At 48.0% G+C, this 64,070-nt stretch overlaps 1 protein-coding gene and 1 long non-coding RNA gene across 3 annotated transcripts; one reads left to right on the top strand and one right to left on the bottom strand.

Moving 5' to 3' along the window:
* Positions 1 to 2,421: 2,421 nt before the first annotated feature.
* On the top strand, positions 2,422 to 45,362 carry LPAR2 (lysophosphatidic acid receptor 2). Of its 2 annotated transcripts, none has more exons than XM_077923716.1 (3): positions 2,422 to 2,623; positions 32,728 to 33,479; positions 42,528 to 45,362. In XM_077923716.1, the coding sequence occupies exons 2-3, from the start codon at positions 32,747 to 32,749 to the stop codon at positions 42,827 to 42,829; spliced, it is 1,035 nt and encodes a 344-aa protein (XP_077779842.1). In that variant the 5' UTR covers positions 2,422 to 2,623; positions 32,728 to 32,746; the 3' UTR covers positions 42,830 to 45,362. The 2 variants fall into 2 exon arrangements, with proteins under 2 accessions (XP_077779842.1, XP_077779843.1); XM_077923717.1 differs by lacking the exon at positions 2,422 to 2,623 and adding an exon at positions 2,810 to 3,074.
* LOC114592872 (uncharacterized) lies at positions 29,233 to 30,359 on the bottom strand. The gene is made up of 2 exons (XR_003705542.2): positions 30,230 to 30,359; positions 29,233 to 29,538 (listed from the first exon to the last, which is right to left on the bottom strand). It is a non-coding gene; the product is annotated as an uncharacterized LOC114592872 (long non-coding RNA).
* Positions 45,363 to 64,070: the final 18,708 nt, after the last annotated feature.

Here is a 64,070-nt window from a genome sequence, read left to right on the forward strand (position 1 = left end):
AGTGGGTGTAGGTAGCAGCCGCCACCCAGAGGGTGTAAGGGAAGGCCTGGTTTCACTCCACAATTATCCTTTAAACTGTCCTCAGGCCTGGGCCAAAATATCGTGCTGCCTGGGAGGAATGACGAGATCTCTCATTTTCAGGCACAGAAGTGGATAGGAATGGCAGCCCAGTCTTACTTCAACCCCGGCACTGGGGTCGTGCCCTGCCCTGCACCTGAGGGTATGAGTCTGGCTTAAGGGATGCAGGACCAGCCATATGGCACACACAGCTCTGCCCCCCAACATTGGGAATGGGCGGGGAGGACTCAGGAGGAATAGCCAGAGAGTGCCACTGCCTGATGCAGATGCCTCATTCTGCTGGCCCCGTTTTGCCCGTAAAGCCTTTCCTACAGATATAGACAGAAGTGATTACAACCACCCTCAAAGTTTCCAGAATGTTGCCCCTCTATTATGATCTCTCTCGTAAGCATTCATCCTCGGGGCAAACGTTTTATGCAATGGAGGGAATGTCAGCTTTGTTACCTCCTAACTTTTCTAGCTGCCATGACTGTAATACACATATCTGCAAACATTTTATACACAAGTACAGGTGTGTCTTTGCAGTGAATCTATCACCCCTATTCCCCCCAAAACCAACCTACAATCAGAGTGAGATCTAACATGTGTACACGTCCAAACACATTAACATTTCCTCCCCCCCCCCCCATCTCCTGCGAATGAAAGACTGAATCCAAGAGTCTGAGTTCCCTTTCCCTAACTACTCTGCTTAGGCCAAAACAATCAATGCTAAACTGTAGGATCAGAGGATGCATGGACAGTGGTGTTTTTTTAAATTGCATGTTTGTGTGTGTGACCGCCCAGATAGACTGGATCAGGGGTCGGCAACCCAAGGCCCATGGGCCACGGGGGTTTAACCATCCCATGAGCTGCCCCCAAACCGAGCCACGCGCTCGGCGAGTCCCCACGCGCTGCACTAAATTGGCGTGGTGTGGTGTGGGGACTTGCTTCCGTGTCACTAGAAATCACATCTGCACAGACGCAGATGCTGGAAATGGCAGGCGCATGCGCCCATGTGCGATCCAGCCCATGGAGGGATCTCTGCTGGAGTGAACCAGCCCAGGCGAGGTAAACCTTGCTGACCCCTGGACTGGATTGTCCTGGTTGGCAAGACACCCACTGCTCTAAAGCCCCTCTAATCCGGAGGTAAGTCAAAGATCCTAAGGCTGCCCACTGACTTCTCGGGTTTCACTGACTTTCGAGTCAATTTGCTTATGCACACAAACTGTGATGTGAGCTCCATTGAGCACAGTGGAAAGTCCTTTTAGGTAAACAGACCCAGGACTGGGTTGCACATTCTTTTAAAACCAACTGGAAGTAAACATGAGCTGCAGGCCTTAGGGCAGGGATGGGGAACCCAACACCCTCCAGATGTTGTTGCTGCCCTTCCAGCATCCCAGACCACTGGGCTAGGGCTGGCGGGGTGGACTGGTGGGATGGAGTCCTTCGACAGCTGGAGGGCTACAGGCTCCTCTATTCTGCCTTATGGCCTTTCATGGCGTTCAGTGGGGCTTCCGCCATAGGACTGCAACCATACTCCTGCATAATCAATAGCTTCATCAGGCCAGGCAAGAACCACAATATCCCAACATGACTGACTGACTCTCCTAACAGTAAACCCAACTTGTCTCCAAGCTTTGCACTCTGTTCACAACAGCCAACAGGTGAGAGGAGCCACAGGTGAGAGCGGAGTGCAGGGTGGGGACCAAAGGTGGACAAACAACCCCGGAAGGAACATGACACGTCCCCCACCAGAGGTACACCCCATACACCCCACACATCCTGCTATGTATATACCATGAATTAAATCATATGACTTTTCCCCAAATCCTGGGCATGACAGTTTGTGAAATGTGTTGGGACTTGTCGCTCCATGAGGAGCAAATGAGATCTAGGATTTTGGGGCGTAGCCATGTGCTTTAAATGCATGGTCTTCAGTTGCGCCCAACATCTGCTGCCTGAGGCGGTGGCTGTGGACCCCGTCCGGCTGCAGGACCCTGTGCCCTCACTGCAACTGGCCTGATAGCGGGGGTGCTATTGGAGTATCACATTCAGGTGCGCCCTTGGGAACCTGTGCCCCTCTAGACTGGGGCAGGGGGGAAATCTCTGGGTCACTCTTCTGCCCTCTCCCCTTCTCCCGCGACCCCCCCCCCATTCCTCCCCCCCGGGATGCCGAAACCTGCCGTGGCCGCAAGTGGCCGGCCAGGGGCCCGAGTGGCGTCTTCCTCCTGGGGGCCGCAGAGATGCCGCCCCCTGCAATCCTCTCTGAGGCGCCCGCTTGCCGGGCTGGGTGGCTCCGAGGGCCTCGGGCGAGGCGAGGAAGGCGGGCCCAAGGAGGCCGCCCGAGGCGGAGAGAGGCGCGCCCGCCGGCCGGGGCGCAGTCGGCGCTTGGCGGGCCGAGGCGGCACTTCCCTCTTGCTCCGGCTTTGTTCCGCGCGCGAGAGCGGCCAGGCCGGCGCTGCTCCGCGATGCCTCCCGGGCGCCGCTCCAGGAAGCAGCCGCGGCGGGAGCGCGGCGCCCACCACTAGAGCGCGGCGGCGGAGAGCGGCGGGCTCGGGGCGCGCAGGTAAGCGCTGCCTTTCGTCTTCGGGGCCGCGCGGGAAGCGGGAGGCAAGGCGGCGGCGGGGAAGGACTGCGGAGCGGAGCCTGGGCGGACCGGCTCTTGCCCTCGGTCGGGGAGAAGGGGTTGCGGAAGCAACAAAGGCGGGCGGCTCCCGGGAGCCTCGACCAGGCAGGGCCACTTCGGGGGAGGGGACCCACTGGCCGCCCCCGGCTCCCTGCGAGCCTGCCTGCGCGGTCGCCATCCCTCGAGGCATCCAAGCAAACCTTCTCTCCTCAGTCCTATTAACGTGGAGTTGGTGGGAAGACAGGCTTCCGTGCCCCACCTTGAGCTCTTTGCAGGGAAGGCGGGAATAGAAATGCAACAGAAGTTATTCACGGGTTGTTTCTTCCATGAGAATCTAAGAACAACCCTATTATCGCTTCACGAGCTAAAGCTGTGTTAGATAGAACTAAGTGTGAGTATTTGCCATAGTTTTGTTCACAATAATATCCTTTTGGGAAAGTGTCCGTGGGCTGCCAGAGTTTGCATTTTGCCAATAAGTCGCCTCATATGGTTGTATTTTTTCTTCAGAGCAGTCACTGGTGAAAATTACCTGTCTTGCAAAAATAATGTGCTACCAAATGGCAGCGGCACAGATGTTGTTCGATATCAGGATCGGCATATTCAGTGGTAACTGAGTAATCTTGATAACATGAAGCAAAACTTCAGAAATCCTCCTTTCCAACAAATGGTCTTTCACTGTCCAAAGAACTGTTGTTCTTTTTGCACAAACAAAAACAGCTTAGAGTGACATCGCTCAAACTTCTCTGTTTCTTCAGCAGAAAAGTAATTGACAAATTTGGGCGAAGCAAACTTCAAATCACCCTTGACTTAACTATTAATTAACCGCTGTTAATTAACCACAGTGACAGATCTGGCAAAAGTCCAGGGAATTGTTTTCCTTGACTATTATCGCTTGCCTCGGATGTGCAGGCTGCTTAAAACAGCTCCATGTAGGGAGCTGCACCTTGTGGTGAACCCTGCAGCCAGAGAGCGGTTTGCAAGTGTTCTAGAAAGCCTAGAGCAGGCATGTCCAAAGTCCGTTTTGGGGACCTAATCCGGCCCACTGGTCGGTTTAATCTGGCCCCTGTGGCAGTTTAACAACTTCACACATCTCAGTGTGTGAAACAAAATACCTCCTGAGATGTGTGCAAACCTGGTGGCCACCTACAAGGAACGGTCGACCTCTGTAATTGCCAACAAGGGTTTTGCCACCATGTACTAAGTCATCTTTTGCAAAGGGATCAAATACTTATTTCACTCATTATAATGCACATCAATCTCTGACTTTTGTCTTCTGGGTTTCTGGGGGTTTTCCTGTTGTTATTCTGTCTCTCACAGCTACAATAAACCTACAATTAAAATTATGGACCGGTCATTTCTTCGTCAGAGGGCAAACGGGCAAATTTAGCAGGGGATCAAATACTTTCCCCCCTCACTGTACATCAGGAACAAAGGGACAGGGAGGAGGTAAAGATCTACATTGGGATCTACTGCCCCGTGAATCCTCTTGCCTGAGGCAGTCTCCTCACCTTGCCCCATGGGTGGGCTTCTCCTGCCTGACTTGGTGGAAAGGTGCTCCTGAATTACACCAAATGACTCCGTTTGAGGAGGGACGGTGGTTGTCAGTGTGTCCATGTGCACCATTTTCTCTTTACTTGGAGTTGCATCTTTCTAATGGGGGGCAGGGAGTTGCAGGAAGGGCATGGAAATTTGAGATTACTGTATTTGAAAAATGCTGCATTTGGAGAAGGAGTCTGAACTTGTTTAAGAGCAGGAGGCAGTGTTTAAAGAATGGGCTGGGTTTGTCCAGCCCATAAAGGAGGGAGGCATTGTGATCACACATAACCAGAGCTGGCTTCTTCCCAGTTGGCTGGAATTCTAACAATTTCAGCATTTCTTTGGGGCAAGGAGAAGGTTTCTAGCCTTCCGGATTGGGAGGCAGCGTTTGAATCAAACTGCTTCTTGGCTAGGAGTCCTGGGTTCCTACCTGTGCTCCTAACTCTTCCAGTGATGAAGCCCTGGAGATGGATCCCAGAAATCCTTTTTCTCAACTTCTCAATGGTCTTCTCAGGGGAACAAGGAACAATTTGTTTCTTGTGAATCATGAGGAGGAATGGGGAGGGCTGAAGGATCTTGATGGAACTTGCGACTGGACTGATAGGTGTCTGCTGTGTATTGTTTTAAAAAGTTGTGCTTCAATACCAGAGAGAAATTGTGGGGTACATGATTGTCTTTATATAGTAAGTGTAAAATGGAGTTGGGGTGTAACCTCAGCATTCTTGGAAGAGCGTGTGCCTCTTTCTCCTATTGCCATATCTGAGCACAAACCCCACAAGTGCACTTTAGCACAGCTGCTTGGCCCAGTATGGGGAAGTGCTTGGTTTGGTTAATAGCGTGGGGTACTTGAGCAACCAATGCCTCCAGGTCAGCAGCAGCAGCAGCAGCAGCAGCAGCAGCAGCAGCAGCAGCAGCAGCAGCAGCAAACAATTCCAAGTTGTTGTGGGAAAGCTGCCTGCATACTCCAGTGGGGTGGGCCAGGGCTGGCCATGCTGGCCCTTAGGGGTTTCCAAAAGCAATGGGGGGTGTCTGTTTTTTCTCTCCATTCAGTGTGGCAGGGTGAGTGACAGACAGAGCTGACACTATGGGGGTGCAGCCAGCCAGCAACTTCTCCTGAACAAACCCTGGCAATGTGAGTGTGAGCCCTGCAAAAGCTCAGTAGTCCTGGTCTCGTGGATTTTTTTTTCTAAACTAGTTTTTATTGGGAGGGTTTTGTGTTACAAAGCAAACAGATAAACAGGGAATGTCTCCACTTTCAATTCATAGTTTTTCACAGTTCATTTACATTTGGTGAGAGACATTTTTGTCATAGCCATCTTGCAGTTGAGGGAAAGGAGAGGTGGAGAGAAAGATTGTTCTTTCCTTCTATTGCCCATTCTTAGTGTGTTTGGGAGGGGTTGTGTCAGCATCACATGGGTAGGTCCTTTGTGTTTTTATTTTTTCTTTATTGATATTGCAAGAGGTTAGGGGTTTCTGAGCTTGGTTAGTCATGTTTAGTAGATTGTGGAGTAGCTCTGTGTGAGGGAGGCCGGCTGGGTTGTTGGGTCACATTAGCCATATGGATTCATATGCTGTTGGAGGGGGTAGATCATTGCTGGTCTCATGTATTTCGGCAAGGCTTTGTGAGAGAGATATTCCAAGTGGACTGTCCCATCCTAATTAGGGATGGTGGAGTGACCTTTTGGATCTTACAACTCGGGGACCAGAATATCTTGAGCTGGCCTCAGATTTGATGCACTGATAGAGCTGATGTTGTTGGCACACTTTACTTCGGCCCCAGATTTCACCACCCTGAACAGCAGGCTTATCCTGAGAGCCAGGGAGCAGCTGTGCAGCCTTATTGTTGAGTCTCCTAGTCTTGTTTGTGAGCACCTCCACCCTTGAGGCTAAGCTGCAAGGTCAGATGTTGCCCAACTGAAAGCAAGGCCAGACAAAAGCCAGGGAAGCATTATTTACCTGTCAGCACTGAGGCTGCCCCACCCCCACCCCGCTCTTTCACTTCCCTGCATTTCAAAGGGATGCGGTAACTATCCCTCCTGCAATTGTTCCTCTCCTCAGCTGAGCTGCTGGCTTATGCAGCCCCTGGGATCCTTTTCAATCCTCTCGGCACAAAACAAAGACACCACATAGGATGCATGCTTTCATACAGAGGGAACCAGGGCCCATATGAGCAGTCAAAGTATCTGGAAGTGAAGTCTGTCTTGCCATCGATGGATAAAGTGAGACCCTAGATGTTTTTATCCGTGGATGAAGATAGACCATAGTTTGTTATTGAAAGAAAGTTGAAAGTGGTTTGAGAAAGGGTTGGTTCCCTGTTCTTTCTTCTGAGTAACCATGGTTAGGATTGCATTATAAGGCGCCGGTGATTAAGGCTGCAGTCCCTTACAACTTCACCTGGGAGTAAGCCCAGGTGGATTTCTTCCTTCTGTGAAGGATGGCACTGTAAAACCCGAAAGATAAGTTTTGCAAGCTCTCAGGTCCTAACGAACAAAATAAGCTTTGCACAATGTCAGGTGGTATTAAAATGGACAAAATAGAGGAAATGGACCTGCCTCTGTCCTTTGAACACCTTAAAATATAATAGAATCATAGGATTACAGAGTTGGAAGGGACCCCAAGAGTCATTTAGTCCAGCCCCCTGCAATGCAAGAATCTCTGCTAAAGCATCCATGACAGATGGCCCTCCAACCTCTGCTTAAAAACCTCCAAGCAAAGAGAGTTCACAACCTCCTGAGGGAGACTGTTCCACTGTTGAACAACTCCTACTGTCAGAAGGTTTTTCCTGATGTTTAGTCGGAATCTTTTTTCTTGTAACTTGAAGCTATTGGTTCGAGTCCTGCCCGCCAGAGCAGGAGCAAACAAATTTGCTCCATCTTGATAGCCCTTGAGGTATTTGAAGACGGCTGTCATATCTCCTCCCAGTCTCCTCTTTTCCAGGCTAAACATACCCAACTCCTTCTACCGTTCCTCAAAAGTCTTGCTTTCTAGACCAATGATCATCTTGGTTGCCCTCTGTCAATATCCTTATATTGTGGTGCCCAGAAGAGGACGCAGTATTCCAGGTGTGGTCTGACCACGGCAGAAGAGGGGGATCTTAACACTAGACTTCTGTTGATGCAGCCTAGAATAGCATTAGCTATTTTTTGCTGCTGCATAACACTGTTCACTCAGGTTAAGCTTTGTGGTCCACTAAGACCCCTAGATCTCTTTCACATATACTGCTAGTAAGCCAGGTGTTCCTCATCTTATACAGTGGTATCTCGGGTTACAGATGCTTCAGGTTACAGACGCTTCAGGTTACAGACTCTGCTAACCCAAAAATAGTACCTTGGGTTAAGAACTTTGCTTCAGGATGAGAACAGAAATTGCGCAGTGGCGGTAGCGGGAGGCCCCATTAGCTAAAGTGGTACCTCAGGTTAAGAACAGTTTCAGGTTAAGAACAGACCTCCGGAACGGATAAGTTTTTAAGTTTTTATGCATCTGGTTCTTCCTGCCTAAGTGCAGAACCTTACATTTGTCCCTACTGAAATACATTTTGTTAGCCTGAGCCCAGTTCTCTAATCTGTTAAAGTCATTTTGAATTCTGATTCTGTCTTCTGCAGCATTAGCCACCACTTCCAGATTGGTGTCATCTGCAAAGTTGATCAATTCCTTCATCCAAGTCATTTATAAAGATGTTGAACAACAACAGGCCCAGGACAGTACCCTGTGGCACCCCACTTGTCACTTTTTTTCCAGGATGACAAGGAACCATTAATGAGTCCTCTTTGGGTTTGATCAGCTACAAATTCACCTAACCGTTACCTCTTTCAACCCACATTTTACCAGCATCCTCACAAGAATATCATGGTGGACTTTGTCAAAATCCTTACTGAAATCAAGGTACACTATGTCCACAGCATTCCTGTGATCCACCAAGCTGGTAACTCCATAAAAAAAAATAATGAGATTCGTTTGACATGACTTGTTTTTTTAGAAACCCATGCTGGTCTTAGTAATCACAGCATCCTTTCTGAGTGCTCACAGACCGAATGTTGAATTATCTGTTCTAGGACCTTTCCTGGTATCAGTGTCAAGCTCACTGGTCAGTAGTTACTTGGGTCTTCCCTTTCCCCCTTTTTGAAGATGGGGACAACATTTGCCCACCTCCAGTCAGCAGGGACCTCACCTGTTCTCCAAGAATTCTCAAAGATCATAGACAAAGGCTCTGAAATTACATCTGCAAACTCCTTTAAAACCCTTGGATACAGCTCATCAGGTCCTGGAGATTTTAATTCATTTAAAGTAGCTAGGTGTTCCCTTTCTACCTCTTTTCCTGTTTTGGTCTGCAGCTCCCTCTTTCCATCATTTATTCTGTTATCACCCGGTCAGGCATTGCTTTCCTTTTGGGTGAAGACAGAAGCAAAGCAGGTGTTGAGTAGTTCAGCCTTCTCTCTGTCACCCAAAAACATTTCTCCACTTTCTCCAAGCAGAGGACCTTGTTCTTCCTCTTAGCTAAAGAAACCATTGTTGTTGTTCTTAGCCTCTTTTGCAAGCCTGATCTCATTCTGAGCTTTCTTGTGCTTGAATGACTCTGGATATCAGCTGATCTAGTTGCAACGATTTTCCTTAAGCACAGAGGTCTCAGCCACATCACACATTATTATTTTTTTAATAGTATTTATTAAGGTTTTAAGTTTACAAAAAGGCAAAAGAAAAAACACCAAATTAAACAATAGCAAAACAACACATCACAATAAAAAAACAGAAAAATAGAAACAATTAAAAACAAAACAAAACAAAAAACAAATCGAACCTTCCCATAACTTATCTTTCATTTGCTTGTTTCCCTGACCTCCTCACACCTCCCTTTTTTGTATTCTAAGTCAATTATCCATTTCAGCAAATCCTTTCCCTCTCTTCAAAATTTTTATCCTGAAAATTTATCTTGATCTTAATATAAGTTTACTTTCCCTCTTTTCACCAATTAACAGTCTATGTTTCTTAAATCTTTGTTACATTTTTGCTAAAATCACATAGATTCATTCCAACATCATTCTAACATTCATTAATTTTACAATGTTTCTGTAAATAGTCTTTAAATTTCTTCCAATCTTCCTCCACCGACTCTTCTCCCTGGTCTCGGATTCTGCCAGTCATTTCCGCCAGTTCCATAGAGTCTATCACCTTCATCTGCCATTCTTCCAGAGTGGGTAGATCTTGTGTCTTCCAATACTTTGCAATAAGTACAGTGGTGCCTCGCAAGACGAAAAGAATCCGTTCCGCGATTCTCTTCGTCTTGTGGTTTTTTCGTCTTGCGAAGCAAGCCCATTAGCGGATTAGCGCTATTAGCGGCTTAGCGGGCTTAGCGGATCAGCTGATAAGCGGCTTAGCGGCTTAGCGGATCAGCTGATAAGCGGCTTAGCGGCTTAGTGGATCAGCTGTTAAGCGGCTTAGCGGATCAGCTGATAAGCGGCTTAGCGGCTTAGCGGATCAGCTGATAAGCGGCTTAGCGGCTTGGGGAAGGGGGGGGGAGGAAAAAAACCCTGCAGGAACTCGCAAGACATTTTCGTCTTGCAAAGCAAGCCCATAGGAAATTCGTTTTGTGAAGCACCTCCAAAACGAAAAACCCTTTCGTCTAGCGGGTTTTCCGTCTTGCGAGGCATTCGTCTTGCGGGGCACCACTGTATTCTTGCTGCTGTTGTGGCATACATAAAGAAAGTTCTGTCCTTCTTTGACACCAATTGGCCGACCATGCCCAGGAGAATGGCCTCTGGTTTCTTCAGAAAGGTATATTTAAATACCTTTTTCATTTCGTTATAGATCATCTCCCAGAAAGCCTTAATCCTTGGGCATGTCCACCAAAGGTGAAAGAATGTACCTTCCGTCTCTTTGCATTTCCAGCATTTATTATCGAGCAAGTGATAAATTTTCGCAAGCTTGACTGGTGTCCTGTACCACCTGTATATCATTTTCATTACATTCTCTCTTAAGGCATTACATGCCGTGAACTTCATACCTGTGGTCCATAACTGTTCCGAGTCAGCCATCATAATGTTATGTCCAACATCTTGTGCCCATTTAATCATAACCGATTTCACCGTTTCATCCTGAGTATTCCATTTCAACAGCAAATTATACATTCTTGACAAATTCTTAGTTTTGGAATCTAACAGTTCTGTTTCCAATTTTGATTTTTCCACCTGGAAGCCAATTTTTTTATCCAAATTATATGCCTCCATTATCTGATAATAATGAAGCCAATCTCACACTCTATTTTTTAATTTTTCAAAACTCTGCAGTTTTAATCTGTCTCCCTCTTGTTCCAAAATTTCCCAATATTTCAGCCATTTAGCCTCCATATTGAGCTTTTTCTGAGCCTTCGCTTCCATTGGTGACAGCCACCTTGGGGTTTTATTCTCAAGCAAATCCTTATATCTTGTCCAAACATTAAACAGTGCTTTTCTGACAATATGGTTTTTAAACACTTTATGTGCTTTGACCTTATCATACCACAGATATGCATGCCACCCAAAGACATTATTAAAGCCTTCTAAGTTCAACACATCAGTGTTCTCAAGAAGCATCCATTCTCTCAACCAGCAAAAAGTGGCTGATTCATAATAAAGTTTTAAGTCTGGCAGGGCAAATCCACCTCTTTCCTTAGCGTCAGTTAATATCTTAAATTTTATTCGAGGTTTCTTGCCCTGCCAGACAAATCTAGATATATCTCTCTGCCACTTCTTGAAGCACTCCATTTTATCTAATATTTGCAATGTTTGAAACAAAAACAACATCCTTGGCAATACATTCATCTTTATCGCAGCAATTCGGCCTAGCAATGATAACTTCAGATTTGACCATATTTCTAGATCCTTTTTCACTTCTATCCAACATTTTTCATAGTTATCCTTAAACAGATTCACATTCTTAGCAGTCATATTAACCCCTAGGTATTTCACTTTCTTAACCAATGTTAATCCTGTCTCCTTCTGAAACCTTTCTGTCTCCGTCACTGTTAAATTTTTCTCTAAAACTTTAGTTTTCATCTTATTCAACTTAAATCCCGCTACTTGTCCAAATTCTTGGATCACTTCCAGTACTCTTTTGGTACTAGATTCTGGCTCCTGTAATGTCAATACCAGATCATCAGCAAATGCTTTCAGTTTGTACTGTTTAGCTCCAACTTGTATACCTTTAACTGTTTGGTCCCTTCTAATCATGTTTAAAAGAACTTCCAGGACTGATATAAAAAGCAATGGAGAGATTGGGCAACCTTGTCGTGTTCCTTTCTCTATCTTAAATTCTTCCGTCACTACATTGTTTACAATTACACATCACACATTTAAAGCACTCTTATACCACTTGAGCAGTCCTGGAGAATCCTGGGAGCTGTAGTTTGTTAAGGGTGCTGGGAACTGCAGCTCTATGAGGCCAGCACCCTTTAGAAGGTGCAGTTCCCAGGATTCTCCATGACCCTTAACAGTGATATAACAGTACTTTAAATATGCTTTGAGAATGTGAGCAGAGCTACCGTGGGGGGGGGGGGCAGAAAAGGAAACGGGGACTTCTGAGAAAAACTGGCAGGTGGGTATTTGTTTCTTGTGGTGTACATCCACTCCATAGTCATTGCGGGGGACTCAAGAATCTTTTTAGTGCTGTTTTTACTTGGCAGCTGTGGGGGATTCAGGCAGCATTTCTGCTGGTACCAATTTTTATTTTGTGGGAAATCTCATCATCTTCTCAGTGATCAAGCCACATATGTCACCACACTAGGAAACAGCAACTTCATTCACAGCTGACATTTTCCGTTGCCAGTCTGAGTGTTGCATGAGCAGTGGCTGCAGGGCCGTCATGGGTGCCTTTCTTTTGGAGCATCTGTGAGTCAGAACAAGAGCTCCCCACCTGGAGAAAGCACTGTTCTAGGAGGTCCGAGGCCTCTACAAATTCTGAATCTCTCTTTGACGGAATCCCTTTTGATGGCATCGTACGCTGGATGTTCAAGGCGTCTGCTGAACACTTTTTTTTCTGGCAACTGAAGCATAATAAGTATTTTCTGTTCTTGTGCCCTGGTGGTAGCAGAGAGAAGGGTGCAATCCATTCTCTGCAGTATAGGTGAGCTTTGCTTCCTGTGTTCAGTCAGTGGTACCATCAGGGCAGGGTAGGATTATGGGGGCAGAAGGCCAGGAATCCCTTCACCAGGCTGAGCAGAAGGGATCCGACGAACCACACTTTGAAATAAGTGAAGCAAGACCTTCAAGGGAGAGGACTGTAAGCCCATGAAGCGCAATGCCAGCATCAATAGCCACTCAGACACCTCCCACACCTGTCTGCATATGCAAATAATAGTGATGCTTACTATTTACATAATGCATTTCAAAGAGTCAGAGTCACATATGCTGTCTCTGTAATCTTCACAATAGCCCCACAAAGGGCAGCAGCACTTGCTGTAGGGCTGTCTAATGAGTTCATGGCTGAAGTGACATTTGAACTAGGAACTTCAAGCTTACGTTCTGAGCCATCTTCCACATTTTGTATTGGAAATTGTTGCTTTTCCTAAAGCATTGCATAAAATGATTGCCCACATTTCAGAACATTGTTTTACACTTGCAAAAATTGTAACAAACAAATATTTTGAGGTGTTGTGAAGAATTGCCAATGGGCTAGAAAATTAATCTCTTTAAGCCATGGATGAAAGTTGGGCATGTCGTTGTTGTTGTTGTTGTTGTTGTTGTTGTTGCTGCTGCTACTACTAATACTAGGTAAAAGGTACCACTACTACTACTACTATTACCAACATTACAACATTCCAGCTGTTTTCTACTCAGTCTTCACCAATACTTTATCAAGCCCTGACCAAGCCTTCACCTATGTCTTGAAGGTGCAAGACCCCTCAGTTAGCAGAAGCATATGCTGCAAAGTTTTGCATCTCAGATTACAAGTAAGGAATAGCATGTTTGAATACTCCCCCATATAAAAAGACTTCTGCATATAGAACACTTTCAGTATACCTAAAGTCCTTTGCTTATTAGGGGTTACCCCACATTTTCTTCAGAAAATTGCTTTGCACAGGTAACTACCATAGAGTTAACAAAAAATTTCAAAAGTGGGGGGTCCGTGACTTGGCACTTGAAAAATAGGGGTCCTTGGTAATTAGGTAAAACAACAGCACGAGTTGCAAATGAAGCTTTTCAAGGCTTAAGATGATGCTGAGAGATCAAGCTGATATGCAAAGGGGATTGGTTGAAACAATGGCAACCCTGATCTGTGTCTACTCCAAGCCAAATAACTCCACATTCCACCTGACTCCACATTTCACCTCCCCCACCCCCCAAATAAATCCTCCCTCCTTTCTTTTGCAGCTACAGTAGTATCTCAGTTTAAGAACAGTCCGGTTTAAGAACAATTTGGTTTACAAACTCTTGCAAAACTGGAAATAGTGTCTTGGTTTGTGAACTTTACCTCGGTCTAAGAACGGAATCTGAATGGTGGAAGGGCACCGGCGGTGGGAGGCCTCATGAGGGAAAGTGTGCCTTGGTTTAAGAACGGTTTTGGTTTAAGAACGGACTTCTGGAACGGATTAAGTTTGTAAACAGGGTACCACTGTAGTTTGAAGAGAAGCAGGAAGAACTTAGAGCTGTGCTCCTTTAAGGAAGACTGTTTTTCTGCATTGTATTTTTCAAGCGCGTGGACTGGTTTGCAGAGTGCAGGAAACAGCTAGCAGAGCTCCTTATCACATTGCTGCTGGTGTTCTCAGCGCTGTGTGGGGAACAGGTCTGGTGGCCAAGTGCAAAAGGGACCAGCCCTGTCCCTTCTCCAGTTGTGTAGCAGAGGAGATTTCAGCAGGGGAAGCTTGTTGAAGCCCAAGTGGGGAACTGCTGTGGTGCTCAGGTCCTACTTCTGGGGATCCCATGGGCACCTGGATGGCCATTGTGAGAACACGATGCTGGGACGAGAGAGGCCTTTGGTCTGACCCGGCAGGAGTGCCCTAAAAGTGCTAAAGGTGCAGGAGCCCCTGTCCTCCTTTGGGCTTCCCTAGGAACAGGAGGCATCATGCAAGCGATTTTTAAAACCTGACATTGCAGAGATGTTTTTTAATCTAAAGCATAGCTGGTGAGAAGCCAATCTGAATCTTGCTCTTCCCCCGCCTTTTCATTTTTATCATCTATGCCAAGCTGCTGTGTTTGCATTATTCTTGGAATTACAAGGCATCTTGGCTGCAGATATGCAGGCATCGCAGGAGTTGCCAGCCATGTTCAGAAGACGAAGAAAAAGGCGGCTTCATTCTGTAAAAGCTCAGGGACTGCTCCTTGCACATGTTGCATGTGCTGTGCTAGCTTGGTTGGCTTAGCACAAATGTGTGGGAGAGAAGATGATGACTGCTTCATTTCTTCCAATTGCACACACAATGCTGGTGCTTCTCAGCCACAGGGACTACCATGGTCAAAACGAAAGCATCCTTTATGTTGGGTCTTGGGGGATCAGGGGCACTTGAGCATCGCTCTCTGCCCTCAAACCAAGTGCTGCATGAATACAAATGTAGGGTGTTCTATTTTTCTAGAATGCCTCCCTTGTTCTCTTAGAATGGCAAGGGCACCCACCTGAGAGGTGCTGGAACTGAGTTCCTGCGAGTTCCTGCTGAAAAAAGCCCTGGGCATGATTCAAGAAAGTTCTTGGGTGTGTAGAACAAGGGCCAATCATGTAATGAGGCTCCCCACTTTGGTACAGGCCCTGCACTCCCTAGATCTACGCTAGAGGGGGATCCCCAGGAGAGTTTAAGGGGGCACTCAGGAGGCATGAGGGAGAGAGTAGGAAACTCACTGTGTGAGTGAAACTCACTTTCCATGCACATACCCCACTCAGCACTACATTGAATTTTGGCTGTTATGACTTGATTGCATAGTCAATTGTTACACAGTTGTATCAATGCTCAGAGTAGACCAATTGAAGCTAATGGACCTGGCTGCGTTAAGTTCATTAATTTCAGTGTGTCTACTCTAAGTAAGACCAACACTGGATACGGTCCTATGTGTCTGCACCGATCATTGCCCAAGCATTCCTCAGACAGACCTTCAATGAGCCTCTTAGACATCACTAAGCCCAGAGCAATGTGAGACCCTTATTAAAACCCTAGTTAGGTTTCCTCCTTGATACACAGAAATGAGGAGGAAGAATCCTAAGGGTGAGACCTTGACATAGGAGAAGCTGAGAGGATAAGCTGATAACAAGCAGCAGAGAAAGAAAACATAGAGCCGTGATCAGTAACCAAGGGCCTGTGGACCAAATGCAGCCTGGTGGGGGTCACCACCTGAGTTTCTGGCTCCTAAGCAAGGGAGGGGGAGAAATGTAAGAAGCAGAAGCCGTGGGACTTTCTGTGGTGATGGTGTAGCCTTCCCTCTCTAGTCCCTCCCCAGAGAGAAGCAAGGAAGGCTCTGTAGAAAAATGGGGGTTTACTCAGGGTGTCACGCCAGAGTAGGTGCTGATGCTCTTGGGGGTGGGAGGTGGGGTTATGGGACTCACAAAGGCACCTGTGCAGTAACTGCTGTTCTCGGGTATACTTTGGGGGTGGGGCATCAGCAGGTAGCAACAGAAATCAGCTCAAACACTTCCTCTTTTAAAACTTGAGTAGCAACTTTGAATTACTAAAACCTATTGTCATCACCTTTGGCAAATATACAATGACTATTTAAAACACACACCTCATATCTCCCTATGACAGTTTCTGGTACTGATTATAAGGAGTGAGATTATAGGACTGCTGCGTTCACTCCCCAGTGCTTAGTGATGGGTAGGTCCTAGAGTGGAACTATTATTTCCCTGAAACGATTAAAATGAACTCCATCCACCCCATGGCGATAGTTGGCATCTGGAATGTTTGATCATCTTTCCTGGGGGAGACTGTCAAGTAAAACACCCAGACCTGCTCAGGGACTCTGCCGTTGTAATGTCAGGATCTGAAGGCAACACAAGGAACCGCAATGTGTGGATGTGCCTTCAGGAGTCCCTGGCCCAGCCTGGCCACATGACAGCCAAAGAAGCCTCTTTTGCACTGGAGGTCCATGTGATCCGATGCCGATCAGCTGTGGGCTACATATCCCAAGCCAAAGCCTTAAGTGGCAGACTTGCCTGATGAATTTCTACTAGCAGAGAGGTGGGGAAACTTTTATCAGTCCAAGGGCCACATTCCCTTCAGAGAGACCTTTTGGGGGGCCACATGTCAGTAGTGGGTGGAACAATTTCTGCACAAACACAAGCATCTCACTATCCTCCACCCAGAAAAGCAAAGAGGTCCTGTCAGAGTTCATGGATGTGTTTCTGCCAGGCAAAACCATGCAATTTGAGGGTCAAGCCAGGGAGAGGCATGGCCTGGGGAGAGAGGGTGGGCCTGAGAGGGAGTTCAGAGGACCAGACAGGGAAGGGCCACAGTTGAAGGGGCCCCAGGCCTGAGGTCCCCCCCCTTCTACACCAGCATCTGGAAAGTGGGGCTGACCTACATAGCTGCATATGTTTATAGCAATGGCTGGGCCAGGGTCCACAGACTTGGGCTTTTGAAGTTCTATCTACACACATGCACGTTTGCTGTGGGGTCAGCAAACACTCAGCAAACACATTTGTTGTTCAAACTGTAGAAATGCCCACATTCTCTCTCACACAAAGGCAGAAATTCAGCATGGTGCTATGGCAATTGTTCCATCAGTGCAAGAATGATTACTCCTCTCCCCCTGCCATGTGCAGGTTCTCCTGAACTCCTCCCCTGAGCTCATTTGGAGGATGGGGGAGGAAGCCCCTTTTTGCTAGTGGAAGTCCTTCAGCTTCCCTCCTCCCCCAGTCGTCCTCCTGCTGCTGCTGTGGTCCCCCCAAGCTAAGCCATGGTTTGGCTCAGTGCTACTTCCAAGCCCAAGCTCATAGTTTGTCTCCCCCAGACAAACCATAAGTAGCAAGCCAACAGCAAACCTTGGCTGCAGCTTGTGGCTTGTATAGAGTGAGACAAACCCTAAGCTCAGGTTTAGATGTAATACAAAGCCAAGCCATGGCTAATTCTAGATAGTGTGGCAGCAGGACAAGGGGAGGAATGGAGCAGACATGATTTTTATTGTGCACACCCTCACACTTGCACATTCACATTTGGCCATGGATTGGCTCAGTCTTGCATGCAAACCTGGTTGTAGCTTGCACAGCTGGAACAGGAAAAGTATGGTTGGGTCAAATCAGTCATGGCCATGAAACAGGGCATAGTCAGAAAAAGGATCTTATTCTTGCCTTGAAGGTCTGCTATTTCTCCATCCCTCTTCAGATGGAAATACACTAGGGAGCAGAAATTTGACTCACCCAGCTGTCCTTCCTTCCATTCAGGGTTGTAACATACAGTAGCTCTCCAATAAGCGTAATTGGGATTAAGAAGAAGGCCAGATGGTGCGTGGTTTATGGAAACCAATCCCCGGTTCTTGGATGGTCAGAGCAGAGTGCAAAGTTTGTTTTAAAACCAAACGCTGCCACCTCACCCATCCAACTGCTCTTTCCACATTCCAGCACAGACCCTGCTGTGCTGGCTGTTGCTGCTGCCATTGTTATGATGTCACGGGGAAGTGAACCAATCGCAGCCTCTTTTCTCTGTTGCTAAGGGAAGGAGCTGTTGGCTCAGGGCCCTGCACCCTACCCTGTGGGCTCCCAGCACAGCCCCATGCAAGGGAGAGTTTCATGGTTGAATCCAGTCCTTTCTACTTATTTTTTACTTTCCTGGCACTCCAAGGTTGTCTGCACCACACAACTCAAGCGCATGGCTTCCCCCAAAGAACCCTGGCTGGGAGCAGCAGTTTACCTCTCGCAGGGCTGCAATCCCCAACACCTTCCATAAACTACACTTCCCAGGATTTCTGGGTGGCAGCGGAAAGCAATGTGCTTTAAATGGGTGGTGTGAGCTGAGTGCATCAAGTTTGGTGTAAGGTGTGAAGGATTTGAGCGGTGACCCGAAAGGCGAGGTTTGGTGGGCTTTCTCCATGCTTCAGTGGTGCCAGGGATGAAGAGGCCTAGCTGTGTTCTTTTTTCAAGGAAGAACAGTGGCACTTGCCAGAGCCTCCCTTCTCTGGGCCCAGGTGATGGACGCGGCTTCTGCTTTCTTTCTCCTGTGCCCTTAGGTGGCCTTGTTCATGTTATGGAACAAGGATGGGGAATCTGTGGCCCCCACGGTTGTCAGACTCTAGTTCCCATCAGCTACAGCCAGAATGTGAGTTGTCGTAGTGGTGGCTGGTGCCCTTTAGAAGTGGAAGAGTGAAAGGCAGGGAGACCAACAGAGAATCACAGAATTGTAGAGTTGGAAGGGACCCTAGGGATCATCTAGGCCAGCGGTCTGCAACCTTTAAGACAAAAAGAGCAACTTGGACCGAAGAAAAAAAAACTGGGAGCCGCAAAACCATTGCGACATTTAAAACAGTCAGGGCACACAATGCGCCTCCTCCCCTCGCTAGTATCCGCCCCGGAGCCGCGGCAAAGGTGTAAAAGAGCCACATGCGGCTCCAGAGCCGTGGGTTGCTGACCCCTGATCTAGGCCAACCTTCTGCAATGCAGGAATCTCAAAGCATTCATGACACGTGGCCATCCAACTTCTGCTTAAAAACCTCCAATGGAGAATCTCCCTCCTTTCAAGGGAACCTGTTCCCAGGGGCGAAGGAAGGGGTGTGTGGTGGGGGCGGGATGCCCCGGGTGTCACCACTCAGGGGGGTGACAAAATGCCAGGCGGCACACACCATGGGGCCTGCAGCACACCTGAACCACACATCTATCCTGGGAGAGATGTGGTGGCTTGAGTGCCCGCAGGCTCTGCCACTGCCCAGAAAGCCCACCCACTGCTGTAGAGCAGCTGAGTGGGTGGAGACAGGGAGACTCCTCAGTGGCCCCGTGGAGCATCCTGCCCCACCTGGACCTGCCCCTGGGCACCCAATTGGCTTGCTCTGCTGCTGCCTGTTTCACTGTTGAATAGCTCTTATCATCAGAAAGTTCTTCCTGATGTTGAGTTGGAATCTCCTTTCTTGTAAGCCAAGAAGCCATTGCTTTGGGTCCTGCCCCCTGGAACAGCAGAAAACAAGCTTATTCCCTCTTCCACGTGATAGCCCTTGAGATATTTGAAGATGGCTCTCCTCTCTTCTCTCAGACTCCCCTCTTCCAGGCTAAACCTACCCAGCTCCCTGCATCGTTCTTCATAAGGCTTGGTTTCCAGACCTAGGGAGAACCAGAACCAACAACAGGCACAGCCCCCCCACCCATCCTGAATTCTGCAGGGCAATATGGAAATGAAGGAGGAAGGAGCTGGCGGGCAGTGCTGCCCCCTGAACCTGGGGCAGCCAGGAAGGGGCTGGCTAAGGGCAGGTTGTGGGGGGTGGAGCAGTGCCCTCTGTGCCCTGATGGAGCACCCTCTACCAGCTGCAGTCCAATGTTATCCGGAGGACCAGCAGGGAAAAGCTGTTGCGGGATTCGCTGCCTCAGGGCCCCAAATAACTTGACCAGCCTTGGATGGTATAATCTAATTCTTATTTATTTGCATTCATTCACTTCTATGTGACTTACAACAGTGTTTCCCAACCGGTGTTCCGCGGCACACTAGTGTGCCGCGAGACGTTGCCTGGTGTGCCGCGGGAAAAATTGGCGGGGGGGGAATAAAGGGGAAAAAAATTATTCCCCCACCGCCAGGCGTGGGGCTGGGGCGGGGGAAGCCCGAGCTTCCCCCTCCCCCAGAACGGGACCCAGAGCCATGCCGAAGCTGCGCGCAGCTTTGGCATCGCTCTGGGAGCTTGCGGGGCTGGGGGAGGAGGAAGCCCTCCGCCAGCCTCCAAACCATGTCGGGAGACAGCGGGATGGCGCGCTGCGCCTCTCCCGCTGTCCCCCGAGTTTGCGGGGCTGGCGATGGGGAGGAGCAGGCTTCTCCCCCCGCCAGCCTTCCAGCCAAGTCGGGGGGGGAGCGGCAAGGGCGCGCTGCGCCTCTCCCGCTGTCCCCCGAGTTTGCGGGGCTGGCGATGGGGAGGAGCAGGCTTCTCCCCCCGCCAGCCTTCCAGCCAAGTCGGGGGGCAGCGGCAAGGGCGCGCTGCGTTTCTCCGCTGTCCCGGGAAGGCAGGCAGGGGGGAGCAAAGGCTTTCGCCCCCGCCCGCCTTCAGAAGAGGTCAAGGACCTTCAAAAGCCATCCGGGACAGCGGAGAAACGCGCTGCCTTTCTCCGCTCTCCCGGGAAGGCAGGCAGGGGGGAGCAAAGACTTTCGCCCCCGCCCACCTTCAGAAGAGGTCCAGGACCTCTTCTGAAGGCGGGCGGGGGGCGAAAATCTTTGTCCCCCCTGCCTGCCTTCCCAGGGGCTTTTAAATCGCCCCGGACAGCGGAGAAGTCCTCCGCTGTCCCGGGCGATTTTAAAATGCCGCCCGCCAGCATTTTAAGATTGCCCCGGACAGCGGAGAAGTCCTCCGCTGTCCCGGGGTTTTTTAAAATGCTGGGGGTGGGAAGAAAAGCCCTTGTCCCCCCCCCCCCAGCCTTCAGAAGAGGTCGGGGGACAGACTGTCCCCGGACCTGGTCTGAAGGCGGTTTCCCTAGGAACGCATTAATTGATTTTCAATGCATTCCTATGGGAAACCGTGCATCGCAAGACGAAAAACTCGCAAGACGAAGAGACTTGCGGAACGAATTAATTTCGTCTTGCGAGGCACCACTGTATCCGGAGAGGCGGCCTTCAGGCGAGTTTTAATTTTAATTTTCCTTCTCCCACTTAATGCCCCACGCTCGCCCGAGCAGCTTGCAGTCCTCGGTAACCACGGCGACCCGAGGGAGGGGAGGGAACAGGGAAGTCGAGGGCGGCGGCGAGCCGCGATGACGTCAGTGGGCCGCGCCGCCTCGCCCTGGCACAGTGTGAGAGCCCCGGCTAGTGGTGCGAGCTTCAGAATAAGTGGGATCCACGTGCGCGAGACCGAGATCGCGGGTAAGGAGCTCAGCCCTGGGCAGGAGGAAGCGGGGCCGCGCGTGCGGGCCACATCCCCACAGAGAGCGAGCCTCCCCCGGCCCACCTCTCCGGGCAGGTCCACTCGCATGAGGGGGCGGCGATGGCGATGGCCGGCAGCTTGCCTGCAATGCCATCCCTCGAGCAGGCGAGGAGCCCAGAGGCTACCAGATGCGAGTCCTCTTTCCCACCCTGCTCGGGAGTCCAGAGCACTTGGTCGCATTCAGGATCTAGAGTGGGGAAGCGGGGCTTGTGTCTGGGCTGGACACATTGGGCTGCCTGTGCTGCTCGACCTGCGGGGAGAAATCAGGGTGGGAGTCACGACCGTGAGGCAGGGCTGCCAAGTGTGGCAGAAGAGGACACGGCCGTCGCACCTGTCCTTAGGTAGGAGCTTCTTCCGTGTCGACCTGCTGCCCTAAAGTCTTGGCTTTTTTCTTGGCTTTTTGGTGGTTGGCACAGAAGGAAGGCAAGGGGGAGGGGAAAAAATTGAAACTTACACTTTCGTGCGTCCCTCCCGGCGTGACGCTGCGCGCTGACGTCACGGGGCTGTAATGGTGGTGTGCCTCGAGATTTTTTTCATGAAACAAGTGTGCCTTTGCCCAAAAAAGGTTGGGAAACACTGACTTACAATGATAAAGGATACATAATATAAACTAGTAGCGTGCATTTCATAGAATCATAGAGTTGGAATAGACCACAAGGGCAGGAAACACCATCAGAGCACTCCTGACATATGGTTGTCAAGCCTCTGCTTAAAGACCTCCAAAGAAGGAGACTCCACCACACTCCTTGGCAGCAAATGAACCCTGCGACTCGGGAAATCCTTTTCATTATGCAGTTTAGGTTCTCTGGTTAGGGAAAGGAACTTGCTCAAGAGCAGTCCACAAAGCCACGGCTGAAATCAAGGCTGGATGGCTTTGCAAGAGGATTAGACACATGCATGGAGGAGAAGCCTCTCAATGGCAGCTATGTTCTGCCTCCCCTCAAGGAGGCCAGTGGCTGGGAATCTCAAGTGGGCAGAGTTGCTGCTGCTGTGCTCAGATCCTGCTTTCAGGCTTCCCTTGGGCGTCTCAGGCTTCCCTTGGGCGTTGGCAACTCTGAGAACAGGATGCTGGACTAGTTAGGTCTCTGGCCTGATCCAGTAGGCTCTTCTTGTGTTCTTAAGTCAGCTCTTCCCAGTTGGTGTACTTCTGGGCAGGTCTCGAAAATCGTTTAGAAACCAAACCACTAAACACTGGTATCCAGACACCAGTTGAAAACAAACACATATGTGAACTGAATTTGCACATGGGACATCTCACTAGGAGATGGAAAGAAGGGAGCTGCTGGGTTTGGCACATTGTTTTTGATCTTCCTCTCATTTGTTTGCTGTGTTGTGTTATTTCCCAGTTACAGAATGTACTTTGCCTACCTAATTAGTTCATCAAGCAACTTGGCTGAGAAAGCCAGGTGCCAAGGGAAATAATCTGCAACCAAACAAACACTGGCTTTGGGATGGCAAAGCCCTCTCAGGGGTTTCCTGTTACTCAGCATGAATGCGTTGACTCCCGGCAGAGGAGAGAAAGGGAAGAAGCAAATGCACCACACCAGGGTTGAGAGAGAAGATTACAACAGTTTGTCCTTACTCCAAGCCGCAGTGGTTCTCAACCTGTGGGTCCCCAGATGTTGTTGGACTACAACTCCCATCATCCTTGACCTCTGGCCTTGCTAGCTAGGGGTGATGGGAGTTGTAGTTCAACAACATCTGGGGACCCACAGGTTGAGAAAGGCTGCTCCAAGGGACTTTGCTAGGGTACCAAATGCAAGGCTCCTGGATCTTTAATAGGCTGCTAAGACATCCTAGTCATGCTGGCCACATGACCCAGAAGCTGTACGCCGGCTCCCTCGGCCAATAAAGCAAGATGAGCAGTGCAACCCCAGAGTCGGTCACAACTGGACCTAATGGTCAGGGGTCCCTTTACTTAAGACATCCTACATTTAAAGCACATGACTCCACCAGAGAATCCTGGGAACCAGAGCACCCCTCACAGAGGTACACATCCCAGCAGCCTTAACAAGCTGCATTTGTAAATGCATTTTGAAGGTATGGTACATATGCTGCCATCGTCATGTAGAGAGGGAATTTCAGGCAGCGCATAGCTAAACTGTGGGTGTTCATGGATTTCTCAGTCCTGCTCAGGTTTCTGTTCAGACCAAGCAAGAAGAAAACAGAAATTGGTAGCCTATTTTCTCACAAGTAAGTTTCCACTGCAGTAAATGCGAATACACTTTTGCAAGTGTTTCAGCAGCTGAGATAGTAGACTGCAGTGATACCATTCTAGGACTTAATTGTCTGCAATGGGTAAGCAACTGGCAACCCAAGGGCTCATTTTAGCTTCCACACAAGCAGTCTTCTACAGCAACAAGTGGGTTCAGGATTGGGCCAGGGAGCTGTTCATGCCTCACGACAGGAGGGAGTTATGGCCACTGTCTCGAAAGAGCTGCAGACAGTTCTGAATTCGGACACCTTGGCCTCAGCTGTCCTTGCTCTGGTGACCTCCTTCCTAGACTCCTGCCATGTGCTCCACTTGGGACTGCCCTTGAAGATGCCTCAGAGGCTGCAGCTACTGCAGAAACTGGCTGCTAGGTTGGTAAATGGGGCAGCTTGATGGGACCATGTGTCACCAGTCCCAAAAGTTCAGCGCTGGCTGCCAGTGAGCTACCAGGCCCAATTCAAGGGGCTCATATTGGCATACAAGGACCCAAATTGCTTGGGACCAAGTACCTAAAAGAGTGCGTGCCCCAGTGTCCCCAATAAGCATCAGAAAAGCTCTGGGTGCTGCCCAGTTGGTGTGGATTCATGACAGGGCCCTCCAGGTAGCATTTCCTCATTGGCAAAATGTCCTCCCCGGTGCAATGCATCCGTCCCTATCATTCGCTTTCATGAGGCACTTGAAACAACAGATTCTGTTCCTGACAATCTTGAAATTATGAGCTGTAAGTGTATGTGGACATTTTACATGTTTTTAGTTGTTTTTAATTATCTTTAATTGTTTTTAAATGTCTTAAATGTATTTTTTTATTCTTAGTTTTAATTATATTGTTGCTTTCTGTTGGTGTTCGCAGACCTGGGCTCCTTTTGGAGAAAAGGCGGGGTAGTAATTTAATAACACAATTGAAGAAACAAAGTCCTTTAGAAGAAGCCTCCCTTTACTGGGACCCTCACTCTGTCAGAAAGGGCGCTTTAACTCCTTCTCTTCCCCTCACTTGTGACCATGCAGAAGAGTTTCTATCAACATAGCACCACCCGGCTCCTTGCTGCTGTTCCCATGGGAGGGAAGGAGTTAAAGAGCCTTTTGCCTGTTCAATATGTGGAGCCAATCCTGCCCAAAACTTTGACCCACTAGGCAGCCCCAACTGTGCTCCTGGTTCAATTAGTTCCTGATCTGGTTGGAAGAGGCTCCTGATCCTGGCAGGGAAAACAGGAGAGGAAGCTTTTCACATTTTGGAGGTGAGCATCCCTCCTGCTCCTTTCCCCCGGATGCCATGTCTTCTTCTATTGTGAGCTTGAGGGCAGGGGCAATCTCCACTCTATAAACTCTAGAATTAACCCTTGTGGCAGGCCGGGTGTTGCCCGATTTCAGCCTGCTCCATCCCTGACCACTGAGAAGGCTGGCAAGGCTCATGGGAGCAGAGTCTGATCATGTCTGGTGGCCGCAGGTTCCCTCTCTGTGTGCTAAGGTCTGCACCCTGTGCCTTGGGAGTGGCTGTTGGAGTAGTTGGCGTGGTGACTGGAAGAACAGAGTCCCACATCTTGGAGAGGGTTTCAGCAGGTGATGCTCCTCATGTTCTGCAGTGCTCTGCCATTACGCTCCCATTCAGTACAGTTAACTGTACAAGCAGTTTTTGAAGCAGTTTCATGCCACTTTAAAAGAGCCCTGGCTTTTCCAGGGACTCTTGTTGGTTAAGGCTGCTGAGAGTTGTCAGCAAACTTGGGAATCTTGGGGAGAAGCCATGGCTGTTTAAAGTGGTATGATGCTGCTTTAAAGGTTTAGTACAGATGGGGCCCAAGAGTGAAGGTGTTTATTTGGCTGTTCTCTTGTCGGATGGAGGCTTCCATGCTCCTGCTCTCGTCCTAGGGCCGGAGGGGGCAGGCAGCCTGTAGACACAACTGTCCATAAGAAAAGCCTCTTTCTTGCCCTTGTTGCCTTGGGGATATTTGGAGGAGAGGTCATTTCTATCTGGTAGGGGATTAACTGATCCTCCAGGGACAAAGACTCAGTTATTCATCCCATTTGGCCCCAGATGTTGTTTGCTGCAAGGATGTTATCTGCCTAGCCAACAAGAGCTGCAAAACTCATTTTAAGGGTTCTCAGACCTGGTGTGAGTTTAAACTGTTCCCAGGGATAGCCCTCATATTCTGGGCCGATCCCTTCTCGCTGCTTTTCTCAGAATAGCTTTGGGATTTATTTACCAACTTTGTTATTGGTGGAACTGGCATTCTTGTGATGTCAGCCTCATATCATTGTTATATGTCCCTCTGAGGATCTTGCTAGATGTCAGCCCTAGAATATGGTAAGTATGCTTCTAGGCATTAAGGGACGTGGGTGGTGCCTAGGGCTTGCCGATCAGAAGGTCAGCGGTTCGAATCCTTACAATGGGGTGAGCTCCCATTGCTCAGTCCCAGCTCCTGCCAACCTAGCAGTTTGAAAGCACCCCCCAAAAAAGTACAAGTAGATAAATAGGTACTGCTCCAGCAGGAAGGTAAATGGCATTTCCGAGCGCTGCTCTGATTTCGATGTTCCATTACGCCAGAAGCGGCTTAGTCATGCTGGCCACAAAACCCAGAAAAACTGTCTGTGGAGCAGACAAACACTGGCTCCCTTGGCCTGTAAAACGAGATGAGCACCGCAACCCCAGAGTTGTCTGTGACTGGACTTAACTGTCAGGGGTCCTTTACCTTTAACTTTATGCTTCTACGCATGCGCAGAAGGCATTTAGTTATCACTGAATTTGTAGTTCATACACAGTCTGCCAGAATTTGTAGTTCATACACAGACCAGCCCTCAGGAATTAACTGCAGGCTACTTCAGAGTAGCTGTTGTTTTTTAAAAAATTAAAGCCTTATCTTGTGGGTGCCTTTCAGCATCTTACAGTAAAAGTAAGGATGAGATACTGACCTATTTTACAGGGTTGATGTGAAGGTAGCTCTGTGTGTGTGTGTGTGTGTGTGTGTGTGTGTGTGTGTGTGTGTAGAGGGAGAGGGAGAGGGAGAGAGAGAGAGAGAAGTTCTTCCAACACTTACAGTACATTTGATAAAAGTGGTTGAAGATTATTAGCATGGCCCTCATCTTGCCACGGGTGTGCAGTGCGGGGGGGGGGGGCTGGTGTTGTGCACCCCTTGAGGGCTGAAGTGTGTGTCTGTGGGCAACTGGCATGTGGGAGTGTGTGCCTCCACCCAAGGGTGTCACCAAGGATGGCCCCTTCACATGTGGCATCAGAAAAAAAGAAAGGGGTGCCCTCAGATGACTATTCTGGATTTGATTCCCTGACCTTGGAAACCCCAGCGGTTGAGGGCCAAGGCTTCTCTGTGACAAGGCCATGGATTGGGACCAGGCAAACTGGAACTGGGCTCCCTTCCCGGATTATTATGGAATGCTCAGCAGCAAAATAATAGCAGGTTAGACTATAAAAAGTTCACTGAGATTCCAGTTCTGCTCCACATTAGTTAATCTGGACCTAACTGCTACGCTCCGTATACAGAATCTCCAGTTCATCCATAAGCCTAGCTAGAGACTAAAATGTGGGTCTAAGACACTTATCCAGCTGGAATTCTACACCCCCAGCAGCGGCCTTGCTTGCTCTCTCCGATTCTGCTAACCCTGGACGGAATGATGGACGTTGCATTGCCAGTTAGGGCAGTTGCAGATGCATTTAAAATGCCACAAATTAGTACTGACTCTAACAGACTGGAATGAGGAGTTTTGTATTGCTAGCTGTTAAGGCTTGTGATGTGCTTAATTGTTGTTGTTTTTTTAATCACATTGAATAGATTTCTTTAAAGCCCAAGAATTAGAGGCCCCTCTCTTTTGTCTCTTTTTAACGTAAATGCCCATGGCCAATCTGTGAATGGTCAAGCCCAGATAAAATGCTCATAACACAAAATGATCTTTTTTCCTTTCCTTTCTTTTTTGGGGGTGTTTATAGTTAGGGCTGCTTAGCTGAGTTACGACTCACTATGCTGGAACTCAAAACACGGGGTGAATCACAGCAATCCATAAATAGGTTTAGTCAGCATCCTTGGCTTTGAGCCAGTTGGGTCCAAACTGATTTACAAATGGGGGGGCAGGCCTTGCACCCACATTTTCATGTTTCTGCTTTGTTGATCAGTCTAAATGATATGCGGTATTTCTGATAAAAGGAATCAACTGTTCAGCACGGTTTGGAATCCATGTACAGGATCAGAGAAATGGTTTTGTGCTCAAGCAGCATTCAAAAGTCTCCTTTTTACACTATTTCCTGAGACTTAAGATGCAGGTGGCGCTGTGGGTTAAACCACAGGGCCTAGGACTTGTTGATCAGGTCAGCGGTTCGAATCCCCACGATGGGGTGAGCTCCCGTTGCTCGGTCCCAGCTCCTGCCCACCTAGCAGTTCGAAAGCAGGTCAAAGTGCAAGTAGATAAATAGGTACCGCTCCGCCGGGAAGGTAAACGGCGTTTCCATGCGCTGCTCTGGTTCGCCAGAAGCGGCTTAGTCATGCTGGCCACACGACCCGGAAGCTGTACGCCGGCTCCCTTGGCCAATAAAGCGAGATGAGCGCCGCAACCCCAGAGTCGTCCACGGCTGGACCTAATGGTCAGGGGTCCCTTTACCTTTAAGATGTATGGGGGCTGAGGAACCTCATGAGGATGGGTTCAACAGACTATGTAAATACAGAACAGAATAATGTATACTTGGCCATCTTCCATTCATGGCATGGAAGACCAGACCTCCACAGTTACCTTAGAAGCTCTGAGAAGTATTTGTACATTATGATAATGGTATGAACATTGTGGTTATAGTTGAATCCTGTGGTACTTCACCACTAAGTCAGAACTATAACCTGTGAACTGAGCAATATGATTTCTCTAGAGCAAAAACTGGAATCAAGGTTAGTTACTGCAGTGCTCCTGTCGAGACACTTCTTGCATAATGTCTGTGGTGCAATTGATAATGAGTAACATACAGGAAGCCCTCAACCTTTGCAGGGGTTGTGTGCCGAACATTTCGCCTGAAGCCAAAATCATGTATAGCCAAAACTCATTGGCTGCAATGGTGGGTGGGATTGCCAAAGTTTTTTCCTCCTTTCTGCCCCCTTTTTATCTGCAGTGGTACCTCGGGTTAAATACTTAAGTTGTTCTGTAGGTCCGTTCTTAACCTGAAACTGTTCTTAACCTGAGGTACCACTTTAGCTAATGGGGCCTCCTACTGCTGCTGCGCCGCCGGAGCACAATTTGTGTTCTCATCCTGAAGCAAAGTTCTTAACCCGAGGTACTATTTCTGGGTTATTGGAGTCTGTAACCTGAAGCATCTGTAACTCGAGGTACCACTTACAGATAGGTAGCTGTGTTGGTCTGCCATAGTCAAAACAAAAAAAAATTCCTTCCAGTAGCACCTTAAAGACCAACTAAGTTAGTTCTTGGTATGAGCTCCCGTGTGCATGCACACTTCTTCAGATACCAAGGTACCACTGTATTTGTTAAAGTTTTGCCAAGCGTGTAAAGCTGAATGTGCACAAATTAAATGTGTGCATGTTGCAGGATTACTGTACATCCCTACTCTTCTCCCTCTGGGACCTTTTGCATACAACACATGTGCTCTGCTACCTAGCTACAGTCCTCCTTGCAAATTACCTGTGCTGGGTTCTTTTTTAACGGTTGATAAAGGGTGTGTGGGTGTGTGAAGATATTTGCATATGACCCGTCATACAACTTTATCCCAATTTCCTATGTAATATAACTTTTTATGTAATTAGGAATTACAATAAAATACAGTTAGAGTATTAAAATTCTGCAAAAATAGAATTAAAACAAGCACACTTTTCAAATAGAGGAACTTATCCATTTGTTTTATTAGCTGCTTCTTCTTTTAAAATTAAAGAAGAGAATGAAAAATACAGAATAGATTTCATAATAGCTTTCCTACATCTGTGTAGGGATGATGTAGGTGAAACCCTGACCAGCACCCAGTATCTTGTCCCTGAAACACCCATTCTCTCTTCTGCCTTCTCTGCCTCCCGGGGGCTCTTTAGCAGGCGCCTGTCCTGGAATCAGCAGCTTGCCATGAACGCCAGAAAAAATCCTGCAGCTGAAGCCCCCTAGGCAGCAAAGTGCCCTTGGATTGCTGCTTGGCCCTGGAGAGATAAACAAACCCAGATCATTACTGCTTGGTCATTTTTGAGGCAGAACAGCTGTGGCAACAGAAAATGTTGGCGGCAGCATCTCCCACACCCACAACTTGGGGAGGAAATATTCCTGAGGAAGGCTTTCTTCTTATCAGATCTGGGCAAATCTTCCAGGCTTGGCCTCTATCTTGTCCCAAGAGTTTTGCCTCTTCAGCAAAACTGTGGGTGAAGCAAAGGTTGAAGCCTGACTCTCTGGCGTTCCTCATCCTCTGCAGGCTTCTCATTTTCTGCAAGCCACATTCGGTGGGTGGGACTGTCCCCCCCCCCCCCAAGTTCAAGGATAATAATAATATAATAATTTATTATTTCTACCCTGCCCATCTGGCTGGGTTTCCCCAGCCACTCTGGGTGGCTTCTAGCAAAAGATTAGAAAGGATTTAGGCCCCAAGTGGAAAACTCTTATCCCGTTTATTCCCCTTAACACAGATTAGATGTTTAAGTACAAATTGGAGTTTGGCTCCTAGCATAGGAGGCTCCTTTTTGTTTCCCTCTCTCAAAGAGTGGATGGGCCTTTAGCAGCTAGATGTCCATGAGGGATTGGAGCAAATAGCACTTTCAGTGACCGGTTGAATCTTCTCCTGCTTTCCATCTGCTACTTGAGCAGAACCTATCAAAGTGGGGAGAGCAGTCTTAACCACACCTGCACCAGACATCGAAAGTGTTTTTATACCACATAGTGGCTTCCGCCACACTCCTGGAAACTGCAGGTCATTCTTAGGAGAGCCCTATTCTCTGCACAGAACAGCAACCCCAGAATGGTTTTCACAATCCATCCCTGTTCCCAGGATTCTTTGGGGTAAGCCATGCCTGTTAAAGGGCAGCCTTACAACAGCCCTGGTGCTCCAATTGCACCCATTTCCATGTAAGTGGAGAGAAGGTTTGGGCTGATGGAAGATCTAGCTAGCTGGGATGCGAGATGCTTGAATAACAATTCCTGGATAATTGGTGGGGTGTGTTTCATAGTTCCTCAAACAACTTTTGAAATAATCCTGAGTTTGTTGAAATGTGCCTGGCTAATTTCAAACACGGCTAGGAAGCCACAAGAGGTGTTAGCTAAGGCTTCAAGTTTTTTCTCTGCGTGCCGAAGACATTGGAGTCTCCTCTTCCTTGCTCTTTGCCTTCACTATGTCTCCCTGCCAAAACATCTGCAATTCTTCCACACACCCAGCTTCTACACTTCAGTTATGCAAATGTTGTGCAGCTTATTCTAAGCACAGTTATTATGCCCCCCCCTCCTGGCACACTTAGTATTCCATGTAGCCCCCCCAAATAGCATTCCTTTGTGTAACTGCTTCAGCTAATACTAAATGGAATGTAATAGACATGCACATGCATGCCCTAGGGATCAAATGTTCCACGAGGAGTTTGTCCATAAACAGCTAATTAATCCTATTAATACAAGAGATTAATTTCCATTATTAAATATCTCATGTAATAGCCTCCTTCATGCATTGCTAAGAGTACAGGGACAGAACCTGATGCTAAACACGTTACATCCAAAGCACTTGATCTGTTGCATGCTGACATCTAAATTCAGTTGGAACTTTGCCCAATCCATGCTGTGGATGGCAGCCTTAATATAACTAGACGCCAACTCTTTTATAATGTCCTAAATTCCTTCCATAATAAGGTTACTTCCAGTGAGGGTATTATTTAAAACCTCTGCCCATTTTTTAATGAAACAGGCACCTACGGTAATTTACTCCATTAGCTATTCCAAAGAGAATTCTTTTGCTTCTTTTGTCAGCATTTTTTGAAAAATAAATAAATAGTTGGGGGGCAGTTGTAAGATTACTAGCTAACCTCTCCTCACATATCTATGTGGAACAGATTCAAAAGGGATGATGGAATACCAGGGAGTTGTATAATTTCGCTTATACATGGGATTGTTCCTTTTTTGTTTGTATGCACAATTGTAGCACAAATGGTAAATGTCAAAGCTTGAATTGTGAACTTGCTGGGATAAAGGTTTGAATTTGTATTTTTAAAAAATAGGTTTGGTTTTAGAAGGGTATCTTTTGGAAACAGAAGAGGGGCTGAGCATGTAGGCTTGATTCCCAAACTTACCTCTCATTCACTAGCTGGCGTTTAATCCTGGTTTTTGTGTTTGAAACAGAATTGGCGGCGACCATCTGTGACAACTGCATCCTGTCCTGTGTGCGGACGGCTTCAGTGGCTGTGGCACATGTCCTGGACACCAGATAGAAGAGTTCTGGGGAACAGGAAACTCAGCCTTCCCTCCCCAATTGGGTGCGCGCTGGATGTTTTGGACGGCAACTTCCATCAGCCTCAGCCAGCACTATGCTGGGTCTGATCGGAATTGTAGCGCAAAACATCTGGTGGGCTCCAGGTTTTTTGGGGGGGGGGCAATAGATTAAACTATTTGCCTTTCAGTTGGTTGATTTGCGTTGGGGTTGTGTTGCGGTTCATTGCGCACGTGGGTGGAGCTTACACGAGTCCACTCTGCCCCGCCCCCTCCTGTTCTGCTTCTTCCCCCTTTCCCAGCCACTTTGAGGTCACAGCAATGCAGTCATGCATGATCACACATGCTTTGAATGCACACAAAGTGGTTGTTTCCTGTACTTTTCTTTTTCTCTTCTTAAAAAAAAATTAAGCATGTGAGAAGGGGAATTGGAGAAAGATGAAAGTATGCAGTAAACAATGAATGAAGCAACTGCAGGGATTGGCAACATGTCACCCGGGGGGGGGGGAGGTTGGGGCTGGGTGCCCACCAGTACCTTTGATGGTGCTGCCACCTGGCCTCTCTGGCCGTTTTTCTCCTCTGCCTCCTTCCAGCACCCCAGGGCTTCCCCAGGCCGCTTCCAGTTGCCTCAGGAGGAGGAGGCAGGGGGCACCATTTTCTGTTTTGCCTCAAGTGGCAAAATGTCTTGGGCCAACGCTGCTGGCAGCCATACAATACACAAGTTTATCTTAAATGAGCCAGGCCCTGTGGTGACAGCCAGATTGGGGGGAACTCAGTTTGTGCTTATCTTGGGGATGAGAAACTGGAGAGCAATTTGTGCCTCAGATGAGCAGGAAATGTTATGCCAGCTGGCCTTGCCTCCCTGCCCTCTCTCCAAGGTTAAAGGCAAGCTGAACAGAAGGCTTGTTTTCTTTTTGTTTCTCTCTCTACCACAGGGACTGACGATTTGAAAAGATGACCAGGTGTTACTACAACGAGACCATTGAGTTCTTCTACAACAACAGTGGCAAGGAGCTGTCCCGAGTGTGGAGGAACAAGGATGTTCTGGTGGTTGTTCTGGGCCTGACGGTCAGCATCATTGTGCTTCTCACCAACCTGCTGGTCATTACAGCCATTGCGATCAACAAGCGCTTCCATTATCCGATCTATTACCTGCTGGGGAATCTGGCTGCTGCCGACCTCTTTGCCGGCATTGCTTATTTGTTCCTGATGTTCCACACGGGACCCAACACAGCCCAGCTTTCTCTCAAGACTTGGTTTGTCAGGCAGAGCCTCCTGGATACCAGCCTGACAGCCTCTGTGGTCAACCTCCTGGCCATTGCGGTGGAGCGACACCAGACAGTGTTCACCATGCAGCTCCATAGCAAGATGTCCAACCAGCGAGTCATAATCCTCATTGTCTGCATCTGGCTAACAGCTCTGCTGCTTGGCCTCATCCCCTCATATGGCTGGCACTGTCTGTGTAGCCTGAAGGACTGCTCAAGGATGGCTCCGCTCTACAGCCGAAGGTACTTGACCTTTTGGGCCATCTCCAACCTCTTCATCTTCCTCATCATGGTGGTCGTCTACACTCACATTTTCATCTACGTCAAGAGGAAGATGGCTCGCATGTCCAGGCACACCAGCTTCCATCCGCGTTACAGGGAGACCATGATCAATCTCATCAAGACAGTTATCATTATCCTCAGTAAGTAAATGTCTCATCAGACCTCCAGTTTCTTTGCAGTCAAGAATTTCTTTCTGGGAAAGATGCAGATGCAGACTACTTGCTTCTGCTGACACCTTCCTTTGCTATGGATTGGTAGGTGTTCCTTGTTGTTGGCTGTTTGAAATGCCAGCTTCAAGGAATGAAAATGAATGGAGGATATCTCTGTTCTAGACAGAGATTAGCTTGGTCTGTTGGTTACAATCTCAACATATAATGCACCAGGTTGATCCTTCGGTGGGTCTATCCCAAGGATTGCCTTCTGGTGGCCCATAAACTAGAAATGAGAGATGATCCCTGTTCGAATCTGGCAATAATAATAATAATAATAATAATAATAATAATAATATATTATTATTTGTACACCGCCCATCTGGCTGGGTCTCCCCAGCCACTCTGGGTGACTTCCAACAAAGATTTAAAAATACATTAAAATGTCACACGTTAAAAGCTTTGCTAAACAGGGCTGCCTTCAGGGAAGCCACCCTTTGAACCTACTCATCTCCAAACCAAGGCAAGGTTTTATGCCTTTAGCAGATTATGTCAAGATAGTCACTCATGGCAAATTGTCACCTAGATTATCTGAAACAAGCCTCAGTGAACCTCTGGCTTGTGCACACCCAGGGGTTTATTTTGCAAGGCAACAGACATTTTGTCTGGCAAAATATACTTCTGTCCCCCAGACCACTGTCTTGGAATGTACAGCAATCCTGAGAATATAAACATTATTTTTTTATCTGTCCTTATCCATCTTTTTGTCTCTTTGCAGTCTCCCTTTGAAATCTATAGTTTAACCCTTGATAGTTTATAACGGTGGTTACTGGGGGATTTGCATTACAAATTGTACTAGTCCACACTGTTCTTTTTCTTCCTCTACCCGGCCTTATTTTAGTTGAGTCTACTACACCCTTACTTTAGTTTTCTGTGGGCTTAAATGGTGGTGGAAGAACTTGCTTCTGTAACTCTTACCTGCCAGGAGGTAATTCTTACTCTCCACAGGCAACTAACTGGTTTGATAATTTCAAGACTGACTTCCAGAAGGTGTACATTATGCCACCCTAGATCTACCCATGTGTCTGCATGCATACTCTTGGGATGATCAAGGTCTTACTTATTTTCATCTTTGTTTAACCTTTTGGTCTTCAAAAGAGTATTTATTGATGGCCCTCCACAAAGTGTGCATGGAGTCCCCCACTGGACTTTGGTTGAGTTTGGGCTCTCCTCTTTCCACGTTTATCCTTGTAGTGATCAGCTGCTGGCTTGTGTTTCTCCAAATGATTCTCCAAGATGACCAGTTCACAGGGCTACTGAAGTGTGCAGTGGCTGGCTTTGCAATGCCTGGGCTAAGAAGTAAAGTGGGATCCATGCCACCCATTGATTAAGTGTGCAGGGGCCATGTTGCATCAGAGTTGGGTCCCCAGCTGTTGTTGGACTACAACTCCCATTATCCCTAGCTAGCAGGAAGCATCTGTGGTGATGTGGGCTTTTGAATTAGTGACTTTCAAGACATAAAGCCAAGTTAGCATGAATTGAAAGAGCCAGCTACTATGATTCACCCCATGGTGGGGTGTTGCACACAATATTTGACTTTGCCCAAGGGAAGCAGGGCTGGAATTGAGCCAGGCCTTGACAGGGTTGCACCAGAGAAGTCTGCCAAAGTTTGGCTCCCCGAGGGCTTGGAGGGAGTCAGGAGAACGTTGTCAGGCCCCCTGCTGTGTGGGTGCAGCATCTTGGCTGTGTGTTGGCGCATGTGGATGTGTGACAGGATCTCCCTGAGGTCTTGGAATGGCCAGATGATGATGATCTGAGGAATGTATGACAGCACCAGAGGGGAAATGAATTTCATTCTTCACGCAGAATAGCTTTTCCTCAGAGGATAAAGCTTTAGGAAGCGGATAGCCAAACTCTGTAACCACACTGATTCTTTCAGAATATTGGCTTTAGCAGCTTTCCCCTTTGAATAGTTAAGGATGTCCACAGGCCCGGCTCCAGGTTTGGGATGAGCCAAGCTGTGGTGCTGTGTCTGGCTGTACACTGGGAGCAGAGCCAGCCTTGCTCCTGGTGGTGCCAGCCAGTCCAGAGGGCCCCACCCCTACTCCTCGCCAAATGAGCCTCATTGACGACGGCAGCAGGAGCAGCATGCCCTGCTGGTTTTTGTGCTGCCAGACGGAGTGGTGGTCCCATATCTTCATTCAGTTCTTTGCTCCTATTGCTGCTTTAGAGTGAGGGTGGCCAATGAGGGTGGCCAAGGGGCGGGGGGGGGGGGGAATCAGGACTTTTTAAACTAGGCAGCCAGAGCCAAAATGAGCAGTTAACCAGGAGGAGAAATGCGAAGTTCAAATATTCAAGTGATGCAAAAGTTGTATTATGTTAGTTACATGATGTCCAGGCCCCTGGAACTGGGGATAGTCGTCGGATTTAGTGCCATCAGTGTATAGTAAGCCCACAACTTACACACAACTTACATCAGGGGATCACAACCAAAGCCAAAATCAAAACCCACTGGGTCAAGGGCAGGTGGGATTGCCAAAGTCATTTTTCTCAAAGCTCTGCCCTTAGGGTTTTGTTTGGTTTGGTTTTTTTTGCCACACACATAAAGCTGAATGTGTACAAGTTAAATGTGTGTAATTTGCAGCCTTATTGTAAAGTAAAAAGCTAAAGGACCCCTGGATGGTTAATTCCAGTCAAAGGTGGCTATGAGGTGTGGCACTCATCTCACTTTCAGGCCGAGGAAGCCGGCGTTTGTTCACAGACATCTTTCCATGTCATGTGGCCAGCAGGACTAAACCGCTTCTGGTGCAACAGAACACCGTGATGGAAACCAGAGTGCACAGAAATGCTGTTTACCTTCCCACTGCAGTGGTACCTATTTATCTACTTGCACTAGTGTGCTTTTGAACTGTTAGGTTGGCAGAAGCTGGGATGGAGCAACAGGAGCTCACCCTGTCATGTACATTTGAAACACCAACCTTCCGATCAGAAGGTTCAAACCACAGCACCACCTGCGTCCCTAGGTTTACTGTACTGTGTATCAAGCCTGTGGCCTGCCAGCTGTTTGCTTTGCACCAGCAAAAGCAGAAGATTCCCCAGGAATTTATAATGCACATTTTGTCTGGGGATGAAACAAGTGCTGTTATATATCTGGAGCTTCATTTTCACCTAGGGTAGGTGAAAACCTAGTACTTATCGGGAACAGTGAGGAGGTTTTGAAGGAAGACAGTCCTGGCATGATGGTGCTCAGGCATAAGAAACCGGTGGGTTTGTGCCCCTCCATCCCTCATCCCACAAGCCACTTGCAGAGAGGACTTGCTTCCAGGACAAATGTGGAGGCGGCTGGAACTGATTAACTGAATGTGATGGTGTGGTATTGCCTCGTAGGTGAGCCGCTGAGCAAAAAGTAAAATTAAAAAATAGGTGGGCACAGATATGCTTTTTATAGCATCCTTTGAGTTTCCTCATTTCTCAGTTCATATCACAAGTACAGTGGTACCTCTGGTTAAGAGCTTAATTCGTTCTGGAGGTCCATTCTTAACCTGAAACTGTTCTTAACCTGAGGTACCACTTTAGCTAATGGGGCCTCTCGCTGCTGCCGCGCCGCCACTACGCAGTTTCTTTTCTCATCCTGAAGCAAAGTTCTTAACCCGAGGTACTATTTCTGGGTTAGCAGCGTCTGTAACCTGAAGTTACATGTACCATTGTACATGATGGTGTAAGTCTAAGTTTTTGCAAGCAAGGACAGAAGATGTAGTTGCTTCGACAACCTCCAAATACTTGTCTGGATGCTGGGCTTTGCCTGCTGTCTTTATTTCGACTTATGACCAGCTGAGTGGACAGAAGTGAAACAAATTCAAATGCACAGAGAGGCTAACATAGATTTTTTGGGGGGAGTACATGCACAGGGACTCATGTGTCCTCCATTTTTCAGGTTACATAATGTGATCAGACCCTGAGCATCTTGGAGTGCGCATGTTTAGATCCTGTGCAGACACCACCAGTGGGCAATCCTAACAGGCTTCTGATGCCCTGATTTTGGTGTTCGCCATCCAGATGGCAGGAGCATTGCAAACTTGGACTACTTGCTACAAGCCACAATACCTGCCAAATTGCAGGTGCAAAGAATCCCAGTTTTATAGGCAGTTTAAAAAGGTGTACAAACACAGTCCAACTGCTATCTAAACTGTATAGTGTTTCCAATCTATCACTTTTACTTTTCTTCCTCTGTGCCCTCTTTGTGAACTGTACACAGTGGGCCAGACTCTTTCCAGAACAAAACATTGCTGCAAATAAAAGTAAATGGAAAATGATTTTGGGGGGGTTGGGTGGATGGGATTTTATTTGTTTTTATTCAAAACAAAGCAGGGCTCTTTTCATTTTTCAGTTCATTTTTAAAATAAATACACACCCCTGGATTTTGATGTTTGGGTTTCACACACTGAACCACCCCCACCCGTGCTTTCTGGACCCTTTCTCCAGGGAATAGCGATCTCCCTAGAAAGGCTCTGCAGGGTCCTCAGGAAGATAGTAAATGGAGACGGACAAGCTCTGCTCTGAGCCAGAGGGCCACTGCTGCCGCCGTGGTGACACGTTTTCACTTCTTCCTGTCAAATTGGTACTTGTGACGGATGTTTCTCCTCCCCAGAACAGTAGAAGGGGAAGTAAACTGAGGTGTGTCTCAATGAGTGCTGTGAATTCATGTAGGGCATGTGGGGGCTGGATCCAGGGATTCCACATCCGGCGGGGGCGACGACACATTTTGACTGGTGGGTGGAGTTCAGGCCTGGCCGTTACTCTACGGCAGGCTTCCTCAAACTCAGCCCTCCAGATGTTTTGGCCTACAACTCCCATGATCCCTAGCTAGCAGGACCAGTGGTCAGGGATGGTGGGAATTGTAGTCTCAAAACATCTGGAGGGCCAAGTTTGAGGAAGCCTGCTCTACGGGAAAACTGCCCTTTAGAACATGCCCCCCATAGCAATGGAGGAGGAGGCATTCCATGGCAAACCCGGCAGGGAAAGTGTTCCTAGAAGATAGAAAGCATGAAAGTACTCCTGCCTCATCGTCACTATTTTAGTGCTGTTGTTTCTTCCCTTGCCTTGGGTCCTGGACCCTAAGCCCTTTAAGTGGGGGGCATGGTCTTCCAATCTGCTTGCCTAGCTTCATGGATGGATGGATGGAGAAATTCAGTTTGGCTCCATGATATGGTCATGGAATAGCTGTTTTCTGTCTTTGAGATAGATGAGACTCTACACCAGTCTCGCCCAGCCCAGTGTCCTGCTGATGGGAGTTGTAGTGCAAAGCGGCTGGCACACTGGGTTGGGAATGGCTGCTCTACACACATCCTTTCTGCAGTAGAGGCTGCAAAGAAGAGACCAGAAGTCTCTGCTTCCATTTTCAGTTCCATTATGTCCAAACTGTCAACTGTTGTTAATTTTATCTATGGTTTTTTAAAGCCAGCTGCTTCATTGTCTTGCTTCAGTAAACCATTTTGAAGATTAACCTCTTTTAACCTCTTGATGGATAGTACCGTATTTTTCGCACCGGACAATAGGATGCACCTTGTTTTAGAGGGGGGAGAACAAGAAAAAAAATTCTCTCCCTCTCTGCCCAGCGTCCCTTCAGCGAAGCGGCAGGAGGCGCTGCGCAGAGAGGGGGAGAATTTTCCCCCTCTTGTTTTCCCGCTCTAAAACAAGGTGCCGTTTAAGGTGCATTCAGGCGGCTATCTTGGAAGCCTGGAGAGCGAGAGGGGTCGGTGCGCACCGACCCCTCTCACTCTCCAGGCTTCAGGTTCCTTTCAACCTGCTCTTTGGGGCTGGCGGGGGGAAGCCCACCACCAGCCCCAAAGAGCAGGTCGGGGAGCAGCGCAAAGGCGTGCGGCTATAGAGGCTCCTGCCATAGCTGCATAGCCCTCTGCCTCCAGCTGGGAGAGAGTCACGGGGGGCTTCTTTAGCCCCACGCACGCTCTCCCGGCTGGAGAGATGGCGCGCGGCTAATAAGGCTGCTGCCATAGCTGCGTGTCACCTCTCCAGCCGGGAGAGAGTTGCGGGGGGCTTCTTTAGCCCCGTGCGCGCTCTCCCGGCTGGAGAGGTGGCGCGCGGCTATAGAGGCTCCTGCAATAGCTGCGTGTCACCTCTCCAGCTGGGAGAGAGTCGCGGGGGTCTTCTTTAGCCCCGCGCACGCTCTCCCGGCTGGAGAAATGGCGCGCGGCTAAAGAGGCTGCTGCAATAGCTGCGTGTCACCTCCCCAGCCGGCAGTGCTGTCTTCGCTCCATAGGACGCACACACATTCCCCCTTCATTTTTGAAGGGGAAAAAGTGCGTCCTATGGTGCGAAAAATACGGTAACTGGCAAGTTGCACTTTCTACTGTATAGAAATAGTCATGGTACCTGCTTACAGGGTCACATGTAGGTGCTGCTAAAGGTGCATGAATAAAGGCACCTTTATTCATTCTTTATTCATTCTTTATTCATTCTCTCAAACCAATAAAACTCTCTGTGATGTACTACCAGTGACAAGAATCCCTTCTCTAGAGGTTTTTTTTTGGGGGGGGGGTTATGTATGCTGTAATCCTATCTGCCTGGGTTTGTATGAGCTTTGAAGACACCTCATGCAGCTAGGAACTTCACAAAGGAAGAATGATCTTGACCTTTCTTCTGGAGAGGACGGGTGGAAAGTTTTCAGATAAAACCTTTTGCTGGACGACAGTAGTTTGTGCACTGCTTTAAGCAGACTTCTAGTTAAATACACCTCATAATCAGAGTTAAAAATATTAAAGGGGTCAGTATTCTGATCACTATAGTTTTACAGTTCCCATACAGTTACAAAAATTGTGTGTTTTTATTTGTTTTGGAAGCATTACTTGGTGTGCGTGACTTGTTGAAATTAGCATTTTCCAAAAGCTGAAATGGGGCTGGAGAAATCAGATTCAGCTGGCGAACCTGATCCTGAGCTCCCTGAACAGGCCACAAGGATGACATGAGGGTCACAGGCCTCCCTTGCTGTTTGCCTTCCAGCACAAGTGGATCCTGCAAGACTATGTTTCAGTGCAGAGTGCTGCCCTTAGGGTTCCAGCTAGCCACGTCCTTGTCAGGATACGTACCCCATTCCATCCTGAAGCCCCCTTTGCCCTTTCCCCCTGGTTGGTTGCTTCCTTCCTCCTGGGCATGCGCTGGCCCTCGCTGAGCTCTGCTGTAAACCCATGCTCAGTCCTCAGGGGGTAGTTTCTCCCCTTAATTTTTGTTTGGTATTGGTACTTCTGGAAACCTGGCGGCTTCCCCCAATTTGTAGATACTTCCCATGTTTATAGCTTGAGGCTGTCACCAGTTGAAACTCATCTGAGTTATGTACTTGGTGCCTAGAAAATTAGTGGTTTAGATCCCGAGGGTCCTGAGGAAGCATTTGTGTGTGAGAGGTTCAGTGCAGATAACATGTTCTTGAGCAGGAATGTGCTTGTTATGGTGCACTCCGTATGCTCCTTGGGGTGTGTGGGCTGACCCTTTTTGGGCTCCCTCCCTCCTTTCTTCCAAAGGAGAATCAGTTTGGTACCCAAGCTGTAGGACAGCTTGACTTAATCCGATATGCAGGTGTTGATGGATGGGGCTCTCACGCCCTTGACTTTGGCATGCGGCTGGCTACCTGCTTTCTGCAACAGATGTATCCGCCTGCCTCTGGCATGACCAGAATTTCAGAAAAGCCCAAGGTTGGATTTTGCTAAGCTCTTAGGCTCCTGTGTGCTGTGCTATCCTAAACAGTCGGCCAGAGGCTACTCTCTAGCTGTGCAGCAGTGGCTTTGGAAATGAAGGACCCTTGGATGAGTTCTGCTGGGGAAGCTGAGTGGTCGGGGGGGGGGGGCTGAAGCAAGAGGGGAGCTCCAGCTGAGAACAGGGTGGGGTCCTGTAATAAACCTTGATTTGAGTAGAAAAAGAATCACCAGGGAGGCTTGCATGGATATTTTTCATGCACACTTATTTGTGTTTAGAGGAGCAGGGCAGATTGTTTGTGGTTTTGAGGGATGGTGATGCTTATTTTCATGTGGTCAAAAAGTTTCCTGGCTACTTTTGTGGAGGCACAAGATCCAGGTTTGAACATGTTTTCCCCTGGTCAGTTGGCAACCTGAGGATAAGGGGTGCAACTTTGCAGACCCTATTTTTGAGATAGATTCAACACTAAATATATATACTGTATAAAAAAGTAGTGCAAAAGCATCTCTTGATAAAGACCATGAAAGTCTGATAGCCATGAGAAGAGATGGAGAATTCTAGCCTTTTCCTCTTAAAGTTTACCCAGCAGCTGTCTAGGATCACCAGGAGAAGAAGACAAGGCTCCTGCAGCTTTTCATAATGACGTAGATGAGGGAATTTCTGCAGGTTTTGTCATTTTGAAGCATATTTACTCCACTCGTCAGCTGAAAAGGCTCCCAGAACAACTCACAAAGATCAGTAGTCAGGCAGCCCCCTCAAAAGTCATGACACAAAAGGAAAAAGGGATGGGGAGAGAAGCAGAAATGCAAGTTTAAGTAGCAGTTCTTTTAAAAGTTACAGTTCTTATTAGAACCAGCTGGGATGAAAATTGTTCATGTAGCCTAGTATGCTCTAGATCTTTTTAATTCTGAATTTTAAATTGTAACCTGCCCTGGGACCTGCTGGTGAAGGGCAGGTATTATTATTCTTGTTGTTGTTGTTGTTGTTGTTGTTGTTGTTGAACAGCAATGGCTAGGCATCAGTTGAGAGAGGAATGGCCAGAGGTCCTGGCAGCAGAGCTGATGGGGTCGTCCTGTGCCCTTTCTCTGTGCTGAACTCTGATGGAATGACTGATGCAAGAATCTTGTTCTTAACCGGGGAATACCATTGAGGGCGGCTCCTCCTGCTGCTTTCAGAGCAGTGTGGGAGCAGAAGTGTGTGCTCATCCACCATGCAAGCATTTTCCACATTTTTTAAAAAAGTGCTGAGCATATCAAAGAAGTGTCCCGCCCCTTGGAACCAGGAGGCCTCTGATCTCTTCCAAATTCTAAAGAGATTCCTCTCTCCTGTTCTTAGGTGCCTTTGTTATCTGCTGGACCCCTGGACAGGTGGTGCTCCTGTTGGACGGCCTCGGCTGTGAAAGCTGTGACGTGTTATCGGTGGAGAAATATGTCCTGCTTCTGGCTGAAATAAATTCACTCATTAATGCCGTCGTCTACTCCTACCGGGACAATGAGATGCGCAGCACTTTCCGGAAGATTCTCTGCTTTGCCTGTCACAGGATGCCAAAGTACTCGCCTGCGTCGGTCAAGTCCAGCACCACAGAGCACAGGATATTGCCTCAGAATGGCCATCCAGTGATGGACTCCACACTCTAATCTGCCATTTTCAGGCTCCTTCATGCTGGTTGTCTGAAGCCAACTTTTTGGTAATCAATGGGAGACCAGCCTGTCTTGAGGCTAGAGACCATGGCTGCGGTGCGACTGGGAAAGCGCTGTGACCAAGGTTATCAGCCAGGGTCTGTAGGAGACATTGTTGTATCTGTGGATTAGGACAGCCATCTTGGTTTGTAGCACCCAACTGTGACGATGTGCGCCCCCCCCCCCCGACAGATGGTGCTGTATTGTAACTGTAGAGACCACATATCTGGGATGCAGTGACTGTTCACAGAGCCAAGGAATGAATCAGCACACTTGCTTTGCATGACACCTTGAAAGGCACCTTAAAAATGCTGTTGTGTTAAGAACCTGTTCAAAACTGGTTTGCACCACAGCTGCTTCTTTCCCAAGCTAACAAGCAAGTCTCCCTCTGTCTGTTAACACCGGGGTGGGCGGGGGGGGGGTGGCTCTTAAGACAGACTCTTGTTTTTCTAGTTCTTTTAAGCACACAAATGTTTGGACAGTCTTTGAAAAATGGTGGAATGAAACCACCGGGATACCTGCCTTTCTGTTCTTGCGCAGTGCTGTTTTAAGCAAGCTGTCCTGAGGGGGGCCATCGCCTGCTATGTCAAGGTGCTCGTCTAGAATGTTTCTGTGTAGGGTGAAGAACTTTCTGTCCCCAGCCTGTTCAATATTACTGCCTTCTTGGCACAGCCATTCTAGGGCTGAGACCCAAAAGCCCACATGCCTTCTGCTACTGCAGAAACTCCCCAATAATCTGTTACAGCCTCTACCCCCCTCTGTGTTTTATGCTCTTGGAGATTCCAGGTCAAGATGGCCCAGTTGCCAGCTGTCCTTCTGGCAACATCCACAGTAACAATTAGGTTGAATTAATGGTCCCATTCTATCTAGGAACAAACACCACAGCAGCAATTGGCAAGAATTAAGCAAGCCAAGAGCAATTATTCTTTTCTCTTTTTTTGAAGGTTGATGCTTAGAGGTGGAGTTTGGCAGCTTAGCTCAGTGTTTCCCAACCTTGTGCCTCCAGCTGTTTTTGGCCTACAATTCCCATCATCCCTTGCCACTGGTCTTGCTAGTCAGGGATGATGGGAGTTGTAGGCCAAAAACATCTGGAGGCACAAGGTTGGGAAACACTGGCTTAGCTGACACTCAGATAGTGTGGTGCCCTCCAGGTGTTGTGGGACTACAGCTCCCATCATCCCTGCCCATTGCCCATGCTAACTGGGGATGATGGGATTTGTAGTCTCACAACTGGAAGGTCCTGTGTTGGCCACCCACCAGCTGATGACTGAATAGTTTGGCTTGCTAAGTATCATATTCTTCTGCCCAGGCTTTGTTTGCTCCCACAACTCATTTGCTGTAGGAAATGGACCCCCTGCATTGTTGAAACAGAGGCATGATGCCCAGTTAAAGGGCTGGTTCCATCATGAGGTCTTGTCTGTAAAATGCCATTGTTTCCCTCCACAGGCTTGGCCTTGAGTTGCTTTAGAGTCACTGGGTGAAGAGTCAGTCAGCAGGTTTGCTCCTGTGCCTTGAATAATTGCATAGCAGGCAGAAGTTTGGTGGCTGAACTCAGCCCACCCCCTCAGGGAGATTACGATGCTAACTGTGCTTCAGCTTTTCTTCCAGATGTGCACAGTTGAACCCAGGTGTCCCAAAGCCAGCAGCCCCTATAAGCATTCACTCTTCTGAGTTGGCCCATCAACATGCAAAAATATGAGTTGGAAGAACCCATGCTTCTTTTCCACTGTGTAAATTTCACAATTTGCAATGCACACACACACCCCAACACCTTCTCTGGAAAACTGTGAAGGGTTTTTTAATATATCATATATGCCAAGAATAAAATAATGTGTTGGTAGACTGACAAAAGTGATTGGAATAATATGGTTAGCCTGGACTGATGCGAAGGTGTCCTTCTCCCTTCTGCTCATGTTGCCACCTAAGCAGGGGAAGGGGGAAACTGGCCTCTCCTCCTGCCTTTGGTAGCCACCTGACCTGCACCTATCAGCTGGTGGCATATATTTTCATGGCATAGAGGTAAGACTGTTCCCTGTCAATGTCTGCAGAAGAAGCTGCTGTTAAAGGCACAGGATCAGTCCTCACTCCAAAGGGATGGTGAGCCTAGACCATTGTGTAAGTCAGCAAGTGTCTTATGTTGTGCATGCACAGGTGCACTATGGAAGTTTTGTCCCTGCTGTGGTTGTGACTGGAAGTAGCTGTTCAGGGTGGGCAGAGAATGTCATGGGCTCCACCATTCATTCTCACCACTTTTCACCGTGGAATGAGGCAGTGATTCTTACCAAAGCTGCAGCAGGAAGGGATTTATAAAAGCTGTGTTTTATTGCATACGTTGGTTGCCAATGCTGCTGCAGCCTCTAGGTGATGTACAATGCAATCTTAAAACAATCCAATATAACGGCGCAACTCAGAAAATGAACACATGAGCCAAGCATCAGTTTACAGGAAGCATGATTATAAAAGACACTAAATACAATTATTATTATTATTATTATTATTATTATTATTATTATTATTATTATTTTGAAAGGCTTATTCAAAAGGTGTGGGAGAAGTGGAAAGTCTTTGCCTGGTACTGGAGTAACGTTAGTTAAGTAATGCCAGGTGAGCTTCCTTGGGGAGAGCATGCTGCAAACTGGGCTGGGTGGGTGAGCCTCTGTAAATACCCCGTTCCCCCTCACTAAGGTTTAGCTTGGAAGCGCGCGCGCGCACACACACACACACACACACACACACACAACAAACAAACAGTGCTGGCTATTTGTTAAAGAGAAATCAGTTACTCCAAGGCAAACTGTATGACAAACTACATTTCAGTTGGCCCTGGAAGTAGGTTGAGCACTTGGCTCTGTCATAGGCTACTGGTGAGAGAGCCTGCCCAAAATATTTTTGTGAATGAGGCAAAAGGGGAAAGGGAGGGCTGACAATTCTCAATCAGGAGACAAGGACAGAATGCAGCCTTTCAACCTGGTACTCTCCAGGTGTGCCTCGTAGTCCCAACAGCATCTGGAGGGCACCAGCATGGCGAAGGAGCAGTGGAACTGAAACCCAGTACAAAGGGCAAATGCCGGGGGGGGGGGGAGAGCTGGGCTGCAGTGGCAAGACAAAGGGAGGGCCCACTTTGACAGTAAAGTAGTGCAGGTGGAATGCAGCTGATTCCGTCTCCACCACTTGCACCTGTAAGGATAGGGAGTCTGTGGCCCTCCTTCCCCAGCCAGCTTGGTCAGGGGTGATGGCAGCTGCCGTCCGACACCACATGAGCTTCCCTCATCCCTGGTAGGCATTGCTAGCAAAGGGATGGGGAAAGAAGCAGCACTTGCCAGAGGGGAGAAGATGCCGCTGAAGGAAGGGCAGCCTTGTGACAGCAGATGACATGGGTGAACTGCACTGAGAGCCTGCAGAACACTAGGGGCTCCTCAACATCCAACATGGCACAGGGCAAAGGAGATGCATGACAGCACAGCACTCTAATGCCTTGCACATTAATGTTCCACCACCTGACACTGTCCTAGCTTAGTCAAGCTCTGTCCCTCTCAGTCTCTGTGTCTTCTGCTTGCGAATACTCCTTGGGAGACAGTTGGTTCCTACCAGTTCCCAAAGCTATTGCCCCCATTTCACTTAAAGCACAAACAGAGGGAACTGCCTTTGTCCTGCTCAGACTCTCCATCTAAGCTCAACTATGCTGACTGGCGGCTGCTTGTCTGTGTTTCAGGCATGAGAGATGAGGGGTACCTCATCTGCTGCTTTAGCCTTTTAACTGGAGGTGGCAGGGATGGGACATGGGACTGACCACCTGCAAAGCAGAGGTTTTACCACTGAGCTGCAGCCCCTCCCCAGATTTTAGGTCCCATCATTCATACACTGGGCGCAACAGAGCAGGAGGATTTCCTAGACAAGCCCCACTGGAATGAACAGGAGCTGTGCAATACTGCTACCAGGCTATGGTGGTTTGATTCTATTAGTGTTTAATTGCTTTTTAATTACTACCCCCCCCTTATGTTTTTGGCTGTTTCTATCTGTAAGCTGTCTTGAGCCCCTGTCTGATGAAAAGGTGGGCTATAACTAAATAAATATAATAATGATAATCCAAAACTGAGCTGGAATAGAGTCTAGGTACCATTAAGAGCAGACAGATCAGCCCTGTGGGCAAATGACCCACTGGCATTTCCTCCCAGGGCAAACCCCACTGAGATGGATGGGATCGCTGGTCTTGTTCAGTTCACTTCCATTTCTGTTTAGACGTGTGCAGGACAACTTCCCAGTTGATTGTGAAGTGGCCTCTCCAGTCAGCTTCCAGTCCTCAATCCCTCAAATGTTTGGGGCTCCTTTTAATGGCTGCTTAAGCAGGGCTGGAGCTATCAGAAACTCTGGCTGGGGGACTAGTGCAGCTTGATGTTTAAAATGGAGTCCAGTTTGCTTTCTGGCATGGAAGTAAGAGCTGGATATGGATAAAGGTAACTGGACAGCTGCTTACAAGAAACTGGCTGCGTTTTCTTCAGTCTCAAGAGTCTGTCATGGATGCTTGACAGTTGTGCACAGGGACAAATCTGCACAGGTTGCTTGGTGCTTCCACAAATGACCCTTGGAAAAATTAAGCTGATTACGCCAAACTGATTTTAGAAAGTCTCTTGTGTTTCTTTTCCAGATTACCTCATTTATTAACAGGACATGTGGACGCTTTTAAAGGGTGTGCTGTTTGTGGGAGAGCCAAATGACCAGCTGCCTAAACCATGGCTCTCCACTGTTTGTGAATGGATCCTTGTAGTGAGAGATGAGCTACGTTGTTCTCTCCCAAATACCTCACTTGGCTTTCAGGAGGGTCCAATGAGCAGTTTGTATTGCTTCTGGGACTGGAGAAGGAGAGCTCTCCAAGAGCCTTCTGACCTCACCCTTGCTATGTTGGGCTGCAGATGTGGAACCAGAGGTGGGGAATCTCTGGCCCTCCAGATGTTGCAGAACCACAACTCCTATCATCCCCCACCAATAGCCATGCTGGCCACAGCTGATGGAAGCTGGAGTTCAACAACATCTGGCAGGCACAGGCTCCCCACCACACTGACCAGCACACCTTCTCTGTGGCAACCCTTCCCACAAATTGCACACAGCCCCACCTCTTCCTAGGCATTACAGGATGCTAATTTTTGAAACATTTGAGCTGTTGGAACATAAATCAGGGGTTTCAAAAGCTACAGCCTCCGTTTAGCTCAGCTTCTCTTTACAGTGGTACCTTGGGTTACATACGCTTCAGGTTACATACGCTTCAAGTTATAGACTCCACTAACCCAGAAATATTACCTCGGGTTAAGAACTTTGCTTCAGGATGAGAACAGAAATCGTGCTCCGGTGGCATGGCGGCAGCAGGAGGCCCCATTAGCTAAAGTGGTGCTTCAGGTTAAGAACGGTTTCGGTTTAAGAACAGACCTCCAGAATGAATTATGTTCTTAACCCAAGGTACCACTGTATTTCATAAAGAAGACTGGGTTTGGGGGTAAAAGGGCTGCAACTGTTGTCCCCTCCTTCCTCCTGGATGATCTGCATACCCCAATAGCTCTATGACCAAAAGAAGTGGCATCAATAATATATCCAGATGCAGTTCCAGCTCTGAAAACAGAGAGCTGATATAGGTGTCAGGGTACCTTGTATATCAAGCAAGACCAGCAGATGATGCCAGATGTGGATTTACGGAAACACATGGGAGACGTGAGGGACTTTCACCCACCACCTTGTCTGTAGAATTCCCTTACCTGTTTCCTTCTTTGCTTCTTGATCACATCAGCTCATCAGTCAGCATTTCTCCATTCAGATCCAAATGATGCTTCCAGGTGGGCTGTAGGGCAGGGGCAGAACATCTGCTTTGTATGCAGAAGGTCCCAGGTTCAATCCCTGGCTTCTCCAGGAAGGTCTGCCTGAAACTAGGGAGCCACTAGGGACAATATAGAGCTAGATGGACCAAGGGCTGACTCGCTAGAAAGCTGCTTTCTGCTTTCCTACGTGTCATATTTTGTGGGTCATTGACACTCAAAACTGGGGCACCAGAGAGAGACCTTACTTCCCCCTACACTGCTTGCTGATAACCCAGATAAACTAGAAGGATCAGCACATCGCTGCCATTGTGAAACATTTATTGAAAAGTGCTCTGGATGCTTGTGGTTAACTGCCAGAAAAAAACCACACGTTGTGGCTCCGGTCCATTGAGAAACACCATCCTCTGATCAGGAAGATCTCCCACGACTTCTTCCCAAGCCCACCCACCCTGCTGTATGGGAACTTCATTGTAGTTTTTCTGTGGTGGGTGGGAGGATGCACTCTGCATTTGCTTGTGGGTAGAGTTAGGTCTTCTTGCTTTTTATGTCCCACGGGTCAGCAGTGGCACTGAAAATAGCTGCTTGGCACAAATCCAACCCTGCTGGTTGCTGGCCAGTGCTCTGAGCAGAAAAGGCATATGCTCTAAGGCAGTGTTTCCCAACCGGTGTTCCGCGGCACACTACTGTGCCGTCAGACATTGGCTGGTGTGCCGTGGGAGGGAGGCGGGCGAGTCGGGCGGTGAGAGGCGGCGGCGGCGAGGATCCGCGTCGAGCCGGGGGCGGCTCCGCGGTGGTGGTGCCGAGCGGCGGGGCAGCGCGTGCAAAAGGGAGGAGCGCGAGACAGCGGAGGAGGAGGAGGCCGGCATGTCCGGGCAGCAGCAGCAACAACAGCAGCAGCAACTCCCGGCGACGGCTCCTCAAGCCCCGCCGCCGCCCCCTCCTCCGCCCGCTATCGCCGCCACCACCACAACAGCCGCCGCCGCCTCAGTTGCCGCCGTCCCTCAGTCCCTTGCTCTGCTGCCTCCTCCCACCCCCAAAGCTTGGAGGTTCCCCGGCAAGGGGGAGGGAAAAAACTTTCACTTTCGTGCGTCCCTCCCGGCGTGACGCTGCGCGCTGACGTCACGGGGCGGGGCTTTAATGGTGGTGTGCCGTGAGATTTTTTTTCAGTAAACAGGTGTGCCGTTGCCCAAAAAAGTTTGGGAAACACTGCTCTAAGGTACTATTAAAACAAATGATGCATCTTATACTTCTCTTCTTGGCTCTCTTTTCCTGTGTGTAAACATTTAAGGTTAGTCCTCATTGAATTTCATTTGGTTGCTATCAGTCCACCTCTCAAATGGAAAACTATTTTGAACATTCAAACTACCCTCTAAACCAGTGGTCCCCACGCTTCCCTCCCCCAGACCACTTGAAAATTGCTAAGGTTTCTTGGCAGACCACGTAATCCTCTCTGCCCCTGTTATAGCAATTGCAGTGCACGGTGCTAGGTGCTGCATGATTTCCAACTCTTATTTTTTTGCTTCTTTTATTTCTTAAATATTGTATGTTACTGTATTACAATTTGAATTCTATAGAATTTAAATTGTAACACAATATAAGTAATAAAATAAAAATATAATAAAAAGCAATATGAGTATTTAATGCTTCCAGCTTCAACCACAAATCCACAGAGATGCCATGGATCACGTGAACGAATCTCACGTGAGATCCCATGGACAGTAATACTAAAAGGAAAGGGAGTTCATGATGGCTGGGAGTTTGTTAAGAGTGTTACGGCTAAATCTGGGTGCGGGGCTACTCTGCCACCCAGCTCGTCGGACTAAGTAAGTCCGCGGGTCCCTGCGGAAGAAAATGAGCTCAGCCAGACAGGAGCAAACTGCAGAAGATCCAAGTTTATTGCGCAACAGGTTCAAGACGAGATTGAACAGCGAGAAAGGGGTGACATGGACTTTTGAAACTCCCTCCATGTCCCAGAATACAGTGCAAAATACATCCCAGTTACGTCATGAATACATTAAGGAAAGGTTGGGTTACACAGATTACATCATGCATACATTAAGGAGAGGTTGGGTTACACCGGATTAACATATGGAGGAGGGAGGGGGGAATATGCAGAGCTGGAGATATGCACAGATAAGCGCTTCCTGAGTGCCGGTGATGGGAAGACAATGGTCCATGTATGCATAGTCTGTCACCTGGCATTGCCCGGAGGAAATGTTTGGCAGAGTGATTTGACAGTATATTGTAGCGAAGAAGGTGAAGAAGACATGCCCCCCCTTCCGTAACAAGAGGGAGATAGTAAAAGCACAACTTCAGGCAATACCAATGAGACGGAAACATGGAAGGTGCCTAATGAAGCCAGGGTGGCTATCTAAAGAACTTTTAACTGAGTTAAGATTAAAAAAGGATGTGTACAAAAAATGGAAAAGGGGGGAAACCACCAAAGAGGAATTCAAACAAATAGCCAGCACATGTAGACACAAAGTCAGAAAAGCTAAAGCACAGAATGAACTCAGGCTTGCTAGAGAGGTTAAAAGCAACAAAAAAGGCTTTTATGGGTATGTCTGTAGCAAAAGGAAGAACAAAGAAACAGTGGGGTCACTCAGAGGAGAAGATGGTGAAATGCAAACAGGGGACACAGAAAGGGCTGAACTCCTCAATGCCTTCTTTGCCTCAGTCTTCTCCGATAAAGAAAACAATGTCCGACCTGAAGAATTTGGAGCAAATGATTCAGCAGAGGAAACACAGCCCAGAATAACTAAGGAGATAGTACAAGAATACTTGGCTAGTTTAGATGTACTCAAGTCTCCAGGGCCAGATGAACTGCATCCAAGAGTATTAAAAGAACTGGCAGATGTGATCTCAGAACCAGTGGCAGTCATCTTTGAGAATTCCTGGAGAACAGGCAAAGTCCCGGCAGACTGGAGGAGGGCAAACGTCCCTATTTTCAAAAAGGGGAAAAGAGAGGACCCAAATAATTATCGCCCAGTCAGTCTGACATCAATACCAGGGAAGATTCTGGAGCAGATCATTAAGCAAACAGTCTGTGAGCACCTAGAAAGGAATGCTGTGATCACCAATAGTCAGCATGGATTTCTGAAAAATAAGTCATGTCAGACTAACCTGATCTTGTTTTTTGACAGAATTACAAGCCTGGTAGATGAAGGGAATGCAGTGGATGTAGCCTACCTTGATTTCAGCAAGGCATTCGACAAGGTGCCCCGTGATATTCTTGTAAAGAAGCTGGTAAAATGCGGTCTTGACTATGCTACCACTCAGTAGATTTGTAACTGGCTGACTGACCGAACCCAAAGGGTGCTCATCAATGGTTCCTCTTCATCCTGGAGAAGAGTGACTAGTGGGGTGCCACAGGGTTCTGTCTTGGGCCCGGTCTTATTCAACATCTTTATCAACGACTTGGATGATGGACTCAAGGGCATCCTGATCAAATTTGCAGATGACACCAAACTGGGGGGGGGGGGGCGGTGGCTAACACCCCAGAGGACAGGATCACACTTCAAAACGACCTTGACAGATTAGAGAATTGGGCCAAAACAAACAAGATGAACTTTAACAGGGAGAAATGTAAAGTATTGCACTTGGGCAAAAAAAATGAGAGGCACAAATACAAGATGGGGGACACCTGGCTTGAGGGCAGTACATGTGAAAAGTCTTGGTTGACCACAAACTTGACATGAGCCAACAGTGTGACGCGGCAGCTCAAAAAGCCAATGCAATTCTGGGCTGCATCAATAGGAGTATAGCATCTAGATCAAGGGAAGTAATAGTGCCACTGTATTCTGCTCTGGTCAGACCTCACCTGGAGTACTGTGTCCAGTTCTGGGCACCACAGTTCAAGAAGGACACTGACAAACTGGAACGTGTCCAGAGGAGGGCAACCAAAATGGTCAAAGGCCTGGAAACGATGCCTTATGAGGAACGGCTAAGGGAGCTGGGCATGTTTAGCCTGGAGAAGAGGAGGTTAAGGGGTGATATGATAGCCATGTTCAAATATATAAAAGGATGTCATATAGAGGAGGGAGAAAGATTGTTTTCTGCTGCTCCAGAGAAGTGGACACGGAGCAATGGATCCAAACTACAAGAAAGAAGATTCCACCTAAACATTAGGAAGAACTTCCTGACAGTAAGAGCTGTTTGACAGTGGAATTTGCTGCCAAGGAGTGTGGTGGAGTCTCCTTCTTTGGAGGTCTTTAAGCAGAGGCTTGACAACCATATGTCAGGAGTGCTCTGATGGTGTTTCCTGCTTGGCAGGGAGTCGGACTCGATGGCCCTTGTGGTCTCTTCCAACTCTATGATTCTATGATTCTATGATTCATGGGCCCTGGATGGTCCAGGCACTGCCCTTTAGGAACCCTTGCTCCAACTAAACTGGCTGCAATTTCACCCCCTTTTGCCTCCCCTTCTTTGTTCAAGTAATTCATAAATTTATGGCTTACCTCCAGACCCAGTAATATCCCCTGTCAATTCCAGATACCCTTTTAAAATAAAAGTGAATAAGTCTGAAGTAGACTCCCTGTCTCTCTCTCATTTTTGTAAACAGTGTGCCCATTCTAAGGCAGTTCTTTTGAACAAGGGCTGCTATCTTTTATTTCTACTATTCCCGGGTGTTTAACAGCACTCTGGCTCACACACAAAGGCAGCCAACTCCTCACATTTGTTCCTTGTGGCAAGACAAGGATTGTTGCTTGATTTCTGTCAGCAAGGCTGCTGTTAAAAGTCTCAGGAGCAGGCTATGAAGAAAGCAGGCAAACCTCTTCAAAAAACCTTCCATCAAAAAGCATCCGTGTCATTCAAAAGTACCTAGCAAAGCTGCTTTGTGGCACAATCCTGTGCATGTCTGAAACTTTGTACGTAAATGGTGCAGAATCGCCCAAAGGGGAGAGGAAGGCCTGGGAATCCACGGAGGTGTGGCTCATGTGCAGATCTGTGAGCTCAGGCTGCTGAGTGATGCTAGAGCAGCATTTGAAGAAATAAAAATGGCAGTTTCTGTGTTTATTTAACAACTTGCTACAGCTCTGTGCACTCTTCTGTATTTTACAACACATTTATTTATAGCAATCTTCAAGTGACAACCCTGTAATAAATATTAGCAATGAAGCATTGCATGCCCTGTTTGTTTAAGCTTTGCCCAATGACGGTTATGTGCCTCTCCCACTAAGATTTTAAAACTTACACTGTCATGATAGCATTTTAAAGGTTTGTCCCAATACACAAAGCCTTTTTTATTTTTTAAAAACCCTCAGCCTGTGATTTGTTTTTACTGGAACCAAAGGGAGTGTCTCCATTGACACAAACAGGGAATTAAGAAAAACAGACACAGATAAAACAATCTGCAGAGGGAAGACACAGACTGACAGCTGCCACTCACTGTAATGGGGGTGGGGGGAGCTTTATGAAGTGGCTTGAATCTTTAATAAGATTCTCTTCCTGTATGGAATATACAAATCGTGATACAAAGGAAAGGGAAGCTAAAGGTTAAGGGGTTTTGTCCTTGAACAGTTGATGTTGTTGCTATAAGAACCTTTACCCAATTTTATATGCAGTATTTGGCTCTTGCCTTCATTTGTTTTTATTAAACAAGAAAAAAGAAGAGAAGGGAGACGATCCCTGGATCTCCCCTTGCACCCTCCCTTCCCCACACGATCCCTTGCCTGCATCCATGGCCTGCTAGATCAAGTGCTGCCACGGGCCCAAGTAAATCAGATGCACACCCAAATGCACAGAGGGGGGTGGATGCTGTATGAAGCGCTACCAGCAAGAACCAGGTGCAAAAGACAGGATCATTGAGCACATTCGAGGTCTAGAAATGTGTTTCCATTGCCAGAATTGAAATGAATTTCAGCTTACTCCCAACTAGCTACCTGTTCCTGTTTTAGCAACCTAATTTAGGTGGGGGAAAGTGTTGCTGCCATTGTTAAGCAATTGGGAGTCAGAACCTCTTGGCAGTCGACTTCAAATCACCCAGAGATCCACTGGTTGATCAAAATATATTTTCTACTCTGAAATAGAGGAATCTTCTCTGTAAAGCAGGACTCATGGACGCTGGTGGAACTGGGCTTATAGGATCAAAGGATTGTAGAGTTGGAAGGGATCCTGAGGGTCATCTAGTTCAACCTCCAAACACAATCCCTCCCTACCAGCTTGAGGTTGCAGCTAATTTATAATGGGGGCAGGACTTGAACCCTGAGTCATACTCCTAGCACAATGCTGCAAACAGTTATTGATGTCTCCGAAGAAATGGGTGTGGCAGGTAGGAAAACCCAATGGCATATGTCAGGTCTGGGGAGAAATTCCTTTCTGACATGAATAATTCAGTACACCTGAGTTCTGAGCCCCATAGGTCACAGCTGCGCCAAATGTTTAAAGCACCTGGCTTTCTCCAAAGAATCCTGGGAACTGTAGTTTACCCCTCACAGAGTTACAATGCCCAGCATCTATAGCAAACTACCGGTTCCTGGATTTGGGGTTGGGGGGAGCCATGTGCTCTATGGTGCGGGTGGGACCTAAGAATCCCATAGAACAGAGATCAGTTTAGTCCAAAGGACAGCACTATAGCCCCCCTTTGCCCCAAGAGGCTGCTTTTGATTCTGAAAGGGAGAAGCAGGTGTGGCAGTAGGTCTAAAGTGATGCTCTCAGCAGGCCTTCCTGTTGCTGCCTGGGCTTGCCACAAACTCTTCGCCTGTGATATTTATGACACCTGAATTTCAGGCTAGCCAACCCTGATTTACAGGCTGTGTAATTATAGCCAAAGAGATGGGGCATGGTTGTGCTTTTGCTCATCTGCTTACACAAACACGCCAATTTACGCACCAATGGTACTAGGGCAGCCTAGTGGTGCAGTTTGGCAATTTTAGACTCTGGGCTAAATGGTCTTATGGGAGCCCCTCTCTTCTCTAGACTTTGTGTCCTGGCCCTCGCTGCCAGTTGAAGAACTGGGATTTGGGTTCCTGTCACATTCTTTCTGGCATAAATCTGAGCAGTAGACAGGCAGGGCAAGGGTTAAAGGCGCTCCACCCTTCCTTTTGAAGAGCAGAGTGGGCATAAGTCTTGGTGTGGCAAATGGCCAGCGTTTCTGCTCTGGGCAAGCGAAGGGGCCCTTTTGCAAGTGGATTGGGCCCGCGAGGTTTGTTTGGGTTGGTGCCAGCATCTCCATGTCCTTGGCAATCTGACTGACTCTGACAGGAGGGGCTGGCAGTGGCCCTTGGGCATGGGACTCCTCTCCGACAACCTCTTCCAGGATTCAGCCCCTGATCACTGTCTTCTTCCGCCATCTCTCACACCTCCCTGGCTCTGCTCTGGTTGCCTTTCTCCAGCTCCCCAATCTCGTCTCCCGCCTCTTTAGGATCCACCCATCCCTTCCAACAACACTTTAGAATGGGCCTCAGCACTATTTTAGGATGTGTTGTTGCTTTGCTCCCTCCACAATGCTGCAAGCCATCTCTGCTGCGTTTGGGGCCTCGCCCCCTGCTCTTTCCTGATGGCACCCCGGGGATCCCCAGATCTCACAGGCATGGTATGTCTCTGCAGGTCAGGAGTTCTGTGCAGTGCTAGCATGACTTACTAGAAGAATGTCTGGCCTCACGCCTGTGGAATGTGCAAGGAGGACCTGCCTATTGCCGAGACCCCATGGGGATGTCGCTTGGGAATCAGCGCTGCTGGGGAAGAGGATTCATTTAATCTCTTGCACTGCCTACTCAAAATCTGTTTTAGCAAGTCACTGAACCCGGTGGGAGTTTGTGACAATAAAACCACATTGTCATCATATAGGAAGATTAATATTGGTCATATTAAAATTCTGCAGATGATGAAAATGGTAATCTGTCTGAATTCACAAAAGGAAATTAGAGATTCCGAGGAGAGAAACAAAGATGATTGAGGCTGGTTTTAGAATGCAAGTCAGATATACATATATATATATATGATGAAAATTACGGTACCTGAAGCCTGATTCTAACCAGGTTTATTCAGAACTAAGTCTCATTTATTTCAATTTACTTCATTCCCTGGACACAGAAGTTAAATCTTTTCACAGTGCAAATGCACAGAGCCTTGCATATAAGGAAATGCCAAGAGAACCATACATTTTAGCATAGGGTAAAGAAGATTAAGAGGCCCACGATGGCTAGCCAAGGCTGCCATAAAGCAAAGCGACAAGAATTGTTCCCACTTGTCAATGAGTGTGGAACAAGAGTACGAAGGTTGAAGTTGCAGAAAGGATGATTTGGGTTATATATTAGGGGAAATTTCCACTGAGTAAGAGCGAGTATTGAATTATTGTTTCACACTCTCCGCTTCCCTCAGTTCCAACAGCAGCTTTACAGTCCTGGTGAGAATTGTGATAAACTGTTTTTTAAAAATGTACAGGTGAGGCAGCCAGCCAGCCAGCCAGGGTGCAGGCGGCCAGTCCTAATCGCAGAGCAACAGGAGCCCAGGAGCTCAAGAGCCGGAAGCTGCTTCTGATGGCCAGAAAGGCCTTTCCAAGGCAGATCTGTCTTTTCTGATTACCCTATATACGGTAGTTTCCTGCCATTTTGTGTAGCATTGCCCCCTAAAGCCCTGGCTATATTCATCCCTACAGTTGCAATTGGCCTTTGAAATGTCCCCGATCCACAAATGTTCGATTTTGCAAACAATTAAAAACAAAATTACATATGCAACTTGGGCAAGGAACCATTTTGACTTTTCTCTGGGCTATTTTTTGCTTAAAAAGAAGAAGTGCAAAGTGAACTGTTGAGGGTTTTGTTATAAACAGCCTGATCGAGCTGCTCCGAAGAGATGCAACGTTGGAGGTCCACCCTCCGATCTCCTTCTCGTTTGACATTTTTGCAGACTGCAAATGGTCTCATTGCAGAGCTGGACCAGGGAACTTTTGGATCTGTGCGAAGCTGCCCCCTGTGGCGAGTCATGGGGCTTCATGTTGCTGGATCTCCCTCCTATCTTCCTGCTCTGCAGTGGACCAGCGCAGCCATAGGTGCCAGCTCCCTGGGACCTTGGGTGTCCAAGCACCCACAAAATTCCCCACGAAGGGACTGGGCACCCACAATTTTTAGCACCAGAGCCATACATGCTGCATGGCACCCACGGCCCCGGGCACCCACTATTGTGGAGCCAAGCTGGCACTCCTGAATGCAGCTCAGCTGCAGCTGACAGGAGTGGAGGGCCCTAACTTAGGGAAGGGCTGCTTCTCAGTGGCAGAGCTCAGCATGCAGAAGGTCCCAGGTTCAGTCTCTGGCGATTCCAGGTAGGAGTTGGGCGAGGCCCCTGCCTGAATCTATGGAAAGCCACTGCCAGTCAGAGTAGGCAGTACTGACCTAGATGGACAATCTCAGGTCCCATCTGCACTGTACAGTTAAAGCAGTATTATACAGTGGTACCTCCGGTTGCAGACGGGATCCCTTCCAGAGGTCCAGCCGGATCCTGGAGAGACCGCTTCTGTGCACGCACGCACGCACAGCGGTAGAGTGCTTCCGCACATGCATGTGCGGCAAAAACCTGGAAATATACTTCCGGGTTTGCTGCTTACATATCCCAAAGTTTATGTAACCGAGGAGGTACGACTGTACTGCTTTAAGCAGCCATCATGGCTTCCCCCCAAGGATCCTGGGAACTGTGGTTGTTTGTTAAGGTTGTTGAGAGTCGCTAGGAGGACCCCTCGCCATTCCCCTCACATTTCCAGAGTGGTTTAACCATCTGTCCCCAGCGAACTCTGAGAGATAAAGCTGTATGAGGAGAATAAGCATCTCATAACAATTCTCAGCAACACCTTCACAAACTACAGTTCCCAGGAAGCCATGGGTGTTAAAATGGGATAATAGTGCTTTAAATGTCACATGCAGATGTGGCCAGATGAATAACAATATTCAAGAACTACATATGCCAGAGATGTAATGGAACAATTTTATCTCATTTGGTGTTCGATAGAAAGGGCGGCCCAATGGAGCAGTCTAAGCCTGTCCGAAGAATGTGTTTCTGTGCATTCCTTCCATCCACATCTCAGATGGAGGGAGGCTTCGCAAAAATGACTCTCCAACTGATCTAAGGCTATGCACACCTCAGCCGCTCTGTTCACCCCACAGAAGGGGTGGGGAGGTCTCCACCCTATGCCCAGTACCTGGCTAGTTTTCCAGCACCAAACTGCAATTCACTGATGCTGTCAACAGCTTCACAACAGCTGCCCTGAAATGGATGCATCTCAGTTTAGCTGCAGCTTCCAAAGTGGTACTACTCTGTACGCAGCCACACTGGATGGGCAGAATCCTAAGGGAGGAGACGATTCTTTAACAATCCTGTTCCTAAACAGCATTTTGAATTGAGCCTGGAAACAATCCAACATCCAGTGGTGTTGGTATAAAAGAGGAGTAGCTCCGTTCAGAACTATATATATATATAACTTAACCTCCATTTCTGAGAGCAAGGATGGCCAAATTAGTACAGCATAGGCCTAACTAGCCATTACGGGGAAATGCGTGGCTTCTGCTGCCCTGCATGTCTTCTGCATGGTCCCTTGGCAATGTCTAGTGAAATAATCATGTGCTATATGGCACAGCAAGGCGTCTTGTATTTCCCTTGCCCTGTGCAAGTGGGAAGCCATGAACTGAAGTCAAGAAATGCAAAACACAATGACATCACAGCATGCATTTTTGTTACTAGACTTACTGAGGAGACGCTGCTCCTTGTCAGCCATGTCTGTCCCCATAACATTTTGTTAGCCCCTAGGAGTGTGTGCCATGGACGAGGAAGTCCTCAAATATCACCTCTGTCATGAATGAAATAAGTCGCCTTAGGCAAGCTAGTATCCTATCACACTTCCACCTGCAATAATGGCAATAATAAGACCAACCTACTTTGCATTGCTGCTGTAAGGAATAGGGAGATAATGACCATGCTCACACACCGTGAGGTGTCCGCTCCAGTCAGTCTGTGCCCTAAGCTTAAACACTCCCACTTTGCTCCTTCCTCCAGCAGGACAATTCGCAAAGTGTCTAGCTTGGTGTTGCATCCAAGCTCCTGATTTGTTTCTCCCAAACCTTGGCTCCAGTTCATGGTTTGTTTGATATGAAACTGTCTCAAATTCTACAATATAGTCGGTGTTGCTTAGCTGGAAGAGTATTACAGTTCAGTAAGCATATGAATTTGGCCACAAAGAGAGATGCACCACTAATTTGGAATATCTTCAGCTATCAACTTTTGCAAAATGGTTTTTTTATTCGAAGTAAAGCTGAAACAGACATTTTTATTTAAACAAAACAAAGCTGTAGGCAAACGTTTATGTTGATTACAATTTGGAAGCATTGCCAGAGGCTGGGCAAATTTGCTTCATGGGCTGGATCCAGCCTGCTTTCACCCTGCTGGCCTTCCCTGTGCTAGCATCTAAGCATGCATAGTAGTAAACAAGAACTATAATACCAGTTGGGGGAACAATTACTTTTGGCAGCTGTTATCTTTCCATACTTTATGGGGAACGTAATGATACCCTGTTGGTAGATAAGGTAGTCAAGTACTGTTGAACTATAAACCAGAGGCAGCTGCCTTTATTCTCTCAGGGTGGATAGGATAGATTAGAAACAATGTTTAGGATTTGCTCTCCATGACTTTTGGTCATAATAATCCATTCTTGCTCCAGTAGCAGGTGGATAACCATAGTGCCAAATGGAAGAGTCACACAGTACAAGTCTCTCAGTTTTTTCCAAAACTGAAAATGTAAAGCTTAAATTCAGATTTCTCTTCAGGTGGCTTCAGTTCCCCCCATTGCAAAATCTGCATTTCATTGGGAAGGATTACATAACTACATTTTGGATGGATGATATTAAAGCTTGCTTTTATGCATTGTTTGACTTGCAGGATGAAAATTTATGATCCAATTCATTGTTTCTCCAAATTCAGTTTCAGTTCTACTTCACATATCGATTCCAGATTAAGACTTCGGGTTGAATCCAGCACTTCCCATGTGCAAGTGCAATGTACCTTTCTTTGTGTGACACAACTATCCCTTCTTGCCCCCGCCCCGTGCACCCACAAATTTGGTCCTCCAACCCTCCAGATCAGATTTTGGGGGCACAGAGGAGGAATTCATGAGGAAGTGAAGAGGAAGATCCATTGCACTTGGAAATGTTTCCTAGTTGTGTGTGGCCCCAGGTAATTGCAGTGTTGCTAGTCTAGGGGTGGGGAACCACCAGATGTTGCTGGACCACTAGTTGTGACTCTGAAAAAGTGTAAATACTTCACTTAATTTTTCTCATCTTACAGTAACTACCACTGCAGGGGTGTCTGTCATATTTTTAGGGACAAGCTGGGGACTACTTTGTGGGAGTGAAGCAGAGGGTAAAGACTATTATTAGGGCAGTAAATTCATTCAGGGGTGCATGGAATGTTAGCAGAGGGGACAGGCAGTACCTTTGGTGGGGGGCACATTGTGCTCCTTCTGGGGCAGTTTGTCTGACTTTGGTACTCCCTGCCCTGCACTCAGCTCTCACCTGTCAGCATGAGAAGCTGTCAGCATGAGATAGCAGCCGCAATTCCGGGAAATGGCTTTGACTGGCTGGCTAAACCAGGTTAGGGTAGCCAATGGGTCTGAAACCCTCAGTGAGTTAGGGACTTTTCCTGTGTGCAAAGACAAGCTGTGGCGGTCCAAGCAGATGAGACCAAGAGTGGGTCCAAGGGTCAAGAAGGCGGTTTCTGCACTTGCTGTAGAGGGAAGTGAGGGGCACATGGGGTTCATCAAGCTGGGAAGGGAGCCCGTCTAGGAGAAGGAAAACTCTGATCCTATACCTCTGCTGCCTTGTGGGACATCTTCAGGAGAAGAAAAGGCTAACCAACACAAATCCAGGGTGGAGTCCCTAAGGCGGTTGGGTGACACTTTGTGTGCCTCCTTCTGGCAACTCCTGCAGCCAAGCTGGTGCCCAACATCTTGCTTTGCTTTCCTCTGGACCACATTTAGGAGGCCAAGAGGAGAGCCTTGTCGTTTAGGCAGCCCACGAGCTCCATACACACTGCCCAGGTTTGTGCCCCAGGGAAGTCACTTTGGTGCTGCTAACATAGCAGTTCAACTTCACCCCCAGAGTGTGATGGCCTGGGAATCGGATTCGGAGGCTGAACCTGAGAAATCCCAGCCTGCACAGGATTCCCTGCCTCCAGAACCAGCTGAGCCGGGGCTGGGGCATGAGCCTGAAGGGTCCTCACCTGTGCTGGATCCTCAGGTGAAGGCACCAGCTGAGTCTGCTCTGGCTCCTGAGGGGATGCCTGCAGGTGCTCCACCCTCAGCCCAGTCAGAGGAAGTTGAGGTTGCCTCTGGGTCTAGTAACCCTCCAGCCTCTCCTGAGCTGCAGAGGCTCAGGGCAGAGAGGCGGAGGGAGCTAAGTTCCTGCAGGAGGAGTGCTCGCCTCCAGGCCAGGGGAGGCAAGTCACCTGAGGATCAGGTCCGCCCTATGCCTCGGGGGAGATAAAAGCCAGCCAGCCCCAGGCCCAAGTTGTGGGCAACATCGTTGGTTGTTGGTTCCAGCCTGATCCCTGACCTGCTTCCCTGCCGGAGCTCCTGACCTCACCCGACGCCCTGCCCTGCACCCAGCTTCAACTTCTACAGACTGCCTTCATATTGCACCATCGACCTCGGACTGGACTCGGACCTCGCCTCTCGGTTAGCCCCCAGGACCAGCACACAGAGGCTCACTCCACTGTTTGTCGAGACAGACAGATACCAACATCAACATTCAATATTGCTTGACTGAAAGCTAGGGTGGCAAATTGGGTGGTGGGTCTCCTGTGGGGACACTCCTCCTCTCTGCCTCCTGGAGCCATCTCTGTGCTTCAGTCTCCTCATGTAAATGGCTTGGAAGGGATCATTAAGTATATTCTTTTATTCTGAGCTCAAAGTCTCCAGCTTGTTTCGCGCATGCATCTGGAAACCTCTGACTTCAAAGCTGCAAACCAGGCAGTATTTTTTCTGTGCAATCAGTTCTATTTGCTAGCCAGTGCTGGGATCCGAAAAGCCAGGAAGCTCCACCCTGACTTCCCAGATTGTGCTGGGCTCCACCCCCAGGTTCTCCCCATTTCTGCCCTCAACCCACCAGATTCCATATTGGCTTCACCTGACTTGACAGGTTCTGGGCACTTCCAGGACTGTTGGTATTTCGGGTGGGATTCAATCACATACTGTACTGGTACATTCAGGTTGCACAGCTGAAAGTAGTTTGGGCACAACAAGCAAACACAACTTTTTCCAATGAGAAAGTGAGGGGCCAAAGCACTGAAAGGTACAGGATAACAACTGGGTGACACAGCATCGTAATGGCTCTCCTCAAACAAATCAGTAATCAGGCTGCAGCGTCAACCTCCCTGCAAACATTGTGCAAATAATTAAATGTGAAGCCTCAGTAAACAGGTCATCTGGAGGCTATCTCAGTTATACTTCTTCCTGTCCTTTCTCTGCCTCCAGTTCCTGCCTAAGGGACAGCGTTTTTCGCATCAAATGTTGGCAGTTCTACTCTGGGCAGCTATGACTGAACCAGTTCAGGGTATGATGGCTTTAGATCATGGAATTTTCTGGTGAATGTGTGTTTCTTCTTTTGCTGTCTTGCCAATGATTGTCCCTAACCCACCCCCTGTTAAGAAACAGAGAAGTTGAAGCTAAGAGCTGTCGTGCATTAATTAAATTAAAAATCCTTTGACCTTACATGATTTTTCTTTCAATAAATGACGCTTTTGTCTTACATAATCTGGGAAGGGCACACAGAACTAGATTTCTCTGCTTCTAAAGCCAGACACTCATCCAGTAATTAAAGAGAGTTTGTGGATGCTTTAGCCGAACCCTTCATCACATTCTTGAGGATGAGTACATGGGAAAGATGTGGTCATTCTTTTATCAGTTCTGGGCACCAAAGCGAAGGATCCATAGAGCCTTCCCAGAGGATTGCTTTCTAACCTTTGTCCCCGTTATGCTGCGATAGTGCTACCCCTGATTCTGCAACATGAGTTTAAAAACCCTGCAAACATTGTCACAGTGGGGGTGGCATCTTGGCCCTTTAGGAACTATCTGTATACAGAAAGTCCCAAGCTCAGTTCCTGACATCTTCAGTTAAAAGGACCAGGTAGTCCTAAGGTGGTATGAAAGACCTCTCACAGAAACCTTTGAGAGTCGCTGCCAAGACAGAGCAGACAATATTGGATGAGATGAAGAACTATAGGCTGACTTGGTATAAGGCAGCTTCAGATAGGTTCAGCCCTAAAGGTAGAGAGAAGAAGTCCCCCCAAGAAAGTCTGAACACACAACGCACATTTAAAGTACATGGGGATGGGGTCAACTACTTAGTCCTGCCAACAGAAGCCCATGCAAGGACTTCTGCTAGTGCACAGCGCCTTTCCCCATTTCCCCCTGCACA

This window comes from Podarcis muralis, chromosome 2 (assembly GCF_964188315.1).
Source record: "Podarcis muralis chromosome 2, rPodMur119.hap1.1, whole genome shotgun sequence".
NCBI lineage: Eukaryota > Metazoa > Chordata > Lepidosauria > Squamata > Lacertidae > Podarcis > Podarcis muralis.

Bases quoted from the DNA above. Each gene is read 5' to 3' on its own strand.
- LPAR2 (XM_077923716.1), top strand. From the start codon at position 32,747: ATGACCAGGTGTTACTACAACGAGACCATTGAGTTCTTCTACAACAAC. The intron at 33,480-42,527 runs GTAAGTAAATGT...TCCTGTTCTTAG, and splicing joins GACAGTTATCATTATCCTCA to GTGCCTTTGTTATCTGCTGG.